Source organism: Spinacia oleracea, chromosome 6 (genome assembly GCF_020520425.1).
Source record: "Spinacia oleracea cultivar Varoflay chromosome 6, BTI_SOV_V1, whole genome shotgun sequence".
Lineage (NCBI taxonomy): Eukaryota > Viridiplantae > Streptophyta > Magnoliopsida > Caryophyllales > Amaranthaceae > Spinacia > Spinacia oleracea.
Genome location: NC_079492.1, coordinates 146,694,692 through 146,751,360, shown reverse-complemented (window position 1 = coordinate 146,751,360; position 56,669 = coordinate 146,694,692). Strand labels below are relative to the sequence as shown.

The following is a 56,669-nucleotide window of genomic DNA, read 5'->3' as shown; positions in this document are numbered from 1 at the left end:
TTAGGGAGCACTCTTAAGTGCTATCGAGTTATTGGTAATGTTTTCCTGTAAGCTATGTGATATGATATCCAAGGACTGGGGAATTTGGGATTCGGATTCATTTTGTTACTGCCTGTTCTAATCCTGTTGACATGGTTCCATAGGGAACTGTAATACACTCCAATTTTGACTGTAATCATCTGTTGTTTTTCCCCACGAATTCATTCCCTTTAGGCTCCCTTTGGTAGTGTGTAAAACGTTTTCATGGTAAAAGATTTTCCCCCTTTCAATCATTTTACGTAGTTTGATTTAACAAGGGATGCAAAACAGTTTCCATAACTCCGTCAAAGGTGGAAAGACCTTTTTCTTTTGAAAGGGAGGGAAATTTCCGCCTTTCCTCCTTACCTTACCTCGCTCTCCCTTCTTTCCCTCAATCTTCACTATCTTCTCCCATTTTCTTTTGAGGCACCAAACAAAGGAAAACTAATTTGGAATTGTGTTTTCCCTTAATAAATGTTTTCCATGGAAAATCATTTTGCACTGAAAACGTTTAACATCAAACCAAACGGAGCCTTAATCCCTTGTATCAAATAATCCCTTGGTTTTCTTGATATTGGCTACCCATATAACATGTTCTTCTGGAATGGCAGTTGAAGTTGTGAGTAACAAGCCTGGTTCAGTTGCTGCGAGGATTGAAGGTTTGCAGGTTGCTGGGGCGGTAGGCATTGACGGCACTCAGAGCACCGTGCATTTGGAGCTTGAAGAACATGATTTGTTGCACCGTCATCAGCACCAGCACAATACAATTGATAGGAAACGTTCAATGTGAATGAATGCAGTCAGTTAAAACTGTTGCGTTCTTCTCAATTGCAGCAATGAATCGTGACCTGCTTAAGCTATGTTTGATTGAGGCAAGTTCCCATCCTTTTGAATTTCTTCATTGGAACTTGGAAGGATAGTGAGAATGTAGTAGAATCAGCTACTGATAGACGAATTAGTTCTTATGATCAGCTAGTCTTTCTGATATAGTAGCTGAAATTATAGGTTGTATACATATATAGAGCCATAGAGGTGGATATTAACTGTATAAATTTGTGGCAAAGACAGCTTAATAGCTTATTACAACTTTTTAAGGACAGCTTAATAGCTTTTTATTACCAACTCTTTAAAGACAGCTTTATAGCTTAGTATTACAACTTTTTAGAGACGGCTTAATAGCTTATTGTTACAACTTTTTTGTTGGTGTTATTGTTATGTGACAGTGACACTGCTTTTATGGGATGGTTACCTGACAAACCGCCGAATTCTGTAGTTATGACTTCTCTAGTTCTCTGAGCTTAATTTGCAGATTGTTTGACCATTTTGATGATCATTAAGAGAGTGTTAGATTTGCCGTAAAACGTTTTCCTGAAAAACAAATAAAAAGGAGATAATCATATTAAGCCTAGTCCTGTTGGATTATTCTTGCGTGGATTTGGTCCACAATAATATTAGTGTGAATCTAAAATTAATAATTTTCTCTAACACTATTTTTACATACACAGGTACCTTTCTTGTTCACATAGTTCCTGCAATACGTTAAACCCCAAATCTATTACTATATACTAAAAGAGACACAAGGAATGACGCGTGTCAATTCCTGGTGCGATTTTTTCCCGCCAAAAATCACTTCCTTAAATAGTGTATCTGTTTTTATTTTATTTTTATTCTCTACCTTTTTTATAAAGTATTTATGTATGGAAACAAAATTTAGTTTATAAATTATGGCAATAATAGATACGACGTAATAATAATTACTCTAAATTGGTAATATTTTAGTCAAATCGCTATATTAATAATGAAAAATATTCGCTCAATATTTGGTCAAATTACCATATTAACATTTTAAATATGCATATTAGATGAATAAATTTAAACGAGTATGTTAAAAATGTTATAACTATGTAATAGTTTTGGAGATATTCTGTTAAATATTTTGTGAAAAATAATGATCAAAATCCGTGCGTGCACGGGATCTAATCTAGTTTCTTAAATATAGTAGTCATTCTTTGAATCATAGTAACCTTATGTATTTTAAAGCGGATTTAGACTTAAATGAATCACATTATTCAAGGACAACATGTATCGATACCAATCTGATTTTTTTCCCGTAATAATCCTAATAAACATGCCAAATAAATTAGAAATAAGTTGTTGATTTTTTGTAAGCAAGTTGTTGACTTTGTGTTGGCATGGTTTAGTGTGGACCATGTGTATTTAAGAATCAGACCTTCTGTCAGTGCAAGAATTAAGCTGAATCCTTCAAACTCATGGAAAAGAATATAACCTGTTAAACCTTTTGGATTCTCTGATTGCCTGATTGCAATTTGAAAAGATAGTCTAGAGAAATACACAATGTAGAATCCAACTATGATTTAGATAAGATACACCTCATTCTGATATTGCAGTTGAGAATATACTAATATAGGTTTATATACATATACTGTATATGCTAATATTGCATTATGAGTTTATGACTTTATCCTTTCCCCTTGGAAAATACTTGAAGACTGTTCAACATTGTGACGAATCGATTACAGAGGTTCACTAACAAAATTCGTATGCTCAAGAAGAGGTCCAATCTGAACCACCTTGGGTATGACAAAACCATTCCTCACCGCGCACACTACAGGGTTATCCCACTGTAGGAGGCCCCCAACAAGGTTAGCCCGTATGGTTAAGGGAAACACACGGGCCCACCTCTCATCTCCATACGATCTCATTGCATCTTCAACGGATCCTTGCCCGTGTTTCATTGCACTAGAGAGCTTTTTCGCCAAGACGATTGCATCTTCTAGGGCACAACATCCACCTTGGCCGAGGTTGGGAGTCATCGGGTGCCAGGCATCTCCGGCTAGCACAACCCCTCCTTTTGAAACCGGGGGAGTTAGAGCGGGCCATAGCCACCGGTCTTCAAGAGCTGCTCTTGAGATTTTGTCGTCAGGGGTAAGATCTATGGTGGTCAGCAGCTCGGAAGGCCAGTTTTTAACTAGATCAAGTGCTTCTTTCTTCACTTCTAATGGATTTGAAACCTTAGGACCTGATCAATTCAATAGGAATATTATCACCAATACTTGCAATAAATGGTAAATCAAAGTATTGTTAGGCAGATGCAATCTATATTATTAAAGTAGAGTGGTGAGGAGTAAGAGGCCTCCAAAACCCCAATTCTCAAACCACAACTACTGCATGTCATCAATTTTATTCACTTAAATTAAGCTGAACCAAATAGGAAACTACCAAAGCATGAAATTGAAATACCCGAGTGAAAAAAAAAATACTAACAAAAAAGGAAAATATTAAAAACTTTAGTCAATTTAAATAATAATATGAACAAAGTAGGAGACTAAAATTAATGCTTTTATTAGCTTTTTAATTTGATAGAAATCTCGTGCATTATCACGGGCATAGACTAGTTTGTTGTTTATAGTAGATGTTTCTTTTTGGAAAAGTTGAATGACATTAGTGATAGACTTCAAAGACTTTGAGCATGGAACTTGTAAAGATCTTCGCTGGGGGTTGTCTAGCTAAGATCTAGTTCTTGTGTTTTGTTTTGCTTTGCTGTTTAGTTGTACGGATTATTTGGTTAATAAAAAAATTCATTTACCCCCCCCCCCCCCCCCCCCACCTCTCCCAAAAAAAAGGTAAAAATCTATCTAAAACAACCTATTACTAATTGCGAACACCTTGTTTTTACTGAACCATCACACACACAGTTTGTTAACATTTTACCTCCCATCCATTATCCACAGAAATAATCTCAATAGATGATCAGTAAAACTTTGACGAGGAAGATGTCTCGACGTTTTGAATGTAGAAGTTATGCTAGGTGGAAAATTGATGAGAGGCAATATATGGTTCATTAAAAAACTGAAAGCTTCCCTATGATAATTCAATTGCAAATAAAATGTAAGATATGTATTAGACTGTAATTTGCTAGACCTGGAGAACTTCTGTTGTAGCAGATGAACCAATAAACTTTGTTCTGCGAAACAGGAACAAATCCAGCTCTTATTCCTCTTCCATAGATGTAACTCACTCGCGGTTGATGAGGCTGCCCTTCGCTATATACTGCCAGCCCTCTAATAGCACAATGACCGGAATACTTAGGCTCTGGAAAACCCATCCACTGTGCTATTTGAGACCGGATTCCATCACATCCTATTATAATCTGATGAACATGATAACAAAAAAAGAGTTAATGATACTAAAAAAGTTGATTTGCTGTTAACTGTGAGCCTTAACATAAAAAAATAAAAACATTAGTATGTGTTTGTAGTTAATAAACCTTGGCTGATAATTTAGCACCATTGGTTAACTCTAAGCGAGTTTCCCCTGTTCCCTGATCTGTCTCAATCTTAGCCAACTTCGACGAGTATTGCACGGAATTTGGGGGCAGTGCATCAGCAAGAGTCTGTAGAAGAACTCTCCTCTCCACTGCACGTACTTCTTGACTACAAATTGAATTTTCAACACAATTAGTTTTGAACTGTATTAAATGATTCCCAAGGAAAAACTATACATGTACGGCTTAAAAATGTGAACTCATTAACCTTGGATCCACGTCTTTAAACTCGAAAGACCTGAGCTCTTTCCCTTCATCTGTTTTTATCGACAACCTGTGCAGCTGATATCATGAACAAATTCAGTGGCAAAAAGAGTACATAGATGAGACCTGAATTGTTAGGTCATTATACGACTCAGCTGTCATTTCTCAGTCTGTCAGTCTTTCAAACTTTCAAGTGATGATTTAAGGAAAATTTGATAGGCTCCTTCGCAATTTTCTATTTAGCAAACAGATTTTTTTTAGCAACTATAACAAGCCAATGTCACCTCTAAGCCAAGGCCTTAATTTCTTCAACTAGTCTTACTCATCAAAAATCACTTTCTGTCCTTAAGAAACTCATCTCATACAGTCATTGATATGGTGTATGATACCAAACCAATGTCACCTCTAAGGAAGGCCTTGATTTCTTCAACTAGGTTTAGTCATCTCAGTCCACAATTGCATTTGACACATTAACGAATCAGTAGGAATTAGTTTTAGTCATCAATAGTCGGCTCAATTCAGTAAAATTCAAGTGAAGAGATCACGAGAATAAGGCAAAACTGCCAAATTACAAAGATTAATAATCCCTTCGTCCCTAAAAGATTGCCCCATTTTACCATAAATGGAAGTCCATGTTTGTTTGTCCTATACCTTATTTGGTTTGTGGTCCCACGTATCTCTTCTCACATAGCATGAATGATTATTTCATCTAACTAATAGATAAATCTAACTACAGACACACCTCTTTGCTCTTGGCTATAACCAATTCTTAATGAAGTGAACAAAAGAATATGAGACAATCTTTTAGGGAACGAAGGGAGTACAACTTTGCCCAACAAGAACGCAACACCTTAACAAGTTAGAAATATTCAATACTTAAATTCATATCATAAACTTCACTAATCACATATATACTACTAAGAAACAATACATTAACCTTCACATCCATACAATAAAAAATAAAAATAAAATAAAAATAGGATTTACTATATGAATTTGGAGAAATGGTAGAAGAATTGTAAAGAATAAGAAAGCATTACCCTTGAATTTGAAGAAATTGAGTCCTAAGCTCATTTCCAACACCAAGAATATCTAATACTTTCCACCCATTCTTAAAGAGGGTGAGTGATGTCCCCCCTTTTCTTAAAGTTTCTGATTGCTCCAAAACTAATGATGGAATCCCAACCCTGAAACAAAATCAAATTCTGATTATCATACTAATCAAGTCAAATCAAAGAATTCCTAATAGTATAATTAATCGTCAAGTTGATAATGTAATTTGAACTAATAACACAACAACTAAATCCAGACTAAGAAATACAGAGGGTTTGTTATAGAACCTGTGAAGGGCGAGAGCAGTGGCAAGGCCAGCAATTCCAGCACCAACAATGACTATATCTTCTTTTCGGGTATCAGAATTTGATTTTGAAAGACATAAGATTTTATTTCCAATTTGTGGGTTATAATAAGGAACAAATTTGTTAGGTGGGTAAGTGTATGTTGATCTTTTGTGATTGAATGATGGGGTAGAATAAGGTGGGAGAAATTTGTTGCCATGGAAAAGGGATGATAAGGTCTTTGATGACATAATTTCTGGGTTGATGAGGAAGTAAAACACAGTCAATTGCACAAAGGAGAGAGACGAGAGAGTTTGTAACTAGAGAGTAGAGAGAGTGGGGTGCCAGACACGTGTGTGAAAGATGGCCATAGAATGATGGAAACAAGTGGATGACACATTGACACCGGTTCACTAAACAAGTATTTTCGGATATCAGATATGTGCTTGCAAATACATATCATAGCAACAGACAAAATAGGAAAAAAGACAAAAAAAAAATTAAATGGTATTTTTTTTTTTTTTTACAGAATGGTACTTCCTATTTTGTCTTTTAGCTATTTGTCTTTTAGCTGATATATTTGTTGCCACATATCTGATATGCGAAAAAACAACCTCGTTCACTATCCGTTTTTAGTTTTTTGGTTTAATAATTCATATGAAGTATGATTAGATTGAATTATGAACTACGGCCTAAAAAATAGGCATACTTATATTACAGTAATCATGTTTGAAAAACTGGTAATAAAAAATTAAAAACTATTTTTTGTAATTTTTATGTTTTGATTTTTAATTTTGTAAGAACATAAAATTGAAAAAAAAAATGATATCTAATGGGTTTCTAACTTTCTATTGATTGTTACTCCCTCTGTATTTATTTAATTAAAGAATATACTTTGACCGGCACGTATTTTTATAATAGTAAGTTGAATTATTAAAATAAGATAAAAGTGGGTAGTAGTTGAATTATTTATTGTAATAAAAATATGACGTGAGTAAGTGTAGAGACCACAAAGAACGAGAGAAAATATTAATATAATTGAAAGTGGAACCATGATAGCCAATAAAAGGAAAGTGTATTATTTAGTTAAATACGACCGATTATAAAAAAATATAGCCTTTAATTCAATACAGAGGGTGTACTTTTTTTATGACGTTATTGTTCTATATTTATATTTTCTAAAAATTAGCTTGGATTGTTTTATATTTTGGGCATATAATGCATTTTTATATGACACGGTCCCTTATTTTGGGTATTTCATATTAGAATTGGTGTGTACAGGGTACCAAACAGGGTACCCGTTCTGGAAAATTGAGAACCGGAACCTATAACAACAGGGTACCCGGAAAAAAAAATAGGGACTTGTGAATTTTGAGCTTCGACCATGGTGTAGACTTATTAAATTTTAAGCTCCTACCATTGTACGAGCTTGAAATTCAAAATTTTATACCATGGTCGAAGGTCAAAATTCATAAGTCTGTATCATGGTACAAGCTTAAAATTCATAAGTCTATACCATGGTACAAGCTTAAAATTCATAAGTCTATGATTTTTTTTTCCGGACAAAAAAAAACCTCTTGTAAAATAGTCAAAGTTTCGCCAGTGGACCCACACATGTAACTATATGCGGTGGCCGGATTGACACTCGGAGGTGGCGCCCGGACGTGGTGGTGGTCAGAAATGTGGTAGGAAGGTTAGAGGCGAAAGAAGGTAAATGAGGAAGGTACATATATGAGGGTATATGGGTAAATAAATAGGGTAATTTTGAGTAACATGGGGCGTTAAATAGTAAGCCCCTATAAGAAATATGCGCACAAGTTGACAAATTTTTATAAACAGGTTTATATTTAATCAAATCCAACCATAAAATAATGCATAAATCAAAACAAAATCATATTACACCCAACAATAGTAACACCATGTCACCGTCACACCGTGTTTATTGTGCTTAAAGTTCCTCATAATCTCATTTAATACTATAAATACGAAGATTTTCAATATGTCTGGTAAAAAACGTGGTTGGTCGGGTTTGACCTATTACTTTACGGGTTCAGATAACAAAAACGTGGGGTCGGCCAATTTTTAACCGGTCTATAGTGTGTTTAAAATAGACTCCGACAATCATAGTGTGTTTCAACAGTCCAAAATCATGTTTTAGAAGATTAAATATACCTGAATCGGAACCCGCATCGTCGTAATTCAGAATCACTACATTTATCTCCAAGTCCGACAATCCTGTCCCAAACAACCTGAACCGGGCAGTTGCAGCTTCAACAACACACTCTAAATCTTCCTTTAACTTAGTATTTTTCCATCTTAATCTTGGGATTTCCAGCTCTGTCAATTTCTGCTTGTTTTACTTTCTCCGTCATTTCCTTCATCTCCTCCTCCAACGCCTTGATTTTCCATTTCAAACCCTTACATATGGCATACCAACCCTCACTCAGTTGAACATACAATTCAGAAACCAAACACATAATCTCACAATCAAGTTACACGACAAATTTAAACAATGTTCAAATCAAATCACAAATTTAAAAAACACAGATAAATTCTAATAAAAAAATAAATTGGATTGAAAAAGCTAGGTGTTTGTCTTATACTTACATTGTCTGCTGAGGTTCTAAAGTCCAAAGTCCAAAATTAGTGAGGGTTGGTATGCCGTATGTGAGGGTTTGAAAGGGAAAATCAAGGCGTTGGAGGATGAGATGAAGGAAATGACGGAGAAAGTAAAACAAGCATAAATTGACAGTGCTGAAAATCTCAAGATTAAGATGGAGAATGCTAAGTTAAAGGCAGATTTAGAGTATGTTGTTGAAGCTGCAACTGCCCGATTCAGGTCGTTTGGGACACGGTTGTCGAACTTGGAGATAAATATAGCGATTCTGAATTACGACGATGCGGTTTCGATTCAGGTATATTTAATGTTCTAAAACATGATTTTGGACTTTATGATAAAATTACCACTAACTATCATAAAGTCATTAAGTCCAAAATAATTCCTTAGGAATAAGAGTACCGATTTCGACATATAAACATATCATAAAGTCCAAATTCATGTTTTAGAAGATTAAATATACCGAATCGGAACCCGCATCGTCGTAATTCAGAATCGCTACATTTATCTCCAAATCCGACAACCCTGTCCCAAACGACCTGAATCGGACAATTGCAGCTTCAACAACACACTCTAAATCTGCCTTTAACTTAGTATTTCTCCATCTTAATCTTGGAATTTTCAGCTCTGTCAATTTCCGCTTGTTTTACTTTCTCCGTCATTTCCTTCATCTCATCCTCCAACCCCTTGATTTTCCCTTTCAAACACTCACATACGGCATACCAACCCTGACATGTTTATATGTCGAAATCGGTATTTTGGACTCTCTTAATCCGCATGTCATTCCACTTGTAAGTTTGTAACCCCTTAAAAGACACGGAATATTCACTTTAAGTTGAGAATTGTTTGCTAACTTTGCAAATTCAGATGCTGGTACAAATAACTGTTCATAAAATTGTCTAGATATGGATCAAAATTCTAGCTCTTCCAATAAACCAACGTCTTTGCATCAATTTCTAACTTCTGGGTAAGTTATAAACTATGAGGTACTAGACAACCAAAGAACAATTGGTCAATTCCAGGAATTAAGAAGATTGAATTTGGATCCAGAAACTAAAGCTACCTCAATACTAGAAAATTCTTCCCAAAAAAGTCAGAACTAAGACCAAAAGTACACTTTCTATCACCCTAATGATTTGGTAAAAGACGAGACGACCCAACAGAGAACAAAAAAACAAAAGTTGCAAGGTAAAACAACTAAGATTTACACTCTTTAATACAGGAAAAACATCATATTTCCTGTCAAATCTTTTTGCAACTGATGAGCTCCTGAACATCATAAATAAGTCTCAAATTTAAGAGCGCCAAAAATAAACTAAGACAACAACGGACAAAATCTCAGTTTTTTCCACCCAAAGTTGGGAACTGGTTGGGATCTTCAATTTTAGGAGCAGTTGCATGGTTCATGCCATATCCTCCACCACCATTACCTCCCCTGCCACCGCGGCCGCCTCTTCCTCTTCCACCACGCCTTTGGTATTGATCACCACCCTCGGCAGGCCTCAGAAACTCATTTATGCTCACAGACTGGATTAACAAGAACAAGGTAACATATTAATTAAATACATCAACATCAAGAAAATAATAATAGAAAGTGTTTTTCTACATTGTACCCTAGTAGTTCTTTGATTTATATGTTAACCCAACGTTAAAAATAAAAAATCTTTAATTTTTAAAAATATAACCTAAGTCATTGGATTTCACAGTAGGTTTCTGCAACCATGCATAACAAATCTCATGACACCAAAAGAAATGGAAACTTGAACAAAATCTAACTGAAATACAAAACGATACCAAAAAAGCAACTTCCAATGAGGTCACAGTAGGTATTTTTTTTGCTTGTTTGGATAGCAACTTCCTAGGGTGGACAAATAAGTACTTCCTCCATTTCTATATAGTTGCAACACTTCCCTAAAATGGAAATGTGACAATAGTTGCAACACACCTAAAATGGAAACATTTTTTACCCAAAGATAAGTGAGTAGTGTGACTAAAGTGGTTGTGCCTCCACTCAAGTACCACTTTCATAAATACCGTGTAGGGTGTATGTTGCAACAATAAAGAATCAGAAGAAGTATATAAAACGTGCAAGTGTAAAATTTGTATGCCTTTAAAAATAAACTTCAAACTCAAATAAGCAGAACACAGATACCTTTTTGGCCTTCTCTTCTTTCTCTGCAGCCTCTTTCTTCTTGTCTTTGTCAGAGTTCTGAACAGAAAATAAATCATATTGGTTTTGTAAAAAGATGCATCTACAAATTTCAACAAGATAACTTTCAAATGAATAACTACTCAAGTGAGTGAAAATGGTGGTAACTAGGTACTTGGTACTACATTACCAATTTCCCATCCCCTGATCAGGGGAACTACGCTCATCACCACACAGCCACCTCTATCCCCCTCCACTCCAAATAGTAAAAACCGAAATAAAGGGCAACTTACCAGTTGAATGAAGACCTCGTCATCAACCTTCTTCTTTGTTTTCAGCTGCATGGATTCGAAGTCCTTGTCCACATCAACCTTCCTTTCCTCAGCCTTCAATGCTAGCAAAGCCTTCCTCTTCTCCTCCAAGACCTTCTCATACTCCTCGAGAGTCATTTGCTGATGCAATGATAATCATACCCAGGTAAGTACTAGACACACGGCACAAGTCATGCTAAGGAAATATGAAAAAAATGTTTATCAAAGATTATATGAAATCATTAGCAAAAATAACCTGCAAATCTTACATATGAAAATGCTGTTCCTTGCATAATTGTGTAGCATAAGCACATATAGTATGGTATTTTAACCAGAGCATCTTAATAATGTAACCCAAAGCAACTGCATATGCTATTTCCTCAAAAAAATCTAAAAACAAACAGGGCAAGTGTAAAATCCAGGACCTCATTATTATTTTAGCAGTGGCGTTAATTGAAAAGACATGTACGGGAAATAATAATATCCAAACAATAATTTATCCATAGCCATGATATCAAAGCATCAATATCTATAGACAGATATCAAAGGCATTCAAGAATGTGATGACATGCAAAACCTATTCTTCCGATTTATCCAAACATTCACCAGATAATTCAGGAGTTATCATCAACATTGTCATGATATCAAGAGTTAGAAAAAGCAGCATATAAACACAAAATGGAGGTCCCAAACTCACTCGTCCAAATTTACATAAGCTCACGAAAATATTGCAGAAATCTAGAGCCATCGAAAGTAATATATATGTATAAAGTAACCCACCTTTTCTTCAGGCTCTACTTCTTCAGCTTCCTTTTCGGGATTCTCCTTTCCAGCATCAGCAACTTCTTCTCCAGCTGGCTTCTCAGCTGCAACAACTGCCTCATTTTCAACCACAGCAGGTTCCTCAGTCTCCCTACGAGATATTTTTAATATCAGCATGTTTGCCTGAAAGACTATAAAATTGTGATTAACTGTAGAATATTTTTACACTTACTGTGCGATCTCATCAGCAGGAGTTCCCCAGTTTCCACGGCCAGAACCCTCACGTTTGACATCACCACTGCTCAAGAGAATCATGTGACCATTAAATCACCGAAGAATACAACACAAAATAAATTGATGATCATAACAGTAAGGGTACTCACCCTCTTCCAGTCCCACTACGGCGCTCATACGTCCTCCTAGGCCGTTCACCTTCAGCAGCTTCTCCATTTTCAAATCCACCACGGCGTCCTCCACGGTAACCGCCACGAGGAGGACCATACCCTCCACGCCTTTCAGTTTGTCCTCTTTCCTCCTTATACACCATTGGAGCACCATTATCATTGGCAAATGTGTCATCATTTTCTCTGTTAGCTCCACCTGGACCACGTCCACGTCCATATCCACGACCACCACGGCCGCCTCCTCCGCGGCCACCTTCATTCCTTGCCTCTCTCACTGCAAATGGTCAACTTTCACTCATCAGTATTAAGAATAGAATGCTAGTAGCCTAAATGATGCATCAAAGGAGAAATGTTGGGGTCATGGGACTTCAAAACAATAGAGTGAACCCAACGAACTTTAGGAAAAATGCTTATATCTAATTTCAGAACAACAAGTCATCCAAAAAGGAAAGCTTTATACAAGCTAATTGCACTCCAATCAAGAAAGAAAAATACGTGCAAATTTAAGACTTTTAACTCGTTATCAACACAAAACCTATAGGAAGCAAGATCCTTCCTTCCCTGAAAAACATAATGCAAATCCCTTGGATTTAAGTAAATCATCGATTATTTCAAAGAATTCGGAGAAAAGCATACATAGAGGGGGTAAAATACATTCTCCAACAGTATTTTCCACACACAAAAAAATGAATATCATAACTTAATCAATGTGTTGAACAAACTAACAATCAATGTAGAGCGAGCTTTATAATGATAGAGCTTCCAATAAACAGCAGAGCCCAAAGTAGTGGAACAAGATTAAGTTTCAGACAACTTGAATCAAATGGTGGATACTCAACTAGTTGACTTATCACATATGAATCCATGATTAATAAATGCTGATATTTATATTTCTGCGCCTTTTGACAAAGCTAACCGCATAGTAAAACTATAAAATCTAATTTGAATAGAAGAAGCACCAGAATGCAACACTACCCACCAGACAATTAATTAAAATAGTTAATTTTATGGTGTGAGAATACGAATGTTATGAATGGTCAATCAGGGATGGGATTGCGGAAAACGGGTCAACCACTGAGCCATGAACACTATTTTTTTTAAAAAGGAAGAGGCAACTTTCATACACAAACAGGATCTCCAGAAAATTGAAAAATATCAAAAGGTTCAACATTTAGAGAATATCACCATCCCAATGTGATTTTTCAGCTAACTCAATATAACATTAACATATAACAAATAAGAACAGCAAAGTATTACTCGTTCACAATCAAAAGCAGCTTTAACAATAAATATTTTTCAAAAAAGGATGAAACAGAGAATCTCAAACCCTATAATAGTTGACTAGTTTGCAAACTCGACGACTATACAAAATAAATAAATCTAACATTTTAAAACTTGAATAATCATCAATATATCAATAAAAACTCAGTAATCAGTTCATTAAATTATAGAACAAAAAAATGGAGGAGAGAAAAAATTACCAGCTTGAGAAGGAGGGAGTGGCTTAGACGGGAGTTTGGCTGGCTTAGCAGCAGCGGCGGCCGGAGTTTTCTTCTCATTGGCGACGGCGGCAGAAACCTTCTGCTGAGCAGCAATGAGGGCGGGATCCTCGGCATCATCATCCAACAAATCAAAGGGGTTTGTGGTTGCCATATCTCACAAGATTTTTTTGATAAACCCTAACCTCTCGAACAAAAATTTACCCAGTAAATGGAAAAGAAACCTTAGTAATCCATGAAATTGAATTGAAATTGGAATTAATCAGAGAATGAGAGGGAGAGTGATAGAGAGAGAAAAATAGGGAGAGTGAGAGCACGAGAACAAAAACCCTAGCAAAAGCGGCTGAGAAATGGGGCAGATGATGGAACCTAATCTTAAAAACCCTATAGAGGAAGGTTAGGGTGTGATTGGGCTCACGGTAAGCTTTTTGTAGCTTTATCCATCAACGGTTCATTAATCATCCGACCCATCCATCACCCGATTTACCCTTAACGGAATGAATCAGGTCAAACGGGTGATTAACGGGTATAATTAAACTCGTCAACTTTACAAAAATACTAAAACAGACATCAGGAGTGACACGTGTAACTTCCTGGTGCAAAAATTCTCCGCCGTAAATATTTTCCTAAAAGTATATTTACTTTATTTCTTTATTTTAATATTATTTTCTATCTTTTGTTATAAATTGTTTATGCATCGAAAAAAATATTGGAATAATATAGAATATGAATTAATAGATACCACGCAATGATAATTTTCTTTAAATGAGTTTGGTAATATTTTAGTCAAAAAGGTATATCAAGTGAAAATTTTATGCATTATGTACTTAATATTTTGGTCAAACTAGCATGTTAAACGTATAACGTATGTATTTTGTAATGCGTAGTAGGACGAAATTTGCGTATTAAATGATTAAATGAGTAAGTTCGAGATTTATTAATTATCCATTTGTTTTATGAGGAGAAATATATCAGTTAGATAATTTTAGAAAAGATACTTAAATAATAATTTTAGAAATTTGTATGTGCACGGGATTTAATCTATTAATATTAATATAAGCTAATATGTGTTAAATAGTGGATTATGAATTAAAATGTTGAAAACATTTGTATTTATAAAATAGCCTAAAATGCTATTGTCTATTACATACGGATCTAAAAAAATCAATTTATTTTATCCAATTAGTTTTTGAGCCCGTTCAAAAAACGAACAATTATATAGTGATTGTTAATCTATACCTAGTATTTAAAAATATAAAAACATAAATAATTAGATGACACGTGTCACCTCATCTTTAATCCGTGAATTTGGTTTTTTTTTTTTTTTTTTTTTTCCTTTTGTTGTTATACATAACATTTTACAGCTTCAACACCTCTCCAAATCCATCTTCTTCATTTAACATCAACACAACATTTTATTTATATATTCATTCAACCTCTTACACTCCATCTCCATTTTTAACGCTCAATATTAATTTACCATCTAATTTATATAATTTTTTTCAACTTTCAAATTTCACTATTACCGATTAATTCTTTGAACGGGCTCATAATCTAGTTAGATCAAAAAAATTGATTTTTTTAGATCCATATGTAATAGACAATAGTATTTAATCTATTTTATAAATATAAATGTATAAAATTTTAATTCATGGTCCACTATTATTATAGTATAGTAAACTAATTGAACTGGAATTAAATTAAGTTAACTGAAATTAAATTCATTTAACTGAGATTATTTTTTTTGAAAATAAGGAATTATAAGCTCAAAAGAACTAGGCCTTGGTTATTTTCTAAATTGAATGTGTGAGGGTGTAGGATCAAACTTTTATTAGTGGAAAGAAAGATAGACTATATAATAATTGTGGGTCACTCCTGATTGGGAATTTAACAAGTAATGCGAGACAGATAAAAAAAAAGTGTAACGAGTAATGTGGGATGGGGGAGTATAGATTAATATAGAAGCCTCCCTCTATCTAAGGTTCCTATGGAGGTGAAAACTTTCTAGAACCGTAGAGAACACTTCTTCAGAGGACGTTATAGAATTTTCTAGACTAGAATCATTTAGGACTTTGAGAGTCTATAAATAGGCTTTGGCATTCATTTATATAAATCATCAAACACTTGTACAATTATCTTAAGTGATACAAAACATTCTTTCAAAAGTCTTAAACACTTGTACCGGAAATTCCCAAGAATTTAACTACGGAAGTAATATTCCCTGAGTTACAACTTCTTATGAGAGTTATATTTCCATGTCAACCAAACCAGCCTTTTACGAATTGCAATAACACTTAACATCATGTAAGAAACCCAACACACCCAAAATCAGCAACCTCAAAATCCATTGCCTCTTCGACGTGATGTTATAGATACTCATCACAATTTTTAAAACAAAGTTAGGCACTAAAACAAGCAAAACCTAATTTTCGTATTTCTAAAGATAAATTAATTTTGCATGTGACCAAAACCCCATTCTAATATCCAAGACAATGTCAATCCTTGAAAGATAAATATATTACGAATAATTGACAAAGACATTTACAAACCTTTGATCGAATATCGTTTACATCATTTAATCTTTTAAACGTTGTGTAAAAAAAATTAAAGGCATTCGCAAGTTATTTATTGAAGATAATAAGTTCCTTAAACCATCGATATAGTATCTTCAAGTGGGTTCCTATTTAGAAGTGACCAATCTCATCATTTTTCCGGGTAAATTTCTGTTCAAGAGGTTAGGGTATTATTTTTTAAAAAAATTGGTCAGAAATGACAACCACAAACCCGTTTGATTTATTGGATAATGATGTCGAGGATCCCGCCCTCCTCATTGATTCCCATGAATAGAAGGATTTTGTTGGTGTCGCCATTGAGAAGAAATCTCCGACCGCCCGACACTGCTAATTTCACCAAAATTCACTTCTCAAGCTAGTAATAAACAAGAATTATATATTCACAGTTATTAATCATATTATTTAGAAGTACTCATAGTATTGAGAGGTACTATTTGTTTAATTTGGAGTTGGTAACTGATAAGAGTGGTCGGCAAAATTAGCCGTTGATATTGTAGTATACAATATAAATTATATTTATGGTTTAAAACTTAACTATATCATTATTATTAATATTGTTATTTTTATTAGTTACATTATCAATAATATACTAAATGATAAAGGTCGCAACATGCGACCTTTAAGCCGTGTCACAATGATGACATGGCATGTTTATGTGTCATGATTTAAATTGGAAATTAAAATATTTAACTTATATTATCTATTATACTTGTTATAAAAAAAAAGTAGAAAAATCTTAATATTCTAATTTGTTTCCTTATTCATATCGACTACCTTATTTACATATTTAATAGTAGAAATATTGCATTGATAGTAAAAATATTATAATGACGTGTATCCTACGTGGCGCCTATATGTACCAATTAAACTGCGACACGTAAGATTGCGACAACTAAATGTTGTCGCAACTTGCGACCTTTATCATCGTCCTTATTACAGAGTACTATTATTTGTGTACATTAATATTATTATTTTTATCAATATCATTATCATTGTTGATAATTAAATAACAATAATAATTATTATTAGTTTATTACTATTATTAACTACTCCGTATTATTATTTATTCAAGTTATTATTATTATATTTATTACTTTGATTATTATTTTATTATCATTGTTATTACTATTATTATTATCAAAATAATTGGGCCTAACTCCTATCTCATCTATTTTTCAGTGAAATAACAATTTAATAACGAAACAACTATTTATATATCAACTAAAGATTTGTGCAAAGATAAGTTTAAAAATCTGTAAAAGGATATGTTCTGAACTCATGCAAGCTAGAAACATATAGGGAAAGATAAGTTATAATGCTCAAGAGTCAAGAGCACTCTAGAACCTTCTGGAGGCATTCGAGAAGTGTGTTGCACCATCAAACATTTTCGGGCCTCAAAGCCTACTTTTGTCCTAACTATTCTTTATTGGGTCAAAGTATATGAGACCCCTGAGTTATGGCCTAAACAAACTTATTACGTCACCGTTAATTAAGTGGATGTTCACCGGAAAGTTATGGCTTGTTCAAAAATTTTCCTCGGTAAGGGATAGGTGCTTCCCAACTGCTTCTACCCACGATGTTGCCTCGGCGCCATGTGCCAACTCCCACGACTATGCATGCGATGCACTACGATGCCTATGTTGTTTGGTCGACAATATGAGAATTAGAAATTATAGACCAAGAGCGTTGGGTAATTTACTTCTCATATTTTGTAGGAATTTCAACTTCCAATGATCGAATTCCAGCTTCCCTCATTTTTACTCTTTATATTTTAACGTTTCACACACAAATAGAATCATTCGGATAAAAATAAGTTTAGATAAAAGTTCAAATAATATAATTTAGGAAATTTTGTCAGAAAGGACCTTTTATAGTCTAAAAATTATGACAAATGACCTTTTAAAAAAAAGGTTGTGAGATAGGACCTAAATCAGATTTTTTTGTTGTGAATAGGGACCAAAACACATTTTCCGGCAGTCAAACTCAATTCTCCGGCGTTAACCGGCGCGTGCACTACACGTGACCATTCAAAAACAGATTTTCCCCCAATCCCCCTAACTACCTAAAGAAAACCTAAAAAAAACTCCATTTCTCACTCCTCATTGCTTCTCCTTCCTTGACAGTTCGATAACACCAGTACATTCATCCTGCAAAAACATGAAAAAGTACCTTAAAAAAAACCTTCAACTGAATATTCTATTAGCACGAAGAAAATTAGGTTTCGTATATTTTAACTTTTATCGATGCACTTATACAGTTCCTTGATCTCTCGCATTGGTGAGAAGCCTGCAGGCTGCGGTATTAGTCTTTTGCCTCTGGATTCTTACATCAACAACAGGGCCGTCTCCGTAAATTTAGAGGCCCTGTGCTAAAATATAGATATTGGGCTCCATAAATTTTTACGGACAATTATTTAATGTAAAACACATAATTATTATATTAATATTTTTTATTTATACAAAATGTAGAGTCAAATTAATAATATGGTTTAACGTTTTATGTGTAATGGTTGAGAAAATTGATGTAAAGGTTTGATGGACATGAAAAAAGCAAATAAAAAAGGGGGCAAGAGAATAATTGAACCCTAGTCTTGGCGACAAGATTTATTATTCCTTACCAACTGAGACAAAGATTACATAATGCATAACAAAGCAGCTGTTAAATATATAATATTTGTTCTTGGGGGTTTAACCAAGATAATTTCTTTTTGGGGCCCCAAAATTTTGTGGCCCGGTGCTGGAGGTCCGCCTGGACCTCCCTTTAGCCGACCCTGATCAGCAGCATGAACCAGTTCATCATGTTGGCCTTGCTTGTAGGATTTCAAGGTAAGTACCGAGAGAGTATATTCATCTGGGGTTTCCTTTTTACCATTACCAATTTTCCTCATTTGAATCCTCTTAAAAGAATGTGACTCGTAGAGTTGATGGATTCTCGCAACAACTTCGGTGGCATTGCAAACAGCTGCTAACGAGTCATTTAATGAAATTCCATCAAGATTAACTCCATTTTAGATCGGGGTAGCAATCCGTTATGACGTCGTTAATACAAATGCCCTTCCAGGTGGCTCTAATTTAGCTTATGAACCCTAATTCAGACAGTTCAGAAATTAGAGGAATTGAATCAAAAAATTTAGGGCTTTTACTCTTACCTAGTACGAATTGCAACGAAAATCAAGGGGGAAGTTATTATTATTTTTTTAACAGGAGGCAACGAATTGATGAAGAAGCTTGGAGCAGGTAATGGGAATAGAGCAACGACTTTTTTTTAACGCAGGAACGAAGATAATTAGATAGCCCTTAAGACAATAAATTGTATTTTACATCAAAAGGGGCTAGAACACCAAAAACTGACAAGCCCAAAACAAGCCAAAGCCGAAATTATTTACAATCTAAATACAAGAGAAATCCTAACACTTATAAAGCTTCATACTTTGATTACTATTCACCCAATAGTGCATTTACGTGCATGCCCCTCATTTCCTTCTTTGTTTTATTTTGTCTTATTCTTAACAATAGAGCATTTACGGTTTCACCCTTCCATTGCTATACAAAATGTATTGTTTTCTTTGGGTATAATTTCCTATATATTGTACATTCGAACTATCAATTAAAACGCATATGGTTTCTATTTCCTGTTACATGTAAATCCAACATCTAACTTTAACATATCATTTCTAGCATTTACCATAAATTGTAAGTTCCTAGCTTTTAAATAACATTTTTACAAAAATAATTTTAGCGCGCACGATCCAACAACTAGTAACCTAACAAAAGCATCATTAAAAGATTATTTTGATCAACTTTGATCTGCATTCTTTTGTTAATGTCTCCATCATCCATTGTTCCTTTTACTAATTTGTTCATAGAAGAAGAAGGACCTCCTCCATCCTTTCTAATTGTAGCAACGATAGAACCAAACATAATGTAATCCTCCGAAGTGTCCATATCCTCTGGAACTTAAACTTGAGTGCTACAATCTCCCATGCTACCTTCTACTTGCACTTCAGGAGGAAAAGGTTCTTCAACACTAGACCTTGGACATATCACTTTCAAATTTTCATCATAAGCCTCTTGAGCACAGTCAGGCACCACCAAGTGGATCTTTTGTTTCCCTTCCTTATGCATCCCAAAAGCTGCAAGTTCATGAGCTACTGTGTTGGGAACAGAGCAACAACGAGAGAGAAAATGGGAATTTTTTTTGTTAAGGTTTTCGTTAGGTAGTTAAAGGGGGAAAATTGGAGGGAAAAAATAAAAAGTAAAAAAGTTTCCATTTTTCAGGGTCACGTGCAATGCACGCGCCGGTCAACGCCGTAGAATTGAATTGACCGCTGAAAAATGGGTTTAGGTCCCTATTCACAACAAAAAAAATTGATTTGGGTCCTATTTCAGAACTTTTTTTTAAAAATGTCCTTTGTTACAATTTTTGGATTATAAAAGATCATTTATGACCAAAATTTCTATAATTAACATAAAATAAGTCTAACAATACGAAGTCTAAGTATTTACTTATGTGACTAATAGAACAAAACCTAAGGACGTCATTTGCTCATTCCATAACTAAAATGCAAGGGTTGGCCATAAGTCATAACAATAACATCAATAACATCGCGTGTCCAATTTGTTCGCAAACAACCTCTATTGGTAAAAATTTAGTACAAGTATATTATTAGTATAAATTTGTATGTTACGTACGGATCTACCTATACGACTACTAATCACTACCGATTAAACTTTCTGCTTGTTGGTACTCATAAAATCTTCATTGGTACTAAGCTACGACTAACAAATCTAATAACAAACTAATAACTACTGATGAAGGTAAATAAACACAAGCTGATGTTATCCAAGACTTCCTAAAAATGCTATGGTCATTCGTTCAGCTGGGTAAAAAAATCATCAAGTTTGGGCCAATTTGTTTGGATTGTTTGAAATTGGATAAATCTAGGTTCGAAGTAAAAGTGTGGGTCAAAACTCAAAACCCACTTTGATCATTACCTTTTGTTGCTCTACAATCTAAACACAAAAAAAATACTAATCCATAATTTAAGAACTAGTAAATGCCTGTGCTAATGCACGGGGTAACTAAAACTATAATCTTGTTAAAGCAATATTTTGTATAATACGGAGTACGTAACTAATAGTTTTTGTAGAGAACCAACATCACAATGGATATATTCCATATAATGTTTGGATAAATATAAAATCCAAATTAAGAAACTACAAGTAATCAAGAGCAATAGTACAGTTCTAGAAAACCATGACGGTCTTTGACAAACCGGAACTACAAGAATAAATAAATTATGTGGTTAATTTACTTGTAGGGTTGTCAAAATTTGACCCGATCCGAATATATCCGAGAAGTAGAGGCTCTTGAAACCGAACCAAATCGATCCGACATTGATCCGAAATCCGATTTGACCCGTAAATCAAAGACCCGAACCGTTTATAACTGATCCGATGATTCGATTTGACACCCGTATATACTTGTACTTCAAAACCAAAACTGATCGGTAGTTTCGTCACTTCAAAATACTCTTGAAAATCCTATTGCTTATCACTTGTTGGGCCCATTGTTAAACACGCACTCCAAGCCCAAAGCACAATTAGACCAACTAAGTAGGCCAATTCCATTACAAACATAACAGATTAACAGGTGATCTCATTAACTATGGCTAAGTATATATAAACAGTCATAAATTCATAGATAGACTCCTACGTAGTAGGTCCTAACCAAATCAAATAACCTAGGAGTACATACTTACGGAGTATTAGTTGAGGAATGCTACATCGCTGGTGGACAACGACAAAAAGAGCCCATACCCAGGGTAAAATGGTATTTTTGCTACATGAGTTGAAAAGTCAAACAAATTACTAAATATCGGCAATATGACAGTACTTGATACAACAATGACAGTATTTTAATACAACAATGACAGTATTTAGGTAAACGATGATAATACTTTTATAACACTTGTATACATATTTTTATCTATTCATTTAATATGCAACACTTTTATCCATTCATTTAAGTGATCCCTTTACTTTTTCTATTTCATTACACTTCTATACATAATTTTCTTTTTTTGGGTGATTGTGACAGTATTTTAATACAACAATGACAATACTTATATTACCGATGACAGTATAAAAGAAGTTAGCAACACTTGTACACATTTATTTAAGTGTGGTCCATCTTTCCATTTTTTTTTTAGGGTAGGTATGGGTCTTTTTTATCGCTGATGGACAGCGATGTAGCATGCCTCAGTATTAGTTATATTACGATATGATCTTATATACCTAATGTGAACAACTACTTATTTTAAATACTTCGTATCTAACATAATATCTTCTAAGCTTTTTTTTTTTTTTTTGAAGGACTTTTAAGATCCTAATATGGTAGGTTTAGTTTCCTAAATCTACTAGAACTCAACCTACCATATCTCTCAATAAATTTGCTAGAACCCAACATATCATACCTCTCAATAAATTCACTAGAACCCAACATATCATAATTCTCAATAAATTCGTGTAAGATTTTGTGTATTTTGTGTTTCGAACAACAATGGCAAGAATTCCCTTAGACGCAATAGTGTCAATAAAATCACTCATTCGTTTCAAGTATGTTTATAAATACTATCAAGCCCTAATTTCAAGTCAGTAATTCTCCGATCTTCACTCCGGTGAACAATAATGGACTCTACATCCGTATCAATCAGGCGAATTATTATATCCACTCGGTAGATTTAGCCTCTCGTGAACCTGAATATCCACCCGTCGTCGCATTATCTTTACCTCCAACATCACGACTTCTCAACTTTTATGTAGGGTTGGAATAGTCCATGGAACAGGGGATTCTTTTTCAGTGTTCAATCCAATCACTGGAATTTACATAGATGTTCATTCTAGAGTTAAGGTCAAGGATTTACGTCCTGTACCATTAGGGTTTGAGGATTTACGTACTACAATATCAGGGTTTGGTTTCGATAACATAAACGACGATTACAAGGTTGTCACGTTCAGTCGCAGACCTTGCGGTAATAATAAAATTTATGTTTGTAACTTGAAGGATCGTGATTGGAGAGAAGTGAACAACACCAGCTTTGTTGCAGAGTGTTATGTGTGCCTCGAATCTTCCTTGAAGGATGTTAGGGTGTTATAGTGGAAGGTCTGACTTCAAATGGACATATCTCATGATCTACTCATTAGATTGAGTTGATTCAAGTTGGAGTTGAAAGCTTGGCTCAATATCTTTCCAACGCCTGGTCATAAGCTCATTTTGGATGAGAAATGAGGGAGTTATGACTGTTTTACGGGAAGCTGTCATGCTGCAGGGGAAGTTCGGCCGAACCTGCTGGAGGTTCGGCCGAACCTGCTGGAGGTTCGGCCGAACTCTTTGGTGGTTCGGCCGAACCTGAAGTCAGTAGCTTTGTTTTTGGAGGTTCGCCCGAACTTTGGGTAAGTTCGGCCGAACCTGACCTTGGTTCGGCCGAACCCTTTAAAGGTTCGACCGAACTCTGCGGGTAAACTGTTTTCTTCTCCGCAAGGTTCAATCGACGTGGCCTTTTCTTGTCCCTTAGATTGGTTTGATGTCTAACACTATAAATACCAAATGTAATGAGATTTTCAGGATTAAGAGAGAGAAACACAAGTGAGGTTGAAACCCTAGATCTAAGAATTCTCTCTTCTTCACCTTTGAGAATTCCTCTTTGTAATCATATCTCCATTGAAGAGTAATACAAGCTCCAAACCCTCCCCCATGGTGGATGTAGCTCATTGAATGAACCACCTTAAATCTTTGTGTGTGTTTTAATTTCTCTAATTATTTCTTCTCATTATTCAAACATCAAATTGTCATACAAATCAACATTCAAGCCTAAAAGGTCCTTCATTTATAACACAGAGCGTTTTACAAGTGAAGTTGTCGTTATTGACAAACATCTACTCCACTTCCAATTCTACGACGAAGAAGATAGAGAATGGATTGGTTGTTTTGATATTTGTAAGAACAATGGAGTCAATACGAGGTGCCATATTCCATAAGCTCAAATCGGGATTCTCTGGGAGTTTTCAATGGTTGCTTATGTTATTCGTCTGACTATCAAATTTGGGTTTTGGAACCGAAAAATAATTCATGGAAAAATATTATTGGGTTTTTAGGAGAAGATCAGTTAACGTTCTTTAACAATGAAAACTCTTGGTCGGACGTGAAACCTCTTGGCTACTTATCGGAAGGATCAAAAGATGAGATTTTGGCTTGGAACGAGCGTAAATATGAACTAATCACGATCAATGTAAGAGGTAAAACAATTAAGAGCACTAAAATTGATGGGGTTAAGTTTAAGGGTGATGATTTTTTAATACTCGGCACACCTCGTTGTTTCTCCAAAGCTTATTTAATTTTTGTGATGAAACCCTTGCTACCATTCCTGGTGGTCGTCAATTTAGCTCATATGATGAGCCGCAGAAGAATAAGCGGCAGAAGAACCAAAAGAAGAAAACTAACAAGAACACACTCAGAAAAGGCAACAAGCGAGAGGCCAGAGTATGCAACTATGGGAAGAGGAATAGAACTCATGGAAGACTTTACTCACTTTACCGTTTTATTTTTGTGATTCAAATTTAGGTTGTTTACCGTTTTATTTTTGTGATTTCGCCTTAAAAATAGTGTGGTTTTTAATACGTACTCTAGAAAATTCTATTCAGGGTCGTAAAGTTTAAATATTACTTCAGAGATGTTTAGGTGATTAAAACACTCTTATAGCCGTGGATCGAATTAAGTTGAACTTAAAAATATGTATCTTAAAAAGTATTTATAAAGTGAAAATAATATGACATACAAAGTACTCCCTCCGTTTATTTTTGTTGTATCCGTTTCCTTTTTAGTCGTTTCATAATGTTATATCCACTTATAATCTTTTCTATTTTTGGACATATATTTTTTCCTAAAATACCCTTACATTTCAATCTAATTACCATAATACCTAAAGATTCTACCCATATTCCCACCTAATTTTCCCCACCCATAATATTTAATCAATTTATTTTCCCAAAAATAATTATTTAATTCATATTACCTTCCCATCACTTTCATTCTCTCTCCTCCCTCATATTTTCACTCTCTCTCTCCCTCCTGATTTCACGTCCTCCCTCCCTCCCCTCCCTCTTCTGATTTCATTTTCTCTCTCCTCCCTCAATCTCCGATTCTCCTCCCTCAATCTCCTCCCTTAATTTTTTCACTCTCTCTCCTACCTCAATTTTTTCACTCTCTCTCCTCCTGAAACCTCTCCGCCGCAACCACCACCACCACACCTCCGCCGCCTTTGTGCCTCCACCACCATCTCTGGAAAAAAAACTCTATATTAAAGCTTTAGATGGTGAAATTCGACCATAAAAATTCTAGATCTAGAGTTTTCATGGTCGAATTTGACCTCTAAATCTTCAAAATCTTGGATTCATGGTAAAATTGTTGATTTTTATTTTATTTTGTTGATTTTTTAGGTTCGAATTTGGGTTCGAGTTTTGGGTTTTTTGGGTTTGAATTTCTGGGTTTGAATTTCTAGGTTCGCGTTCTTGTTTTTTGGGTTCGAATTCTCGAATTTCTGGGATCGAATTGTTGATTTTTTTGTTCGATTTTGATTGGGTTTTTGTTGTTGATTTTCCGGGTTGATTTTTCGAATTTTCTGGGTTGAGTTTTCGAATTTTTCTGGGTTTTTGTTCTTGTATTTTCGATTTTTTCTGGGTTTTTGTTCTTGAGTTTTTGAATTTTCTGGGATTTTGATTTTTTGTTGATATTTATGTTCGAATTATTTCTGGGTTTTTGTTCTTGAGTTTTCGAATTTTCTGGGTTTTTGTTCTTGAGTTTTTGATTTTTTGTTGATATTTTTGTTCGAATTTCTGGGTTGAGGTATGTTGATTTTTCTGGGTTGATTTTTCTTGATTTTCTGGGTTGATTTTTCTTGATTTTCTGGGTTGATTTTTTGTTCATATTTTTTTGTTGTTGATTTTTGTTCGAAATTTCTTGATTTTTTTTTGTTGATTTTTGTTCGAAATTTCTGGGTCGATTTTTTGTTCATATTTTAGTTCGAATTTTCCGGTATATAAATCCTTTGAGTAAATCTGATTTGTTTTAGTAATAATAATAAATATCTCCATTGTTTTCTCTCTCCTTCTTTTATTCCAATCACTTACACACAATCATTTCTCTTACACCCAATCATTACACTTATACCCATACAAACCAAGATTCTATTTTTCTTAAAAACCCCCCAAGAAATGGAGGGAGTACTACTTCAATTCCATTCTATCATCCACTTGAAGGTTTTATCCCGTCCAATATATAGCTAAAAAACATGAATATCAACAAGTTTAATTGATAAACGAAGTATAAATTTTATTGTGTTAGCATGAAGTATGAGATTGTTCATCATGCTAACAACCAAACAAAATAAGTTCACATATTTTATTTTATTTTATTTTAACATTTCATACACAGATAAGATCATTCAGATAAATAAGTTTAGATAAAAGTTCAAATAATATAATCATCACATAATAAGTCGAACAATACAAAGCCTAAAGATGTCATTTGCTCATTGCATAACTAAAATGCAAGGGTTGGCTATAACAATATCATCGAGCGTCCAATTTGGTCACAAACAACCTCTATTTAGTAAAAAATTTGTATGTTACAGATCTACTAAATCACTACCAATTAAACTTTCTGCTGATAAAATCTTCATTGGTACTAAGCTACTAACAAATCCAATAACAAACTAATCACTAGTTCACTACTGATGAAGGTAAATAGACATAAGCTGATGTTATCCAAGACTTCCTCAAATTTTATAACTAAAATGTTGTTTTTAAAAATTAAAAAAAATTGGGCCAGGCCCAAAAAGTGGGCCCGAATATTCTGCCCAAAAATCCGGCAATTTTCGGGCCGGACCAAGCTCATATTGATCAGCTCTAACATTAAGGTAACAAAGCAAATCGGCCGTACCACATTACTACTACTTCAAATCATGCCCAGCAAATCGGCCATAGGGTAGCTGAATGCAGCTAGAAGCAAGATGCAAAAAAAACGAGTCACTACAAAAGAGCAATTACCATCAAGTTATTGATATTACAAAGACCATCAAGTTACTTTACATATATTGATATATGTACATATTATGGGAGACATGATATCAGTATGCCAGTAGCAACCACTACAAAAGTTAACCCTACAAAAACCCGAGTTAATATGTACATATATGGGAGACTTGATAGCAGTATGCCAGTAGCAACCACTACCAAAGTTAACCCTACAAAAACCGGAAGAAACTCCGCTACTGCCAATGAAACCCTCCAAAATCAATACGGCAGCATATCCACTTACGAACAAGATTCATCTTCCGTGATTAGAATTGGCTTTTGTCCGAAGTATGACATCTGGTATACTTTTTCCCATCAAGCCTGCAGCATGAAACTACAAATAACTCATCATTTTTAACCAGAAATTCATCTGTACCACAAATTATAGAAAACATGAACCTCGTGAGACTTGCTCTCCTTAGAAAGAAGGTGAACGGAATTACATATGAAGTTTATGTATAAAAAAAGGGGTTCGTTTTTTCGCATATCTGATATGTGTGGAAACACACATATCAACTAAAAGACAAAGTAGCTAAAAGACAAAAAAGGAAGTACCATTCATGTAAAAAAAAGTATCATTCTGTAAAAAAAAGTACCATTTGTGTTTAGAAAAGTACCATTTAATTATTGTTTTGTCATTTTTTCTATTTTGTCTTATGTTCTGATATGTATTTCCCCATACATATCTGATATGTATTTGTACTTCCTCTAAAAAAAGAACAGTTGTTATAAGGAAAGGGAATAACAAGAGAAAAACATGTACCAGCAACGAATTACTTTATGCTTATTTAATTCGACTTCACTTGCTCCCAAAATAGTAGAATTATCAAGTCATATACTAGACAGACCAGCAAAACAGTGGTTTGATCACTTTAACTTCAGCCTCGCCTTCAGTTTTTCAATTTCTTCTCTTTGTCTCTACAAAGAAGGAACCAAATAGAATTGAGAAAGTGACCACAATAAAAAAAAAAGAGACAGCTCATTGCACAGAATTCTGTAAACCTTGTGCAACGTCGTCCACCACACGTTTGATCTCTCTTGTAGTAAGCGCCATTCAATTGCCATCTCATACTCAAGGGTGTTTGGTTGAGAAGAATGAGAAGTGGAAACTGCTTCTCTCTGGAAGAAAAAATAATAATAAAACATAACATGTTACAAAACAGATAAAACAAGAACAACTTCAAAGTGGTAAACTAAAGCAACAAGATGGCAAGCAGTACTACAAGAAAGCCAAAAATATAAACTAGCAAATTAACATTACCGAGTCTCGTGATATTTGGTGCCTTAGTTTATCAATGGCCAGATGACCAGGAAATGAAGATTTCTTTCCACAGAAGCTTAATCCCCCATAGATGCCTACAAGAGGCCTGGAAACATAAGAATATTGAGTTATGCTATTCTATGGAAATTGCAAGTGGTAAAGAGTTACAAATGCATAAAACAAAAAAGCTAGCAATTCACCATGACAGCTAGAAAACTAAGACAGCAATGAAAGGATAATACCAATAACTAGATATTTCTCTTTTTTCTAAGAAATCTGCAAATCTCATTTAAGTGACAAAAAATTTCGGACACATTTAAACCTTTTCCAAAATGAGCCATAAAACGTCTCATTTGTTATTTGGTTCATTAAAGCCAAAATGCCAAATATGCTCCGGTAACAGGCTTCTTAGTGCTTGAAGTTCCTTTTTTGAAAAGAAAAAAAAAAACAATTGAAGAGCAGGGTGCCAGGGTGTACTAATACTTACAAGTTATAGCTTCAGCACATTACATCACCATTTACATTTTCCCCACCTAGAAAGACCTTTGTTTTCCAAAATCTAACATGTTAACAGCCTAGCTGGAGAATGGACTATGAACTTACTGTACGCACCAAAATAACAATGGATCCTTTCCCAAGGAAAACCTCTACATGCATTATGCCCCCTATTTCCGGCTTCCCAATAACAGGTAAGGTGTCCTAGTGGAACTATCATCTTAGACGGACCCCTCATAGATTGGTGTAATATGTATAGTAGCGCTTCTTTTTTGGATTTTCCAGATTAGACTTTCTGGTTTCGAGATCTTTCAGGCACTCACTTGTTGGCTGTGAGCTTCCAAATACCCCCATCTGTTTCCAGTTATGTCTAATAATTTAAAGATGGTGCGTTTTCTCTCGAACATTCGAGCTTGAAAAATCCCTTCTTATCTAAAATGATTCCTGGTTCTGCTAAATCTGTTTTCATGCGTCCTTCAGAAACTACACGAGTACATAATCAATACGAACATCAATTCTAAGAAACTCCATATACAATGCCAGGCTTTTATGAGATTGATATTTGATTAGGTATTCAACAAGGCATTTGAAATTGTATGCATAGCAGACAAAGTGTTAAATGTGTTCATTGACAGGGAAAATGGGATACTGTATCTAACTGCGTAATTATGTTTCATCTGCAGTTGATGGTATAACTTTTAGGTCGTCAATTGAATTTTGAAATGATTGTTTAACACAAAATGTATATCTATTTTCACTAGTTACACGAACCTTCCATTAGGGAGCATTAAACACCCCAAAGCCAGCTTCCCAATGACTTTCTTTGCAGCTTCTGGAGTTTTGAAAATAGCAAAAGCTTGTCCTACAAACAGGAAATACAACTCAATAACAAACTGTAGAAAAATTGCTTTTAATAAATGTAAAAAAGTGAAGTAGTAATGGGTGACTTACCAGAATGTGGGCTAGATGTAGCAGTACGGGGCACCATATTCGCCGTGCAACTATATCCAAGACCATGCCATACTATGTTCTGACATAAAATGCAGAGATAGTCCGATATTTAAGGAGATACTCCAGAAACAGGCAAATTCAAGGACAAACTTTATCATGCAGCTAATTTTCCTTCTTTTATGCTAGCATGTGCATGCGCGTGCATAGAGGAGCAATAACACAACAGTACCCAGTGGCTCAACAAGAAGGATCACCATTTGTTGCACTGCAGTCCCTATTGTTATTATATCAGTGAAACAGGTTCCCTGACTGTTCATAACTCACTTCATGACTTTCAATCATGTGTGTGATTTTATTTTATTTAGATAGGTCTTTCATTATTTTCACACAACAAAAAAGAAGAGAGGAAAACATAACAACATCATTAATCGACCAGGTCACACTGGATAAAAAATTAAAAATCTAACATGACAAGATGAAATTAGAACATCAACAGACTGGATAAAGTAGATATTGGTTGTTGCAACTCACTTGGATTTAATCCTAGAACTCATTGACAAGAAGACTAACTTAAGCTTTTTACAGAAGCCAAATTCATAAACAATCTATTAAATATTCAACAGATCATTACCTCAATTTCGAGTGAGGTGTATGTGGGATCCAAGTTCAAGAGCAGAACAAGAGTTCCCTGATCATGATCAAGGGCTTCTTTCATTCTTTCTTCCCAAGGCTGGAACACATAGTTTGAAACTTGTCAATGCTGATGGATAAACATCCAATTATAAAATTTTGAAAAAAGTTCAGATGCGATTCCTATATTTAAACATACACAACCAAGCAAGACTCTCGACTTAGGCTCTCGACTTGTCAATACTGATGTTACATCCACCATGTTACATTTCACCACTTAGGCTCTCGACTTTGACCTTCCAGAGAGCTTCTATTCACCAACAGAGTAACAGTCTAACATATCTAATGAAGTATGTTTTAAATTTCACAAAAGAGAGGATCCCCATTCTAGTAGTATATTTGGTTGCGGCCAAGATAGGTTATGTTCTTCTCAACTAATAAGTACAAGTATCACATTGATCATCATCATTATCATTTACTGATATTTGCATCTTAACAAAAAAACTTATCAAGTGGTTCATTCATTTAATTATTCATAATTTTATTTTTCTTAATATTTGTAATTATTTTTAAAAACTCGAAATAACTAGAACAATATATATATTGAATTAGAAAAACAACATTATTTACCGCTGAATTACCACCCATAAAATCAAAAGGGGTTGAGTTACATCAACTAAACTTCAAAACAAATTAGTTTAACCGAGTACATATGCATTACTCGTATATTTTAGAAAATGCATGTACAACAAGCACCAATTAGAAAGAACGGACTATTACTAAGACAGTTCATAATTTCTGAACTTACCAAAGTATCCTAAACAAACAAGGCAAGCGTTTATTTATTTATTTTCATTTATTTGATGGAAACGGCCAAGACGGCTTTATTATTGACAAAGTAAAATTCAGCAACAATGTTTTCAACGTTTTCCTAAATACTGATATATAGCAAGTATATACAGATTTGAGGTCTCGGATAAGTAATAGTCACATGTAAGATGAGGTTGTTTTTTCGCATATCTGATATGTGTGGAAACACACATATCAACTAAAAGACAAAAGCTAAAAGACAAAAAAGAAAGTACCATTCTGTAAAAAAAAGTACCATTCTGTAAAAAAAAAGTACCATTTGTGTTTAAAAAAGTACCATTTAATTTCTTTTTTGTCCTTTTTCCTATTTTGTCTTTTGTTCTGATATGTATTTGCCCATACATATCTGATATGTATTTGTACTTTCTCCATGTAAGATGGGGTAATTCGAGAAGCGGAACAACCAACAGTAAACAATTTCCACCTGGACCACCTGACTCCACACCAACCTCCTCTCTCTTTAGTCCCCCTTTCTTTAAATGATCCTTAGAAAAATAAAAATTTCCAACATATCACAGATGTAAGCACCAACCATTACTAGCTTTCTCGATAGAATCTCAGGACCATATATGTATGAAATAAAAAGTAGGCCAACCCGGCTACCTTGACAGGATTGCAATCTAAACTAATAAACACTAGATCTAAACGCACTGGATGTACGCTTCACATTTCAAAAAACGTGTACGACAACTCATAATATGTTATAGAGTAACACTGAAATTTTAAAGTTCCAAAGAGTTCATAAGAAAAGTAAACTGAAATTTTAAAGTTCCAAAGAGTTCATAAGAAAAGTAAGGGAAAATAGTAGAGATAGACACAACCTTCAAACGAGGTTGGGAGGTTTGTTATAGTCAAATTACGGAAAAAACTTAGCGTTAAAGAAAAATACTCACAACAGAACTCGTCTGCACCCATTTGCTCCCATCCTGTATACACATCAAAATGCATAAAAATATTATTTACCATAAGAAAAAGGAAAATTTGTGAGAAATGACCTTTTATATCACAGTTTTTGTTAAAATCACCTTTAGAAACTTTTTTTTTTAATGAAACACCTTATATGTTAATATTGTTTAACACCTTAAGGTCTGATTGCGACCAAAAGTCAGGTTTTTCGGGCATTGATTTCCAACTTTTCCATCCAACTACGCGCGTCTGTTCCTATGATGATTGTTCCTATGATGATTTGGGGGGAAAAAGAGGGAGTCATCACCCGAGAACTTGACTTGTTTGCCGGAATCCGACTTTAAGATGTTTATTAAAAAAATTAACATATAAGGTGTTTTCTCACCAAAAAAAAGCCTTTAAAGGTGTTTTTTCACAAAAAAATCTGATAATTTGCCTAAGAAAAACATAACATATACAATGCCGTATTTCACCTCGCTCAAAGTAGTGCTCTGAACCACGTTGGAATACAATGAGTATTTTATTAATCTCAAATCAGTATATATATATATATATAACACATAATTACACATTAGTATTAAACTAATTACATAACTTAAATACATTAATTTGTAACACATAATTACAATATGTATCACTCTATATCAATGTAAACATTGAACACCAATATGATCTCCAAAACCATGTTAATAGAAAACCAGCAAATAAAAGAACCTAGATTAAAAAAAATTAAGCTTTTTACCATTGAAGATTTTACTAGAAGTTCACATGGGTTAGAGTTTAATATAGAAAAATAATATTACGAGAAAATACTTATAAAAGCATATCCAAGCTGACATTGTAATAGTTAACCCAAACTCCAAAGTCCTTGAAAACTACATGGTTTGTTATTTGACTTGAGTGAAGTTTTAATGTTTTAATGTTGGGCTCTTGTGGTTTTGGATTAATCCAAATTTTAAATTGAACAATATTATAAAGCTTAAGGCTTAACGAGCTCGACCAAATCTTAAATTCTTTTGACTCGAGTTCAGTAATTCAAACTCGTCGAGCTTCAAATGATAGTCACACTTCCGAATACTCAAGGGGTTAGCTCTTTTAAATTACATAATTACACCACCAAAGGAGGTGCTTTTAATTTACAACACCCAAAGCGCCATCGCTTTAACGCTTTTAATATACCACACACCTAAGGGTCATCTCTTTTAATCTACAACACCCGAGGGGAATACCAAGGGTTGTCACTTGTCACCTTCTCCTAGCCTTTTCAGTCATCCCGTTTTAACCTTACTATTTCCAGGGATGCTCGGACTCGGGTATGGGTGTCCGACTACGGGCCCAAGTGTTGGATCTGGAAATTTGTAAAATCAAGGAGTCGGGGACACGTTTTAGAAGTATCCAAAATTCGGATATGGACTCGGGGACACAAAATCCATCAAAAAGTACAACCTAAAGTTATGGACTTCCATGGAGGTCAACTTCCATAGAATCTCTCCGTAACAAGCAAGAGCATCGACGTCGGTCGCCAAACATTCTAGTGGGCTCATATTTCTCAAGCGACCAAAAGCCCTAAGTTCTCGGTCTCCGTATCCTTTATAAACCCTAAAGGATGAGTCTATTTTCTGCATGACGAGCCCGACCCAGATTCCGTGTCCGCATGCGTGTCATGTCGTGTCGAAATTGATACGAATGGGGTGGTGGGGCAACTCCTAGCATCACAAACTATTTCCTTATTCTAACAAACATTAGGGGTAAGAAAATCTCATTACTCAACTAGGCTTTAATTGGACATCGAGAACATATGTAACTTAAACTCGAATATGAGTACCACATACTTCACTTGATGTATTTAACAAAATAATATGTTTTATGATTCTCAAGTTTCCATCTTCTGTCCAACTTCCCATACGGAATTGGGGTGTGGGTCACTATCGAAATTGGGAAAGCTAGAGTATGCGGACACATGAACACAATCTTAGTTTTAGACACGATTACACAAAACAGAAGTGAAGTATTTTCTTAAAAATATGTTTTTTTTGTTGAAGAAGTGAGAAAAACATGGATGAGGATCAAATAGTATTTATAGTAGATTAAAGTTCTTGTAATAGCAAAAGAACCTCATTTCAAGAGAATTAACATAACAATATAACAAGAATCTAGGTTTAATAAATGTTAATATCTCCAATAATAAAATAATCTAGGTATGACAACTTTGGGTGACAACCGACAAGAAATACCTCATCTTATTGCTCGTAGAACAAAGGGTGTAAGTATACAACTTGTCATAACTTGGTTGTTTATTTTATTTGCCAAAAAAATTAATTGATAAAATTTGAGACTAATTAGTGAAATAAAATTATGTAACATGCTTGATAAAATTTGAGACTAATTAGTGAAATAAAATTATGTAACCTGCTTTCTAGTCAATTTTACAACGCGACGATTCATTTTATCATAACGATCTTCAAACCAATTCAACTAGTAACTATCTTCAAGAAACAACAAATTCTTGCTTAACTTTTTCTCCGACATCAATCACTCGCAATTTCACCCACCTATGACCGACTCATAAAGAAGATTATCATCACAAGTGCCAGAGTTTAGTATATTTACAATTAGATTTACTAGAGCATGTACGGAAATGAGTTAATTCATAGAGGATAGAATTTGTGATCCTTTTTTAGCCATTGGGAAAAGCATAATATAGTTATATCATAGATATATGGAAAAAGGCGTCCAAATGGAGGTAGACTAACAACAAACTTACAGGTGGTCTTTGAGTGACTTCCTTAAGTCGCCCGTAAGCTTGAGCCTCCAAACCTTTAGATTGTTTGATGGGTGCTCCATGAAACTTGAGATTAGACTTTTCCTCCACCATGACATTGGATTTGGGCTCAAAGAGGCCATCCTTTGTACCCCCCAAACCCTTAGCAAGCTTCGCCACACAACCAATATCAACTCTAGTGGATTGTGGAGATTCGTTTCTCGTACTAGAGTCAAAGGCTGATTTTCGCAAATCTTTTGATTGTGTTGCAACAGCTTTGCTCACTTTGTCACTAGATTTTTCCTCTGTTGCACCATTGGACTTCATCTTCCTAGGAAGACCATGACTTGTACCGCTATCCAATTGTCTTCTATCACTAGTTTCAACAGCAGCACCAACAGGTAGTATAACCATCTTACTTGTACCGGAAGTGATGGCATATTATTCTTGATCTCTTGATTGTTTGGTAGACAGTTTATGCAACTTGTCGACAGGCTTGCTCTCAGTTATGCTATTGCACTTCAGCAGCCTAGGAATGCCACTGCTTGTACCAACCAATCGATTCATCTCACCTTCATCATTTGTTTTAGCAGCAGCTCCAGCAGATTGTGAAGCCTTATTATTTGCAGCAGAAACTATAGCAGATTGTTTAGTAATGATCCCACCATCATTCCTTGGTATTGGAGGAGTACCAATATGCTTAAGCTTCTTAGACGGCCTGTCCTCCAAAGCACCGTAGTCATTATCAGACTTTAATTTCCGCACATTACCAGTTCTAATATGAACGTCCAATTTAAGTTCTGTCTTTCCCTTGTCAGAGCCAGTAGTGGATGGAACTATACTAGAGCCTTCAATTTTTCCACTATTATCATCCGACTTCAGCCTAAGATTATATGCCTTCTCATCCAACGGAGTAACTACATTTTCCAACTTGCCTGTATCTGTTGCTTCAGAAACAACGCCAGCTGACAATGAACCTGACCCCTTATTACTCCCAGCAAAAACAGTAGCAGACTTGAGAATTTTCTGACCCGAACCCAAGACCACTGGGGTATCATATGACTTCATTGAACCTATTTTATAAGGTCTAGGATCCTTTTTGTTTGATACTTGGTCATCCTTCACCAACATAGAACCCACGCCAGCAACACACAAAACATTTTCATCTGTACCACCAACATCCTTGTTGGATACCAAGTTATCCTTTAAGTCCTTCATTAGACCCGTATCTTTTTTAGCATCTTCACGATGTTCTGGAAGATAAAATTTTGACTTGTCCAGAATATCTTTTTCCCCATCATCTTCATTTAATGTAAAAGAACCAGTAACGTCGTCATTCTCTACAGCTTTATCAGCCACACGAGTATCTTCAACAGAAATAAGTGGATTTTCTATGCTCCCCTCCAGATTCCCGCTATCTAACTTAGCGTGATTCGACAGTTGAAAATCATTATAGTTCAATAAGTACTTAACTGAAACAGATTTGCAATAGAAGAAAAGTATCAAAACAAAGATGTTTTTGACAGAAGGTTAAACTGAAAGATTTTTGGATTAAAAACACACCCTTAACTTTTGCGATTGTTTCACCCAGTACATCAGATATTTTATGATATTGAACATCAAATGTACGGTAAAACACATAGTGCACCGCCTTGGCTTCTTCAATTGAGGGTTGCGGATTCCTTTGATCCTTGGAGATACAAACAACATTGCACTTCCCGGCAATTGCTTCCTAAATTAGCACAAGTATAATCAGCAGCAGCATCAAAATGCACATCGCAAACCAATTTTAACGACGGCTCTGCATCCTTAGTGCTGAAGGCGCTAAAATTGAATGGAATTTAGCTCAAGTACGAAAAATGTTGAGCACAAACAAAAATTCCCTTCATTATCATTTGGATGTAGTCAAATTTAGGGAATCAAATCTCAAACACGCTTGCGGTCTTGCGAATGGTTTGTGCCTTTGCAGCCAATATGACCTATCATCCCAAAACCTTTACAACGCAGTCGCAATGTCGCATAGGCAGACGAGATTTCATACCCTACTCAAAACGCTCTATTTTACCATCCTTCACCATTGATAAGATTAATGATATTGTTCCATAAACTTCTCATGAACGGGAATATTTGGTTGAGAAGCGCAACATAAATGCAAGCGCAAATCCCATATCAAAAGACGTCTTAACACCAATTAGTTTTACGGTCTCACGTTCTTCTTGAAAGGGAGAAAATGATTAATGATAAGTAGCATGTTTGAGCCAAGGGAAAGACCTAAGATATTTAGAGTGATTTTACTTTAAAGTAAATGCCTACCTTAGTCTTTTGACCAAATGGAGTTATAATCGCCTTAAATACCAAAGCCGTGTTCAATCCATTCATATTAACAACCATACCATGTACGGAGTATAAAAGATGGGCAATCCAATCAATACACTTATTGGTACACTAAGTAGTATGGATACAGCAACAATAACGCCAAAGGCTTAAAACAAGATATAAAAACATAACGAATAATTGTAACAGTTCAAAAAACATAAACAAGCATCAGCCGTGGCAACAACAATAAAATATAGCCCTCTCTAAACATTAACCAAGACAATGTGCACTCCGTTATGGAATAAAGTCAATAAACTATCTAGTAAGTACAAAGATATAGGATAATTCTAGAAATTCGAACACAAATATCAAATAAGCTTCCAAAACTTAACGTGTACCTTACTTGAGCTTCCACATTTCCCAACGTGTTCTTTAATTTAACTTATTATGAGGGGAGCTGGACAAAAGACATGTCCATAAGCTCTATGAAAAAATGAAACCCATTTAATCATTAACTTACTTAAAGAAATGAAATTACAAAAAATCAAAGCACTATGCCTCACAAAAACATAATCCTAGTAGATCAGTATTAGATCTCTATTTCTTAAGAAACGTGACCACAATGTGGCATACACTCAAATGAGCTAGACCATTCAAAAAGACATGTCCATAAGCTCTACAAAAGCACAGACAAATTTTGGGTCTTCAATGCCCCTAAAACCATTGCGAAAAGGTAATCCAATTTAATTTCTTGAAGTTCAATGACCTATGGAAGGATGGGAGTCCATGTATCATAAGGAGACCTAAAATTAAAACCTAAGTAAGCAATAAAACAAACATAAGAACGAATCACTTTTCTCAACCATTTCATCTCAAGCACTTATCCTTATAACCACAAAGTAGGGTGTTTCCCTCTCATCATCTCATTTAGAAGGTCAAATATTGAATTTAGATGGTCAACCCTAACTGTTTGAAGTTAAATAGCCTAATTGTGAAAGGTCAAAATCTTAACAACAATGTTAATTTCTTAGTCCTATAGCAAGGATGAAATCACTTTACTTATATCCAAATATTTTTTTCTCTTTCTCTCATTCTACCATAGACTCCAGCCATAAATTTCGTACTCTTCTCCTTAGTCTCTTCACACCGCCACACCTAATCTTCAGTTGCGCACCCCGCTGCTAGTGTTTCATCCATCTACGCTCACAACAACCTCGAATTGGACAACTTTCATAGATGACTAGTTTCAACCTAGTGGTCCTAGTGGAGATCACATTTGACCACCAGAAGTGAGAACGTAAGTGGCTAAATTCAACTACTAGTCAACATCTTAGCCATTGTTCAAAACTATGAATTACACAAGCTTTGGGGTTTATTCTGCACTGCCACCTTCCACCGTAGCCACCTTCCACGCCTACGGTCTACAAAGAAGGGTGTTTCCTCTTCATCTCATTTAGAAGGCCAACTATTGAATTTAGATCGTCAACGGACTCAACCCTAACTGTTTGAAGTTGAATAACCTCATTGTGAAAGGTCAAAATCTTAACAACAATGTTAACTTCTTAGTCCTTTAGCAAGGATGAAGTCACTTTACTTATATCCCAATATTCTCTCTCTCTCTCTCTCTCTCATTCTACCATAGACTACAGGCATCAATTTCGTACTCTTCACCTTAGTGGCTTAGTCTCTTCACACTGCCACACCTAATCTTCACTTGTGCACCCCACTGCTAGTGTTTCATCCATCTAAGTTCACAACAACCTCGAATTGGACAACTTTCATAGATGACTGATTCAACCTAGTGGAGATCACATTGACCACCAGAAGTGAGAACATATGCGGCTAAATTCAACTACCAGTCACATCTTAGCCATTGTTCAAAACTATGAACTACACAAGCTTTGGGGTTTATTCTGCATTGTCACCTTCCAGGCCCAAGGACTATGATTGTGTTGGATTAAACATTAGACTTACGCAAGTGATTTTTTCTTATGTATACTACTAATTTCATGATGTTACATGGAGTGTGGAATCTATGGATGGAAAACTGTAGTGGAGTCAATAGTCATGATGGATAATGGGCTGTCAGGCTACTGGCGAACAATTTCATAGCAAGTTGAAGTGGATGGGTGCTTGTTTAGGGAATGCAGCTACGGGACAATGTTGGTGAAAGATGTGTAGTTGAAGTGTTGAACAATGTCGTGAAAAAAATGTTGGAGACATGTTATTTTGGCTAGGCTGTGGTATCATAAGACCCATAACGTGAAAAAAGAAGAGGTTAAAACTATTGGAGGTACAGAAATCAAAACCCAAAAAGTGAGAGTAGGGAAAGGGAATTTCAACAAATAGAAACAACGTAACAAACACCAAAACGGGTAAATAGAAGTCATGGATCCTCTCCCTTCCCTTAAAACCTCGAACCAACCAAACCAAAACAAATTAAAATTGACATAATCTCAATTAATGAACATGACAGGTACTCTTATATACCGAAAGTCCAAAACCGCTACTAGGCAGAATCTACAGTAATTCTTGGCTGAACTTCAAGGTCTAACCTAGCAAAGAACCCCTAACAGTGTCACACAAGTCACGAAAATTAAGAAAACCAACGCCTTTTTTCTTTCGTAGCACAACAGAATGAAGAAAATTGTCAGAAATAGAGAAATCAAAGTACTTAATCACCAGAATACCCAAGCACAAGTGCACAACCACTGAAAATCCAAAGACTACTCTCTTTTCATCTTCTATCCAAGAAGGAGCGTTGGATTCAGAACAAGAGCAGGCTGAACCAGATCTATCCATGCAAAAAACTCATAATCCAATGAGTAACCAAAAGGCAAGACCTAGAAAATCAAGTTCAAGAGTAAACTAATTTCGATACAATGCTTCTCTACAATCTTTCACGGCTAAACTAATTGGCCGCTTTACACAAAGATTCTACGCTCACTAACATTCAAGCTGTCTCTTTCATGTGTTCTCTGCCACTGATATTTTATCTCTCCAATCAAGCAAAAAACATAATCAAAATTTTCAAAACTCAATGCCCCTTCCCCTCTTGTTCCGAAATTGTCATTAGAGACACTCAACCTGTGATACTTATAAGCTTTCACAACTTGACTCCCCTCATTTTTAATAGACTAAAAGTATTAACATGACAACAATTAAATCATCTACTTCCTCGATCGGTCATTCATGTCCCTATAGACAATAAAACTGGCTACCACTAATGTAGTGTCTGAACACGAGGAGTACAATCAATAGAAGCTTAGTGAAAGGCTAGGGAATGAAGGGAGAAGCAGGGTAAAAAGTAGAAGTAAAGATCCACCATCTGGATGCCTAGACTAAAACATGATAAACAGACCCAACAAGAATCTCATAATTCCAAAATCCTCCCATCTAGACGTTGCAAATCCGCTAAAAAATGAACATTCTACATTAAAAGATATCAACAATTCCATCCCTTTAGAGTGAAACTCCTATTAAAAGAGAGACTATTTTTCAAGGGTAATTATTTTAGCAATGTCAGAAGTATTTCAACATTTCATAGGCAAATGAAACCTCTAAGTAATTCCTTAAGATAATTACTACCTCTCCAAAGAAAAGTTTTATGTCCTTTCAATCTTTCAAGTCAATCAGCTCTTTGATCATGATGATATCAAATTGGTAGCTATACTATAAAGCACTAAGTGTTTAATAACTAAAAACAAAATTGTTTGAGAATCTTAAATATGATATTGAATAACTCATAGTAAATCAGTATTAGATCTCTGTTTCTTAGCAAATGTGACCACAATATGGACATACAATCAAATGAGTTAGACTATTCAAAAGCTTCTTTACAAAATTGTGGGCTTATAGCACACACAGAAATTAGGTCTTAAATGCCCCTAAAACCATTGAGGAAAAGGTAATCCAATTATTTCTTGAAGTTCAATGACCTATGGAAAGATGAAATTCCATGAACCATAAGGAGACCTAAAATGAAAAACTAAGTAAGCAATGACACAAACATAAGAATAACGGTTTTTTCATGAAATGCCCCTGAGGTTTGCAATAATGCACCAAATACACCTGCGCGTTTCAAAATTCATAAAATACCCCTAAAGTTCCGTACTGTTCATTAAATGCTCCTGGATTTAACGGACGTTAGCTTGCCGTTAGTGACGTTTTACCAATTTGCCCTTAATTGTTGTTTGGCGCGATTTAGGTAACAATTGTGACTGAAATTCCAAAAAAAAAAAACTTCTCAACTTCTCTTCTTTCTCTCTCCTTTCCCCTGTTCTTCAACCCTCATCAATTCTACTGTAACTGACAAAATTCTGGGTAGATCTTCAAGAATTTAGTGAAATTTGTTGCGTTCTCTTTTGGCGAGTTCGTGGGTGTTCGTTTGGTGAATTCGCGACAAAAAGGGGGCAACTTGGAGGCGATTTAGAGCTTCGGGTGCAGTGGACGAACAAGGGCCCTTTTCCTAGTTGGATTATCTACTTCAAGGTAATAATTCCTTCTTCGCTGATTTATTTTGCTTGTAAAGTACAATTTTTTTCGCGAAATTGATTAGGGTTAGGGTTTTGCGAAATTGTCAGTGATTTTTTGAAATTGTCAGTTGAGATTAATTGATTGGTTAGAAGTTAGTTATTCCTTGGATTTGTTGTGAATAATTGTTTGGTTAGTTGTAAGTTGTGATTGTGACCTGTTGAATTTCATTGTGATCATGATTGTGGTTGTTTATTGATGAATTGTTGTTGGTTGAATCGAAATTCATGTTTTTTTTCCTTAAATTTTCCCTTTAGGATGACTGCAATGTGGTTGTTATTGCATCATGGATCACATAGCTTTGATGTGAGAGTTACAGACATGGAAAAGTATCGTCTTTTGAGGTTGTTTTTGGATATTTTTGAGGAATCTGTTAGGCAGGATGTGTTTTTACCTAGTACATTTGCCCTGTTTATTGAGTCTCCCTGTGGTAGAGTTGAGTTGGTAGATGATAAGACAATGAAGCTAATGTGGGGATGGAATTGGGGTAAGGACACTGCTGAAATATGGGTTGAGGATACAGACAAACCAGGAGTGGTGTTTAGAAATGCTGTTGCCACAATTGAGCATCATAGGAAGGAGAGTGAGAGAAAGCTCAAAGAGAGACAAGATGAACTTCTTAGGGCTCAAAGAAAGGAGGAAGAGGAAATGAGGAAAAAACAGGAGAGAGAGGACATTTTAAGGGAACTTCAAGAACAAATGGAGTACACAATAGCTGTGGAGGTGCCTGTGGTTGATTGTGAGGACTTAAGCACTGAGTATGTGAGGATTATAAGCAAGGATGGTGCTGATGAGGTGTTTCCAGGAGCCTCTCAACCACAACCCACACAAGAATCTTCACCCTCCAAAAAACCTACTTCTCCTAAACCAAAACAAAAGGCCAAAGTCAAGCCAACTACTCCAAAAGCTCCTAAGGTTCCTAAAGCCAAGAAACTGACCCCTAAGAGGAGACCCACCCCAACTCAAAAACAGGCCACACCAAAGGCAAAAAAACCCACCCCAACAACAAAAAAGCCCACCTCAACACCACAGCAACCCACCCCAACTCCAGAACAATCAATCCCACCAGCACAGCAACCCACCCCAACAACACAGCAGCCCATCCCACCACCACAGCAACCCAACCCATCACCACAAACACACCCCACCCATTCCCCACCACCACAGAACACCCAAAATGATCAACCACCCCATTCCCCACCACCACAGAACACCCAAAATGATCAGCCACCCCATTCAACACCAACACAGAATCAGTCTGAAGCTGTTAAAAGGAAGGGGGCCAGAACTAGACCTACAGGGTTCAGGGTGAACAAAGTGACTGCCAAGAAAGCTGGAACTTGGGTATCCAAAGGGAAGGGCATAGGTAGGAAGGGTACAGGGAGGTCAAAGAGTGCAAGGGTGTTCACTGATATTGAGGATATAGGTTCAGAAGAGGAGAGTGAGGATTCAGATTGGGAGGAATCTGAACCAGACAATGAACTAGAGGAGGATAAACTTGATGATTGGGTTGACTCTGATGTGGAGGCTGAGGTAATAACAGATGATGTGCCTGACTTATTGTTTGAGGAATGTTTGGATGGTTCTAGTAAGATGGATAAGGCCTACAAGAATGGAAAGATATGGACTCATCAACCATATGGGTCCATCAAATTAGAACCTTGGTTGATCTTTCCAGACAAGTCCACTTTCCTAGATGTTTTGAGGAGTTTTTGCATACAAGAGGGGTTTGGACTAAGTGTTGAGAGGGCTGACAGTAAGAGGTACACTGCAGTGTGTGCAATAGAAACTTGTGACTGGAGGATACATGCAAGTAAGATGTTTGACAGTGTCAGTTGGGCTATTAAGGGGATCAGTGGGTGCCACAAAACTTGTGGGAGATTGGAGGAGAACCCTGTGGTGACCTCTGAGTGGCTATGTAAGAACATGATGAGTCTAATTGAGGCCAACACTGAAATTCCTGTTGAGACATTGAGAAGGTATGCACAGGAGACATTTCAATTGAGGGTTAAAAAGAGATTGTTGTACAAAGTAAGGAGTATGGCAGTAGAGAAGATACATGGTGGTTGGGCTGAGGCTTATGAGTTGCTTCCTAGGTATGCTGAGATGATTAAACAGACAAACCCAGGAAGTTATGCACTGATTTCATGGGGTGCTACAAGTGGGGATGTGAACCCCAAGTTCAGAGCTTGTTTCTTCTCCTTTGCTGCTCAAGTCAAGGGGTTTTTGAGGGGGTGCAGGCCTATAATTGGAATAGATGGGGCTCATCTAAGTGGGTTTTACAAGGGAATCCTACTCACAGCTGTTGGCATTGATGGGAACAATGAAATATTTGTTCTGGCTTATGGGATAGTGGACACTGAGAGCTGTGATAGTTGGACACATTTCATGAGATGCTTGAGGCAGATGTTTGAGCAAGAGGGTTGCAACAAAGATGATTGGACCTTCATCAGTGACAGGATGAAGGTATATGTTTATTTTGCTCCTTTTTTGTTTCAATTTTATAATATTGCAACAGATATGATTGGCCTAAAATGAACATATCCTGTGTAGGGAGTTGACTTGGCAGTGAGAGATACTTTTCCTAGAGCTACTAGGAGAGTTTGCTGCCAACACTTGTACATGAATTGCAAAAATTATGGATTTAGTGGATCTGCTTTCTTCAAACTGTTTTGGATAGCTGCAAATGCACACAATGAGTATGTGTATGGTAAAGCATTAGAGAAGATCACTGCTCATGATCCAAATGCTGCTGCATACTTGGACACATGCCAGGAGCAGTGGTCCAGGCATATGTTTGACCCTGCTGTTTGTTGTGATCACAACACAACAAACTTTGTGGAGTCATTCAATGCATGCACAAAACCATACAGAGACATGCCTGTATTCTCATTGTTGGAAGGTATAGCTCACCACTTCATGTTCTGTTCCTTTATTTTGTGATGTTTGTGATGTTCTGTGTATAATGTTGTATGTTGTTGTGTTGTTGTACAACAATCAGAAAGTGGTGTATGGAGAGGGTTGGGGCAAGATTTGACATGGCAATTGATATGGAGGATGGTCAGTTGACTGAGTATGCCAAGAAAGAGGTGGATGAAAGAACAGGAGAGTCTAGGTTCTGCTATGCTACAGCCTGTGGTGGGGGGGAATTTGAGGTCAGAGATGCACATGTGAACTTCCCCATCAGGTTATCAACTAGAAGCTGTGGGTGTGGGAAGTGGCAAATTTCTGGAATCCCCTGCAAGCATGCACTCAGGGTGATTTATGACCAAAGGCTGAACCCCATTGATTTTGTCTCCCCATTCTTCAAGTCTGCTGCATACAAGCTTACATATGCAGACCACATTCACCCCATGTCAGACCCAACACAGTGGCCTAACTTTTCTCTCCCTACCATTCAGCCTCCAGTCATCAAAAGACAAGCTGGCAGACCTGCTAAGAAGAGAAAGAGAGGACCAAATGAACCCAGGAAGGGGAAGAGAAACAGCAATGTGAAATGTGGAAAGTGCAGGGAGTTTGGTCATAACTCAAGGACATGTAAGAATGGAGGACCAAGCACTGGACCAAGCACTTCAGCAGCAGCAGGAGCAAGTACATCACAAGGGGGTTCAAGGGGGAGGAAAAGAGCAAACACAGCAACTTAACCATGCACAAAGTTAAAAGTTAGTCAGTTTTTGGTGAATTGTAGGTGCACAAAGTTAAAATAGCTTAGGCAATTTACAATTAGTATCACTTTTTGGAAAGAACACAATTGCTTAGACAAGATGTTTTTGTGCAGTTTCAGTGGCATTTGTCCACTTAGAAATCAGTTTTTGTAAAGCTCATATGCTTAAACAAGTGATGTTCTTGCTTGAAATTTGTTACAACTCTACTTCATTGCTATCCAAATTAGAAATGCAAACATTATTACACCAATTTTTATTGCAAACTTGAATTGTTGTTTCTGTTGTTTCAGTTTCTTCTTCAATAGCTTCAACTCTTCATGCATTCCCCTGCTTCCTTCTTGCATTCCCCTGTTTTCTTCTTGCATTCCCCTGTTTTCATCAGCTCTGTTTCCCTTGCTTTGAGCTTCATCAAATGTCTGCTCAACAAAACCTTTGCACCACTTGAAATTATCACAAGAATCACACTTGTAGTAAAGCTTTTGCGGATTTTTAGCCGTTTCCGAGCTCCTAATTGCAAATCTTCTCCCACAATTGCAGTTTTTATTTGGAACTCTTAGGTATGACAAACTTGGGATGGAAGAGGATCCGGTTTTTGAATTAGAACTCATGGCTATTTAGGAAATAGAGGGCTAAACATGGAGCAAGTCAAGTGAACAACAGCCTTACTTATAGGCAGCATGAACATAACGGCTATATTGAATTAAAACTAGTCGTTGGATTCAAATTATGAAGTTTGGGTATTTGGTGCAAAGAACTTTACAAATAGGTGTATACTATGCAAAACCTTTATATTTAGGTGCATTTTATGAATTTTAAACATGACTTAACGGAGGACTAACGGAAAGTCATAATAGGGGTATTTGGTGAACAGTTTTGAGTAAATAGGGGTATTTTATGAATTTTGAAACGCGCAGGTGTATTTGGTGCATTATTGCAAACCTCAGGGGCATTTCATGAAAAAACCGTAAGAATAAAGCACTTTACTTAACCATTTAATCTCAAAGCATTTATCCCTACAAGCACAAAGTAAGGTGTTTACCTCCCATAATCTCATTTAGAAGGTCAACGTTTGAATTTAGATGGTCACCATCTAAATGTTTGAAATTGAATAGCCTTTAACAACAACGTTAACTTCTTAGTCGTTTAGCAAGGAATCAAGGATTCAAGTCACTTTGCTTCTATCCTCTCTCATTCTACCATAGACTACAACCATATATTTCGTTCTCTTCTCCTTATTCTCTGCACACCACCACATCTAATCTGCACTTGAGCACCCTACTGATGGTGTTCCTTCCATCTACATTCACAACACGTAAACGGGTAAAATAGAAGTCATGGATCCTCTCCCTTCCCATGAACCTCGAACCAGATATCTCCCAAGTACCCTAATGATGAAGGCCTAGAAAATGAAACCTACTCATTAGGTTTCCTCCACAGACACAAAATAGGCAAGATATGTGCACACAATTAATCTCTTTAGCATAAGTCTTTATTCACTCAAAAAACTATGAGAAGCAAAACAAATTAAAATTGACATAATCTCAAATAATTAACATGACATGTACTCTTATATACCAAAAATGCTACTAGGCAGAATCTACAGTAATCCTTGGCTGAACTTCTAGGCCTAACTTAACAAGGAACCCTCTGCAGTGCCACACAAATCACCAAAACATTAAAAACCAATGCCCTTTTTCTGTCGTAGCGCAACAGAATGAAGAAAATTGTCAGAAATAGAGAAATAAAGATACTTATATGACAAGTTCACAACCAGTGAAAATCCCAAGACTACTCTCTTTTCATCTTCTATCCCCCCAGAAGCAATGGATTCAGAATAAGAACAGGCTGAATGATCTACCCATACAAAGAAACTCATAATCCAACGAGCAACCAAAGGCAATATCTAGAAAATCAATTTCAAAAGTAATTCTTCGATACAATGCTTCTCTACAACCTTTCACATCTAAGCTAATTGACAACTTCACACAAAAATACTAAGCTCTTCCTGAGTTCTCTGCCATTGATATTTTAACTCTCCAAACAAGCAAAGAAAACATTACCAAATTTTCAAAACTCGATGCCCTCCCCCTCTTATTCCAAAATTGTCATTAGAAATACTTAACCTGTGATACTTATAAGATTTGACAACTTGACTCCCCTGTTTTTAATAGACTAAAAGTATTAACATGACAAGAACTAATCATCTACTTCCTGGATCGGCCATTCATAGACTAATCAACTCATGTCCCTATAGACAATAAAACAGGCTACCACTAATGTAGTGTCTGAACACCCATCAACTTCATGTTGCAAAAACACTACCATAAGTAGAATCTGTGGCTCCCTGCTCATTTTGCATCTCGAGATGTCAATGCGTACTCACCTTTATCCCTAATTGGTTTCCTAGCCAAAAAATCTGGTGGATTCACAAAGAGACGAAACATCACCAAAGTGGAAAAACCACTAGCTTAGACTAGCACATCATAAATGGTAAAGAGATACAAACATAGTAGTAAAAGTGTAATATGGACTACAGTGAACTAGTAATACAGAAGCACAGTAGGCAATAAGCCACAAGCTATAGTGGGAAGGAAATTACTAATGACTTTCGCAGTCAACAACGACAAAGAAGGAAAGAACAGGAGCAATGAAGATATTTCAAATTTGAACCACATATAGTAATAACGTTACCAAGGGATTAACATTTTCCAAGCCTCTGCCAACACCAGTTGCTAAAAATAGCTCATTCTCAAGCACATGTTCATCCCCCAAAAAATTTGATACTTCTGAAGGGCGAAAAAACCAAAGCACTCGTACCTTCCTTGTTTTATCGGGAAGCTCATAAATTTGGATGAGCTTACCAATGTATGGTTCTGATTCTCCTTCCTTGAACAGATATATGGAATCATAGAGAAAGTATTCCACGACATCATATGTAAAAGAACGATAGAACTGCACATACTGATCTTTATTACCAATTCCCTTCTTTACACTTTTCGCTATTCCCTTTAAACCCCACGAGAAGTCGCATTCATCCAGTTTATCTTCATCTCTTACATCAGACATTTGTATTAAATGAGTAATGCTGTATCAAAAGATCTGCATCATGAGGAAAGCACCGCCTTAGACAAAAGGAAATACAGCAACAACAAAAAATTGCAAAAAAAATCAACATCAAGTTTCCATCACCTCACACCAGAATGAAAGATAGAAAAGCAAATGCAATATAACATCAGTAACATAAATCAACACATTTGTAGTACCTAAAATCATTCATATTTTGAAATAATAAACACAACACATAACATAAACTGTCATTTGAAAATGTGCCACATTACTAGTACCACATGGAAACTGAATTACTTAATACACCTGATCCTAAAACCTCTATAACATAACCCAATAGGCCAATGCCATTCAAAGAGATTCACGAAGCAGAAAAAGGGATGGCAATACTTCTTCCATTAACAATTCAGGCTCCCTTTAGTCTGGTGTAAAACGTTTTCATGAGGAAAAGTGGTTTCCCTCCCTTTCAAATGGAAAAGGTTTTTCCACCTTTGAGGGAGTTATGGAAAATTGTCTTTCATCTCTTGCAAAACCAAACGACATAAAATGATTGGAAAGGGGAAAATCGTTTTCCATGAAAACGTTTTACACCCTACCAAACGGAGTCTCGGTCCTTTATAAGTTAGCATCACTTTTCCAGTTAAACAAGATATTTGGAGGGTTACATTTACTGGTAAAACCCTAACCAAAGTATCACCAAGAAGATGCCCAGAGGACATATTTTAGCATGCATTATCAATCTATCACCATTCACCGAAGAGCACAACAATTGTACTTCCAATCCCATTTTTTTCCAATTACACTCTGCAACTACCAAATGATGATTACTCAGCAATTATGAAATGATGAATAATTCTGCAATTACTCATCGTTTGCACCAATTTCTTTGTCATGAATTTGCAAGTGATTATGAAATAATAAATTCTCAAACAACAACATCCACACAACAACGACAATTCACAATTAAGAAAATTCACAGAACATAACCAAGAAAGAACCTAACTTCGTGAAATGATATGAAAGATGATTTAAAAAACCCTAAATCAGTTTACCTTTCACAGAATCAAGAAAATAAAATCAAAATTTGACAGCGAAATTTCGAAATGAAACCCTAATTAATTTGCATGCGACGAAAACATTCAAATTCTTAACATTAGAGAAGAGAGAGGGAGTAGTACCTTTGAGAAAATTGATTCGACTTTGAAATTAAACCCTAATTTGTTTGTAAAGGACGAAGAAATGGGGGGAAATCCCAGTACCGAAGTAAGTCGTGAGTGTGAGTTGTGAACTTGTGATCAGAGTGAAGTGGTTACTTTATAGGGTATCGCGCGTAAATTCACCCCGCTTCATTTTCCTTTTTTAGAATTCGATTTTATGGTCTTTTGTCGTTTAGGGCTCCATTTGTTTCAAATCCTTCATTCTTCCAACGGTTTTTTCTCCAAAATAACCCTGACGTTTAACTTAATTCACCATGACGTTATCTTGTCGTTAACTCTCTGTTGTATCCTTCATTTTTTTTTTATCTTCTTCGTTTCTCCTCCGTCTTCATTTCCCCTCATACACATTCACCGTCATCTCCTTTCAATCTATACTATATTAAAAAGCGTTTGTAAGAAAGTATGCATGACACGTGGCGCTCTGTTTACGATTCTTTCACTCCATGTACATAAGCTTTTACCACTAGGACATGACATGTTTCATGTTATTATTGAAAAAAAAAATCTAACTAAATATGAAGTTATTAATGTAGTAACCCGAGGCATCGCCCGGGACCAAAAACTAGTTATACATCAAAATCTCAAATTATCCCTAGAACTAATCATCTGGAAGACATATCAACCCCCTCTTACCACCATGGTTGCCCCAACTCATTCATCCACCAACAACCATTCAAATTTAGTAAACTTACACAAAAAAGCTCCTAAATCAATTAGATAAATTCCCAAAATTAGAGCACGAGTTATTGATTCATTGCTTCCATCAATATATTGCCTTTCATGGTTGAATATAGGTGTAGAGAATGGAACGACTATTGGATTGTGCATGCAGCCCAACAACACAGAGCCTCCGAATTGTTGGGCCTCCAAAATCTAAAATCTTTACATATTAATATTTTTCATTGCACTAGGTTGCATATGAAAGGAAATAGTGGATTCAAGCCTTCCAACCACTGAAGGGCCTATCAATTTTTGAAACACTATCTTTTCTACATTTAAAACGTTTTATATATATTTACTTAATTGATTTTGCACATTCTAATGTCGTATAAAAGTGGATAATCTAGAGTACTCCGTATTTGGTTAGTATGTGTGGTAGACTGGTAGTACCTTTTGTGACTTTAAAAAAAGTAGGGTATAATGTATATTTTTTTGTGGATTTTCTTAACAACAAATTTCTGATGCAAAAATATTAAGTACATATTTGATTAATATGTATTGTTTTTGTTGTGAGTTTTAAAAACAAAGAATAAAGATTAATTTGCATACACAATACATATCCCGAAATGTTTAAGACAGTCTTTTCTAGAGGAGAGATTCTTTTATCAATTTGCCTCTATTAATGGTCCAACAACATATTTCTCCGCCACCGTCCCAACAAAGCTTATGTCACTTTGTCGCCATTAACAGTGCAGAGGAGACACACCTAGAAAATTAATCACAATACCTAAATCTTCCATTTATCTATAAAACCATGAAAATTAATGGGTTATATATTTTGCCATTTGAGAAGAATTGGTATGCCCACAACTCAACTGGATTGTAGTTGTGTAACTATTCGGTATTCACATCGTGTTGATTTTGGACTTGCGTCAAATCGAGTCATCTAATTTATCTATCGTTGAGTACTTGAGTTCGTGTAGGATATTGCGAGTCCGCCAGTTTATTAAAGCCTATCCTTAGACTTAATTTCAATTCAATTCGGCTCAATTCAGTTTCATTAATATTAGTTCAGTTCGATTCGATCGATTCATATTAGTTCAAAAAAAAACAAGTCTAAGATTAATCAAAGTTGGAACATGCACAAAGTATATAATTCCACACTTATTGACTTATTCCTAGGTTTTACCAACTCAACCAAGGTAATTAACAGGACTTTGAAGATCCACTAGGTTACACTCATAATCCTTTTACGATATCTAATATGGGTGATGATAAAGGTCGCAAGTTGCGACAACATTTAGTTGTCGCAATCTTACGTGTCACATTTTAATTGGTATATATAGGCGACACGTAGGCTATGAGTCATAATAATATTTTTACTATCAATGCAATATTTTTACTATAAAAATATGTAAATAAGGTAGTCGATATAAATAAGGAAACAAATTATAATATTAAGATTTTCCTAGCTTTTTTTGAAACATTTAAAGTAGGATATATAAATTAAAATTTTAGTTTCCAATTTAAATCATGACACATAAGCATGTCATGTCATCATTGTGACACGGCTTAAAGGTCGCATGTTGCACTCATAATCCTTTTACGATGTCTAACATTACTTTTGTTGAACAAAATCTTTGCGTTAACAAGAACAAAGAATACTCCAATATATATTTAGCAAAATTACATAAGTGCTCACATCAGTTTCTACTTTCTAATAAATACTTTAGGCAGAAGTTAAGACTTGAACTACTACCCGATGAACTTACGTTACATACCAGAGCATTAATTGTTTTGACTTCGTCATATGTCAAGAAATTAACAATAATGTTTCAAGAATTGTTCCTACTCGAATTTAATGGAATACAACAAGTCGAATTGTTCCTTTTACACAAGTTGTTACTTGTTAGTTCTCCATCCCCAATTTTGGATCACGTAATGCCGTAATGGTCATCATTACGTACATAATGGCATATTTATGATGCGTTAATTAGTGGAAATATATCGACCTAGGAGCCTTTAAAGCTAACTCCCACTTTGACACTTTCCCACCTCAATATATCGTACCCCACAACTTTGTATAGTGTTACAGAATATTATGCCCTACCAATGATGTCTTGGCCTAGTGGTTAAGACCGAGGGCCTGTGTACAATAGGTCTCAGGTTCAAATCACCCCACCCCCATTTGTAATTTATATTGCCCTTGTGGCTCATTGGAATCAAAAAAAAAAACAAAACAGAATACTATGCCCTGACACGTTTCAGGTTCGAATCACCTCTCCCCGTTTTGGCCTTTTGTAATTTTTATTACCCTAAATAAAGAAACCATACCGGATAATAATGGTTATGGGAACTTGGAAATTAATGTACGTAGAGGACACGAACTATTGGTAATCTAATACTCCCTCCGTTTCTTTTTGTTTGTTACGTATTCCTTTTAAGGTGTTTCACATTGTTTGTTATGTGGGAGAATATTTCCTAATTTATTATATTATCATTTTTTGTGTTATCTTTTAATTTTAATTGGTCCAATTTTTTCAACTCATTAAATTTCTTTACAATTTTTCAAGTATGTTAAGTTAACAATCTTTGTGTTTTTTCATTATTGGTTCATTTTGATAAATAAAACAATCTTATTGGTTGTTGTAATGATTAGTGGATTGAGTTTTACTTGGGTTTATTTTTTTAATAAAAAAGAAAAAGAATCTTTATTATATATTAATAAACGTGCAAAAGTCCAAACGTAACAAACAAAAAGAAACAGAGGGAGTAACTGAAACAATTACTGAATTGTAGAATAACAATAGTTTCAAATATGAAATTTGTCAATTGTCATCTATACTAATATATTAAAAGGCGTTTATAAAAACGTATATGTGTCACGTAGATCCCTCCTTATTACGCCACATCACCACTACTAAGTATCATGACATGTAGTTGACAACCAAAAAGTATGTAGCAAGGATTGAACAATAGACCTCTTGAATTAAAAGTTACCATTCTTACCATCTTAGCTAGCCACAATGATGTTATATCTTTCTATTTAAATAATAAATACAACCTTTTTAAAATGAATAATAATGAATTAAAGGTAAAAAAACAAACAAAAGGGAATTAATTACTTAACTTATAAATGTACAATTCTTCTCTTCTCAACTTAAGCTTAAAAATTAAAAAAAACTTAGGGTAATGGAGTGTAATTATGAGTGCGGAAGAGAGAAACATTGACAAGAGTATAATAATCAACTAATCATGAAAAAGAGAACTCGAATTTGTTTTGATTTTCGGATATGGGAAGGAAGTTTGTTGATCGACCACTGATCTTGCAAGGAAATCAGATAATAGCACCACATATGCACATATTTAAAATAAGTAAATTCCACTAAAAGTAAAAACCCGGAGCAACGCCCGGGCCACAAACTAGTTGATTCTTAAATCGAGATTCAATGGAGGGATTGGAGGCCATATATGTATACATGTATGTAGATAATTTTGTTTTATTTTTTTACATATGCCGTAGATAATTAATTACTGGCGTTAATATGAGATTCTACCAACCTTTTCATCGATCAGCTTGTCACGTGTACACAATACTTTGTAATATATGAAGTTGGTAGAGTTAATATCATTTTTATGAATGTACCAAGACGTTTATTAGTTGATGTTATTCTTTTTACGGAATATTGGTCTCTACCAATATAATTTGTATCAACTAGGTTGAATTTGCTAATAATATAATAATTCTTAGGTTGAACTTGGTTTAAAAAGTCTTAACGCTCTTGAGTCTTGAGTACTCAATTTTATTCATAAACTTTGACTATGCATATGCATGCTTAAGACTTGAAGATGCATGAGTTGAAGGTTCTTTGCTAAATTCTGGGGTTTTTTAAGTATGAAAAGAACAAAAACTGGTAAAATTACAAACCCAAATTTCTCATCTAATTAACACCGTACGAGTGGAGTGTACCCATTTAGCAAAAGTCAACCTCATACTTCAATATTATATCATGGACTACGACTTGTAAGTTGTAAGGCATGCATACTCGTATTTTATGCTTTTCAAGATCAAGACAAATTAGCTAAATTAAAGTACTTACGGAGTAGTAGATTAATTATTAATTAATTAATTGACGGGTAGATATATGATGGATTGTTGTTTTAATTTTATCAAAAAAAAAAATGGATTATTGGTTTGGGAGTATATAATTAATTGGTAGGAAGGTGCATTAGAAGTAGCCGGAATACCTCAAGTCTTATATGTGACAAGCCACACCATCTATTTGATGGTGTGACGTTTAAAGCTCGGCGTATTGGTTAAAATAACCTAAAAGTAACACTGGTTTAGAAAATAAAGTAACACGTACCATTCTATACAAAGAATCTCTAACAAGAAATTGAAGACGTACACTAGTACAATTTATAAGTAACATCAACATAGAAAGTCAAGTAACACCAGTCTATACAAGGAACCTCTAACATGAAATTGAAGAAACTGCAATAACTAAAAGTAACATCAACATAGAAAATCAAGTTACTCTAGTCTATACCAAGAACCTCTAACATGAAATTGAAGAAATTAGAAACTGCAATAACTAAAAGTAACACTAGCATATAAAAATCACAAAAGGTCTTGCGCGCACAAGGTGTACAATAAATTTATTGTACACCAAGATAACTTTTATCCATTTTTTTGTAACTTTAACTTAGTTTTGATTAACTTTTATATTAGTAAAAAAAGTTGATAGATAAACATTCAATGATTAATTTTATACATTATTAGTGATTTTGAAAAAATTAGTTTTATTGAAATGAAAAAATTTATCACTAAAAAATAGATAACTTTTACATATATAAGCTTAACTTTTACGTATTTTGAGTTAACTTTTACTCCGGTGTACAATATTTATTGTACAACCCTTGTAAATAAGAATTTGTGTAAAAATCAAGTAACACCCGTCTATACCATGAACATTTAATATGAAATTGAAGAACTTGCAATAAAAAAAGAAAAGTAACAACGAATACAATGTATAAAGTAACACCAACATAAAAAGTCAGGTAACACCAGTCAATAACCTTCTCCATAGAAGCTTGTGCGCGAGGGAGTTGCGCGCGCATGTCACACCATCAAGTTTATGGTGTGGTTAGTCACACAGAAGAAGAGCTGAGATGAATAAGGATGCGTTCACGTAATTTTTTTTTCACTTATTTTTTCTAAATTTTTAACTGAATTTATTAGAACTTATTTTAATTAGTTATAAATTGTACTTGCTCAACTCTTATGTTATATGAATTTACCAAACTTAACAGAACTTATCAAAATTTATTTTTCCTAAAATTATTTGGATTATTTTCTTTTGTACTTGTATCGGGCACTCGGGCCGTGCTAGTCAATTTCGTGCCTCGAGCTGGCCCAATGTTATCTTTACCTACAAGTCTATATATGGAGTTAAAGTGTGGGTTTGGATACCCAATTACCCAAACCTCCCATAGGTAAGGAAACAAATTAAGTAAAGTATGCATGTTTAAGTAAAATATTCAACCATCCGAAGTGGACTTATCCGATGTTTAGGTTTGGGAAATAGCCTGCAAAGTGCAGACGCGGCTATAACAGACGTCGTTTAATAACTATTTTTGCATGCAAACTTGTAAGCTTGGTCAAACTAGCATTTTATTTTATTTTATTTTATTATTTTATTTTGTTTATTTTACCTGGCTTTTAATTTCCTTGTTTCTTTGACAATAAATTAAATTAAATAGATAATTCATTATTCAGCATCAGTTTGTAAGGGTTAAGGAGTATCTAATACAGTTGTCCGATTAGTATTATTGCTGAAGGTCATAGAATAAATACTACTCCGTAATAGCTTAATACAAGTATCAATTATAGGCTTAGTTATGTCACATAAAATAACAATCAAAACGAGCCAATGCAACTCGATTAATGTGTGTAAAAATAATTGCAGAAGAGAGATTCTAACATG

General features: G+C 35.2%; 3 protein-coding genes and 1 pseudogene across 3 annotated transcripts in view; 1 reads left to right on the top strand and 3 right to left on the bottom strand.

Moving 5' to 3' along the window:
- LOC110795312 (uncharacterized) overlaps positions 1–1,186 on the top strand; it is a 2,506-nt gene extending 1,320 nt beyond the window's left edge. Inside the window, exon 2 of the mRNA XM_022000315.2 lies at positions 630–1,186. Coding sequence (XP_021856007.1) covers positions 630–808 — 179 coding nt within the window. The 3' untranslated portion in view covers positions 809–1,186. The remainder of the gene's footprint in view (positions 1–629) is intronic.
- Positions 1,187–2,367: 1,181 nt separating this feature from the next.
- Positions 2,368–6,226, bottom strand: LOC110795320 (monooxygenase 3). The gene is made up of 6 exons (XM_022000324.2): positions 5,908–6,226; positions 5,608–5,754; positions 4,572–4,637; positions 4,307–4,472; positions 3,961–4,189; positions 2,368–3,058 (listed from the first exon to the last, which is right to left on the bottom strand). The coding sequence occupies exons 1-6, from the start codon at positions 6,153–6,155 to the stop codon at positions 2,553–2,555; spliced, it is 1,362 nt and encodes a 453-aa protein (XP_021856016.1). The 5' UTR covers positions 6,156–6,226; the 3' UTR covers positions 2,368–2,552.
- Positions 6,227–9,560: 3,334 nt separating this feature from the next.
- LOC110795327 (RGG repeats nuclear RNA binding protein A) lies at positions 9,561–13,998 on the bottom strand. Its single transcript, XM_022000330.2, has 7 exons — positions 13,629–13,998; positions 12,127–12,421; positions 11,976–12,041; positions 11,762–11,894; positions 10,964–11,122; positions 10,674–10,730; positions 9,561–10,048 (listed from the first exon to the last, which is right to left on the bottom strand). The coding sequence occupies exons 1-7, from the start codon at positions 13,798–13,800 to the stop codon at positions 9,860–9,862; spliced, it is 1,071 nt and encodes a 356-aa protein (XP_021856022.1). The 5' UTR covers positions 13,801–13,998; the 3' UTR covers positions 9,561–9,859.
- A 13,305-nt stretch (positions 13,999–27,303) lies between these two features.
- On the bottom strand, positions 27,304–50,140 carry LOC110795335 (protein ANTI-SILENCING 1-like; annotated as a pseudogene).
- Positions 50,141–56,669: the final 6,529 nt, after the last annotated feature.

What these genes read in the sequence shown, in the direction of transcription:
- LOC110795320 (XM_022000324.2), bottom strand. Translation starts at nt 6,155, where the DNA reads ATGTCATCAAAGACCTTATCATCCCTTTTCCATGGCAACAAATTTCTC. An exon ending in ACTGCTCTCGCCCTTCACAG is followed by an intron (nt 5,755 to 5,907) that starts GTTCTATAACAA and finishes ATTTTGTTTCAG; the next exon opens with GGTTGGGATTCCATCATTAG. An exon ending in TTTAAAGACGTGGATCCAAG is followed by an intron (nt 4,473 to 4,571) that starts GTTAATGAGTTC and finishes TTCAATTTGTAG; the next exon opens with TCAAGAAGTACGTGCAGTGG.
- LOC110795327 (XM_022000330.2), bottom strand. Translation starts at nt 13,800, where the DNA reads ATGGCAACCACAAACCCCTTTGATTTGTTGGATGATGATGCCGAGGAT. An exon ending in CGTAGTGGGACTGGAAGAGG is followed by an intron (nt 12,042 to 12,126) that starts GTGAGTACCCTT and finishes TCTCTTGAGCAG; the next exon opens with TGGTGATGTCAAACGTGAGG. An exon ending in ACGAGGTCTTCATTCAACTG is followed by an intron (nt 10,731 to 10,963) that starts GTAAGTTGCCCT and finishes TTTTCTGTTCAG; the next exon opens with AACTCTGACAAAGACAAGAA.